This window comes from Melanotaenia boesemani, chromosome 15 (genome assembly GCF_017639745.1).
Source record: "Melanotaenia boesemani isolate fMelBoe1 chromosome 15, fMelBoe1.pri, whole genome shotgun sequence".
Classification (NCBI taxonomy): Eukaryota; Metazoa; Chordata; class Actinopteri; order Atheriniformes; family Melanotaeniidae; genus Melanotaenia; species Melanotaenia boesemani.
The window spans coordinates 34,885,847-34,948,477 of NC_055696.1; the positions used below are offsets into that span (position 1 = coordinate 34,885,847).

A 62,631-nucleotide genomic window follows, 5' to 3' on the forward strand; every position below is an offset into this window, starting at 1 on the left:
CCTGTCCTTCATACATGAGCCAATAGTTCCAACAAATTTTTCTTTGGTACTCCCAATTAGGAGTGAAGAGCAACTTTCAGGTTCCCTGAAAGTGACGTCTGGATGGGAGCAGATTTTGCTCTAAAACCTCCATGATATTTTGGGCATTGATGAAGCTTCACAGATGTGGTAAAGAACAAAAAAAATAGAATTAAGTTCAACACACTGAAAAACAAAAAACAAAACAGGTAAAAAGGGCCAAATGTGGAGGTTGTTTATGGAAAATCTCAGACTTCATCTCCTGAGCCAACAGACCAAACAAGGTGATATGATTCAGTCTACATCTGAGGGGTTTATTTTCTCATCATGATGCCTTTTATTCCCATTTCTGGTTACTTTTCTATTATCTCCACAAATGTAAAATAGTTACTAAAGATGATGACAGGTTTGCCGACTGCTTCGAGTAGAAAGCCTGTGTGTGTCTTACTGTCCTGCAATTCGCTCAGCCCTGGATGGATGTAGTGAATGTGGTGAAGAAATTACACACAGCTGTGATCCAAATAAAAACAGATAAATATTAATTTTACAGTTTGAATGTTTTCCAGGATTCAGTTGACAGAAAGTTTCTGACTGATGTTACAAACACTGATAAGTTTGGGCTTAAGAAACGATGTAGAAGTTTATTCAGGTTATGTCATAAACTCTGGTCTCATATGGACAAGACATGTCTCGTTTACTTCATTTCACAATTAATCACATAATTAAACACCACAATTAATTGTAAAGATCCCTCAATATCGTCATTTCAACTAAAGAGTTATGTTAGAAACCTTACAGCAGACAGTCAGTCTGCTTCCAAATTCCCATCTATCGCAAGCCATCACTTATAGATTCGATTCTGGATTGTTTCCTGATTCTCATCTATGATAACAGCGCCCCCTGCAGGCCCGGAGGCCAGAAGTGGTCCAAATTCCCATCTATTTCTTACCTCACTTATAGATCGCTTCCCGATTCTCATCTGCCACCATCAGCCACTCGCTCACTACAAAGTCAAACAATAAGCTCTTGTTCAACAGGTAACAAACAAATTTCACCAAGATGATCCCAGGAGAACAAGATGTCTTGTTAATAACGCAAAAATTTTTCTCAATAAACTCTTTTTCAATAACTTTAAATAAAACTTGATTTTGCAATTCTTTGTTTTCCTCTGTGTGTCTTACATTATGTCTCCTTGGGTTTCCGGGGCCGTTTCCTGGCTCGGCTGGAGGATTGGTGCCTTCATGTTGGGTTTGCGGTACTGGGAGATAGTATTTATCTTTCCCCTTTCCTGGCCAGTGGGCTGGCCCCCTCTCAGCAGCCAGACCTTCTGCAGCAGTCTTTTTACCTGGAGGCATGGGCGATGTTTATAGCATCAGGACTAGTCTCACTCATGCAAACTCATTCTCCTCCAGTACGGCAGAGGCCTGGCCAAAGGTCTTCACTGCTTTGTGTTCGTCCACCTATGAATAACAAGATGGATGGATGCATGGATGAGTGAGACATGGTTCCAATTTTAAATCTATCGTTGCTCATCAATTATACATTGGAATCTGGATGGCTTCCAGATTTTGATCTATCTCTGGCACCCCCTGGGGGCCAGCTGGTTCTAATTTTTAATCTTACACCGCTTATCAGTCATAAACGAAGTGTACACAAGCCGTGTACAGCTTGTGAACCACCGTGGACAAACTGGTGGCAGATGGGGCACATGAGGACTTTCTGGGTTCTGCCAAGAAAGAGACAAAAAAGACAGAGATCAAGAAAAGCGGTGGGGCGGTCCAACCGACCAACCGGCCATGACTTCCTTTCACCTGGCGTTTCCCCACTTCATCAGGAGCTGCAACTTGTACTTATTTGGGACCATGTGGCTGATGTGCAGGTGCTCTTTCAGGTTTAGGTATATTAGCCTGCAAAGGCTGCACTCTTTGCTCCACTTGAGGAGGAGGGGGAAATAAAGGACTAAGCAAGGAGGTAGGGAAGTTTGCTAGAAACTTACCATCCATTGTCCTCTTAATGGGTGTATGCTCTGCAGAGGAGGTAGAAGAAGAAAAGAAACAGTGAACATTCCAAATTTTGATCTATAAAAATGGAGAGGTGGGCAGTGGTAATAGCTTAGAATAAGGAACATTCCAAATTTTCATCTAGCAGACGGGCCGGCTAGCAGGCTAGCAACCATGTGGGCTACTCCTGCAGAAAAATGTCTTCAAAACTCACCTTAGTCAGTTTCCGAGACACTGACTGTCGCTCTCTGTCTCCTCTGCTCACCTGCTCTGTCAGTCCTGCCCATCCATCGTTCCAGATTCTCATCTATCAACGTTGCCCATCACCCTTTCTCAAACCAGCCAGGTCATTTGCTTCGCTTGCTTTAAGCCTTTTGCCAAAGGGCTTAGAGGGCTTACGCACCCACTTCCAAATTTCCATCTAAAAAAAGCATATGTTTTTATAGACACAAATTTTAATCCAAATTAGAATATTTCCCAATGTAAAATCTGGGGACTTACCCTGTGGCTGTAAGCCCGTATGCCTCCATTTTTGTTGATCCTTGATGCCTTCCTGGGGCTCCTCTGTCTTTTTTACTCTCGCTCTCTCGGCCTCTCACTGGTGGTGTTGGAGCATGCGGTGAATTTGAAAGAAAGTTTCCTTTTTCTCTCGTTTTCGGTTCTTTCTGCTCGACATTTATTTTCTAGTTGACACGCTTTATTCGTGGCCGTTGATAGCGGATTTTGTGAACAGTGGGTGGCCGTGTGTCTTGGCGTAGATGGCGCTTTTGATACGCCGTCTTTGTCTCTGTGGCAGGGCGTGCGAGTTCAGCCTGACCCGTCAGTCCCAATGGAAACGGTTCTCCTTGTTGTGGGGGACTGTGTGGGACATACCAATCTGTCCCATGCTTCTAGGATGAGTAAGGGTGGTTTTCATAAAGGAGGAGAGTATGGTGGGGGGTTGATTGCACGTGGTGTTATGGTGGACAATGTTTACCTGCAGGTTTTCCCACTTGCGGTGCTTGCTTCCCGGGTTACCATTTCGGGTGTTCCCCTGTTTGTTCCCAGTGATGTTCTGGGGAAAGAGCTGCAGCCATTTGGGAAGCTGGCAAGCAGTTTTAGGACTGTGGAGCTAGACTGTAAGAGTGAGAAGCTGAATCATGTGCAGTCTTTCAGGAGGCAGGTGTTTATGTTTGAGCTGTCAGATTCAGATGCTTGATGTGTCCTTCAAGGTTAAACATGAAGAGGGATATTACATTGTATACGCCAGCACTGGGGACATTAAGTGCTTTGACTGTGGTGTTGTGGGACACAAGCGGATGAATTGTCCTCACAGGCAGGCTGAAGGTGTTGCTGAGCTGGGAGCCAATCGCTAAGTACTGGGGAAGGCTCGGGATGGGACCGCTGCTACACCCGATGACGCAGGCCCACAGGGGGCTGACATTGCGGGGACGGGGTCCGCTTCTGATGAGGGGAAGAAGACAGAGGATGTCTCAGACTCTGCTTGGGTCGCAGATTCTCAGCACGGGGAAGATTTGTACACGCTGGAGGAGATTGATGGGTTTCTTGATGAAAGATTTGGTAAATCCGTTACGGTATCAGATTATTTTCCAGATGTAGGGAAGTTTATTAGAAGTGTGCGCACCCTACAGAAGGCAGTTGGGCAGAATTTATTGGATGAGAAGAAACGGTTTAGGTTGAGGTCTTCTCAAGTTGAGGAAGACACTTGAGAAGGGTTTCTGGATGGCTGAAGCCTAGTACGTAGAGATATGGTGAAGATACTGCACTGGGTGTTTCTCCTCATGTTTACTTTTACTGTTTTTTCTTTTTTTCTCTCTCTTGTTAGTATGGGTAAGGTGGGGTGGGCATTTTAAATATTAATGGAGGGAGGGATCAGCAGAAGAGAGCAGTTATGTCGGAGATGATTTCTCAGAAAAGCTTAAATGTGGTTTTCCTACAAGAAACACATAGTGATAAAAGTAATGAGCTGGACTTGGAGTTGTGGTGGAAGGGGCAGTGTGTTTTCTCTCATGGCACGAGCATCTCTGCTGGGGTAGCCTGCCTCTTTTCTCCCAGGCTGGATATTAACATTACGTCCACAGTGGAGTTGGTGGCTGGTAGGGCTCTGGTTGTCAGGGCGGAAATACACAGCATCCATTTCTGTTTCTTTAATATTTATGCTCCTACTTTGGGCTCAGACAGGCTGGATTTATTCCAGAAATTAAAGGATTTTCTAAATCTTGTGACCATACTGAGTGTGTGGTGATCAGGGGGGGGGGGACTGGAACTACATCACTGGGTTTGCACAATATAGGACTGGGCAGGAACCTCGTATGAGGTTGTCTGCCACCTTGACCCAGATCATATCACAATCATAGGGTCGATGTGGAGGCAGAGAGGTAGCCCGGGCTTTATTGAATACTTCTTTTAGGTCATGGTACTGAGGAGGAACCTGTGAGAGACTAGGGTATTCAGTTTCTGGCATATCTGGCGCAGGACCTTGAGAAATAGGAGAAGAGCGTAAATATGAAGTTAGACCGTTTATACCCCAGTTTATTACCTTGCCCTCCCACCAATCTAAGTGAGGGTTATGAAACTGGAGCCAGATGATTCCAAATATGACTGGAATCTGAGGTGAGCCACACACACACTTAAATAGGGAGCCACACAGGTGAGAAGTATCAGCAATCAGGGCAAGGCAAACAATCAGTAGTAAGATGTCTTCAGACGAGGGTGGTAAATCCCAACCCCAGTCTAAAACCATGACAGAGGGGTATTAGACAGGGCTTCCCCATCTCTGGAATCCTATACTATTTAGTTCTTGAGCCTCTTCTAACTAAGATAAGGGCCAGACTGTCAGGTCTTCTGCTACCAAGGATGCCTTTGGACTCCGAAAGCCTGAGATCCAGACTAAGGGAGGAAGGCTGTGTGTACCTCAGTGATCTGCTAAGGCCTTCTACTACCCATCTGTCTGGGCTGCTCAACATTAGGTCCAGCAGACTGTTGACCAGGATGGTGGAGGAGGTTAGTGCGTCGTGTAGCATTAGGCCCCAAGATTTTGGTATCACCCAGAGTCTGCTCTTCCTATCTACATGTTTTATGACCCAGAGGAAATTCCTGTCCACCACCAGATGGACAATTGTTGACCTAACACTGAGTTCCCCAGTCTACAGGAACTTTGCATTCAGAGGAGACTTGATTGGCCATCCGACCTGAAAACTCTAACTCATTAACTTCAAAAAGAAGAAACACCCTTAAGCTGAGTTAATTCAGGGCCGAGTGTCAACCGTACCAGGGAACATCTCAAACCTTTTGGTGATTAACAACATTTAAGGCCCTCTTCCCCAGACATTCACACATGTAAATCAACCTGAAATGGACCTTAAGACACCAGACCACATTCTTTCCACAGATGGACTTTGTCAAGAAGTGTCAGAAATAACAACCCTTTTCTTACAGGACTGTTTAACCTATAGTCTTCAAAACTGCCTTTAATGGTTGAATTTTTGTAATAATGAATGTTTAAATTGATCCCACATCTTAGGAAAGTTCAAATGGTAACTTTGAATGGATTCTCTGCGATGTACGGTCACAAAGTTACAATGCAAGGGATTCTTGCCATGGCTCAACATCCCCTCCTGTTGGCCGTTTGAAAGTTTGCTATTGGGATCCCAAACCAAACTTTAAAACAGTTTACAGAAACTTTTATCCATAAATATCCATAACAGAACTGATAGTGTGTGATTGTAAATGTGAACTTCATTTACAGGTGACGGATTGCCAAAGTATATCTGCATTTTATTAATGAAATGGTATAAATCTGTTTATATCTCATGGATAATTAACCACCTGTAACAACTGGAAGTTGTGTGTGTTTATCTTTCAAACAGGATATTCATCTGTTTTATGAAATGTGTTTTATAAGTGTACTTTCTGTTTGAACTGGCATATGGGAAAATAAGTTTATTCTTACATCCACAGTTATTAAGCGTCTAGGCCTTTGTATGTAAATTAAGCTCAACCGCGCCAATATTCTACACTGCTATTGGCCTAACCACACCAAACCCTGCCTTAGCCAGAGAATATTACCAGAAACTCAGAGATTTCAATGAAGAGTTAAGAAAAGTTTACAGGAGAATGAGAAAGAGAAGAAGGAGAAAATAATAGGTACCTATTAAAACAGATCTGTACGAGAAACAAATCCATGGAATAAGTCTTAGAACGTTCAACTTCGTTTTGTCTTTTGTTCGTGTTATTCGTTAATGTTTTTGATCATTTTTGCTCAAAGCAACCAAACCCGTTGCTACGCAACCAAGATATACAACTTTTGCATCCAGCACGAGAGATATTCTAACTTAGTGCATTTTTGATTGTTTTCCTTTTTGAGAAGAACTTTGGGAAGTCAGCCCAAAGTTCAGTTTATCAGAGCCAATCTCCGCCAGAAGCGTTCTGATCCATAACGCTCAATTGTGGACATTTCCAACAACCAGGCTCTGGTTACGGTTCCAAGCCTCCGGAACCACACCAGCTAATTGCCACCGCTGTGCCAGTGGAGCGTGGGAATCAACCCGGTTCGTCTTGGAAGCTGATCCAAACCATTGCGGACGGGCTGTCTTCTGCCAGGTACCAGACGACATCAGGGATACTTCCACCTTGACGCCGTACCCGAACCCCACTTCTAGGCCCTACCGCCTGCTCTAAGTAAGACTGAACCGAGCCTCCAACTGGGTCTAGCTGGTGTCTTTGAAACGTTGAGTTTTATTCACTCTCCACTCCAAAATTCATTTAGTCATTCCTTTAATTCAATTGACTATTCTAAATTGTCTTCCTAAATTCCCGTCTACTTCGCTAGGTTCCGACTAGAATTAAAGGTTACTCATTAGTTAGTTTATTTTCCCATATTCCAAACTGCTTAAGATGCAGATATCAATTTCTTTATAATCCCTGATTTAATTTGATTGTCTTTTTACCCTTGTTTATTTCATTGTGCTGCTTTCTTTCTACTGTCTTTTAAGCTGGTTTACCCTCCCGGCGCAACAGAAGGCCGGCAGTGTCTCTAAAGCGATGTTGATAATTTCATAATTTCTGACATTGATTTATCCTTGCTGTTAATTGATTATTGATGGTAATAAATTGTTACATTTTGAAAGTTAGAATCATTTCCGTGGTTAATTTTGGATGGAATCAAGGTCCCTTCAGACGTTGAATTCACCACTTCAGATATGAGAGTTAGACTGAATTAAAATCAATTTTATTGCAATCCTGCTCACTGTTTTCTCTTCTGGACCATGGATTATTCAATTATTACACAGAAGAGTGGTGCCCCAATTCGAGGAAAATCACAGTCATAATTTTCATTGGTTTGATATTAATTTCTACCGCCGAGGTTATATTAATATCGAGGCATTACGCTACAGTCGCTACCGGGACCCCTCAAAGTGTTTGCTGAGGACAGGGCTGTTCTGGACTGGTGGGCAGCCGGTGTGGACTACCTGTTTTCATCCCTGACTGTCTCTCCCACCACTGGTCAGTGGCAGGATGACGAGGGCATCTGGTTGTCCTTTCGGACCCCGGTGTCAAGGGAGTTTGAAACTTTGGGAAGGAAGGCGCTGTATCTTTTCAGCATGAAGGTCTCAAAACTCCGCTCCTTGGTGGGGGTAAAGGTGTCTAGGTGGAAGGAGGTTTTTGGCAGGGGTGTGTCCCAAGGGGGCTGTTGGCGGTCCCTGTACAAACCCCCATCGATAAATGGATGGGAGACTTACAGTGGAGGGTTATACACAGGGCCATAGCTACAAACAGGTATCTGGTGCACCTCAATCCTGACACAGGGGAGGGTTGTCCTTTCTGTTTGCAGCCTGAGATGGTCCATCATGTGTTTACTCCGTGTGGTAGACTGGTTGGGCTCTTTAGGCTGTTGGGTACTTGGTTTCAGGGGCTCGGAGTACAGTTTTCATTTTGTTTGTTTATTTATGGTCCACGCTTTTCTTAAAGAAATAAAACTGTGCATACACTTGTTAATCTACTTTCAGGACAGGCAAAGCTAGCTGTCTGGAAAACCTGGAAGAACCGTGTGAGGGGTGTGGGGAAGGTGGACGTGGTGATGATGTTGACAGGGATGCTGGCTGCTCGACTCAGGCTGGAGTTGGAGTTTTACAGACTTACTGAAAGGATTGATGCATTTGTGGGAATCTGGGGGTGTGGGGGGTGCTGTGTACGGTCAGAGAGGACTGTTTGTTTTTGCATTTCTAAGGGTCATTGTTTCTGCTAGGCTGTAGTTGCTAAAATACTGTGAGGTGTGAATGGTTCAAATTTCTGGTTCTTGTTGATCTGTATGTTTGAGTTTTTTGTTGTTCTAATGTTCTTTTTTTTGCTCTGTTGTTGGGTTAGTTGTGATAATTTTATTTAATGAGTTTTTGAAACTCAAAACTCTCTTTCTGTCTCTCTCCATCTCTCTTGGTCTCTTTTGCTCTCTGTCGCGCTCTTGGCCTCTCTCTCTTTTGTTCTCACTCTTTCTCTCTCTGTTTCTCTCTCTTTCTCTCTCAGCCACTGTCTCTCTCTCTCTCTCTCTCTCTCTCTGTGTGTGTGTGTGTGTGTCTGTGTGTCTTTCTCTATCTCTCTGTCTCCCTCTCTCTCTCGCTCTCGCTCTCGCTCTCTCTCTCTCTGTTGGCTACTGTCTCGCTTGGTCTCTCTCTCTCTCTCTTTCTCTCTCTCCCTTGGTCCCTCTCTTTCTCTCTCTCTCTCTCTCTCGGCAGCTCTCTCTCTTTCTCTCTCTTCCTTGGTCTCACTCTCTCTCTCTCTGCCTCTCTCTCCTTTTGCCTCTCTCTTGGCCACTGTCTCTCTTAGTCTCTCTCTTTCTCTCTCTCTCCCTTGGTCTCTCTCTCTCAGCCTCTCTCTGTTTCTGCCTCTCTCTTGGCCACTGTCTCTCTTGGTCTCTCTCTCTCTTTCTCTCTCTCTTGGCCACTGTCTCTCTCTCTCGGCCTCTCTCTCTTTCTCCCTCTCTCTTGGCCACTGTCTCTCTTGGTCTCTCTCTTTCTCTCTCTCTCTCTTGGCCACCGTCTCTCTCCATCTCTCTTGGTCTCTTTTGCTCTCTGTCACGCTCTCGGCCTCTCTCTCTTTTGCTCTCACTCGTTCTCCCTTGGTCTCTCTCTTTCTTTCTCTCTCTCTCGCTCTTGGTCTCTCTCTCGCTCTCTCGGCCTCTCTCTCTCTCTTTCTGTCTCTCTCTCTGTTGGTCTCCCTCTCTCTTGCACTTCCTCAAGCCACTTCCTCTTTTGGACTTCCTCATCATCATAATCAGCGTCACATTGATAAAGATCCACTCTTACTGTCAGAGGGCAAACTAACCAACAGACCCAAAGACCCAGAAACCTGGAAACCCGGAGACCCGGAGACCCAGAGACCCAGAGATCAGTGAGTATCTGTCTGAGAGACGTACAGCTCCGGGTTAAATGATAGTCAATTTGATTGGTTATTTCTGCCTCATGTGTTGTTTTTGTTTTTTCTCCCAGTGTCAAATTTTTATCCCACCATTGATCTGTAAGTTGATTGATTTTATGCTCAGAGGATCAATAACCTGTGTGCATGTGTGTTTTAATGTGTCACGATAAGTGCAACAACTTCCTTTGAGTTACAAGAAACAAAGACTCATTGTGATTAATACTGATCAATTCTGATCAATAGAAGGATGAGGTCTTGAAACAAATGAAACATTTGAACACGATATATAGGAAATTAATGTTACTCAACAGAGAAACATATGAGGAAAAGTACTACAGGAATAAGCCAGGATTAGTACAGGAATATTCAGTTCTGTAGGGTTACAGCTAGAATTTAAAGATCATTGTAAGGCTAAAGGTAAAAATATTAATTCAGCTTTATGAAGTGGAAGATTTTCTGGTTTCAGTGGGAATTAAACAGAATTTATTTTGGATGTGGGTGTTTTTCTCCCCAAAATTGACCAGATAATTATAAAAGTCTTCCAGGCAGGAGGAAAGTTTCTGTATTAGGAACTGAGGGACCTGGAAAACATCAAATTAAGCCATACAGATAATATGATGTTAGAGAATTTTATTAGACTCTAAAATATAGTTGCTGTTTTCTGAATTAAAGTTGTACTTAGTACTACTTAGACGTATCTAGTACGTGGTATGGTTGTTGGTGTGGTTCTACGGTTTCATGGAGAGTCACTAGGGACGAGATAAGGTTCTTCACTTGGTAAAAGGTTTGTGGGTAATTATTGGTCGTGTTGGTGTTCTAGAACCTTCAGGTTCAGTCTAGTTACACATTAATAAATGTGGAATAGGTTCTTTATAACAAGAATTAACCCAGTCAGAACCAGTTCCAGTGAGAAACATAATCTGTCTGAGTCAGACCCAAAGAGAACCAGGCCCAGTAAGAACCAGTCCAGTCCAAACCAAAACCTTTTTGAACCAGACCCAAAGAGAACCAGTCCAGTCCAAACCAAAACCTTTTTGAACCAGACCCAAAGAGAACCAGGCCCAGTAAGAACCAGTCCACTCCAACCCAAAACCTGTCTGAACCAGGCCCAATAAAACCAGACCCATTGAGCTTTATTATTATTCACAAGTATTGACATAATTAATCATTACTTCTGACTCACACTTCATAAGACGAGTCGGGAACTTCTAGTTTTGTGTTGGAGTGGTGAATCATTGATCTGTCTGGCTCTGATTCTGGTTCTGACTAGACTGGATCTGACTGGACTGGGTCTGAATAAATCTGGTTCCGAAGGTCTAGATTTGTCAGAAATGACCAACTGTATTACTGATGTCTCAGGATTGATAGATTCACCCTGTGACCCATTGCAGAGCAGTCCTGGGTCATGTTGACCTGTGTAAAATGCTTTGGCCAAAACTGTGGCCTCATGTTGGATATTGTAGTCCATGTAGTCCACCAGTGTGTTGGTGTTTGAGGGAAAAAATGAACATTTTAGAGGCATAAAGTTCATAGTGAGCAGCATGAAGGTAGTTTACATCAAACCAAACGTTTGCTGCTGACAGTTAAAATGTTCCTCTCACCCTTGCTGCTGAATGAAGAGTGTTAGACAAACCCTTCCTGTTTTAGTTTCAACACACGTAGTTCCTCTTCGGCCACAGTGTCTGTTTCATTGCACTGATGGAAGTGCTGCATTCAGGTAATAAATGTTTAGCTTGGCCCTAAAAGACACCTCACATCTGTATCCATTAAAAGTCAGAATCATGCTAAAATCTTACTGTTTACAGATCTGCTCCTGTTTGACATCTGATTGCCACTTCCTACTTCATCAGTGGTTGCAGCTGCTTCAGATTACACAGATAAACTTCAGATTATACCAAGAAACATCAGATTACGCGATGACTTCAGATTACACCAATAATCTTCAGATTACACAATAATTTAAGATTACACAAAAACTTCAGATTACACCGATAAACGTCAGAGTACACGATAACTTCAGATTACACCGATAAACTTTAGATTACACAATAATTTAAGATTAGACAATAAACTTCCGATTACACAATAACTTCACACCACACAGATAAACTTCAGATTACACGATAACTTTAGATTATACTGATAAACTTCAGATTACATTATAACTTCAGATTACACTGATAAACTTCAGATTACACGTAACTTCAGATTACATGATAACTTCAGATTACACCGATAAAATTCAGATTACACAATAACTTCATATTACACCGATAAACTTCAGATTATACCGATAAACTTCAGATTACACTGACAAACGTAAGATTACACAATAAATTTAAGATTACATGATAACTTCAGATTACACCAATAAAGTTCAGATCACACAATAACTTCATATTACACGGATAAACTTCAGATTATACCGATAAACTTCAGATTGCACAGATAAACTTCAGATTACACCAATAACTTCAGATTACACGATAAACGTCAGATTGCGCGATAATTTCAGATTATACCGATAAATGTCACATTACATGATAACTCCAGATTACACGATATCTTCAGATTATACTATAAACTTCACATTACACTGATAAACTTCAGATTACACCGATAAACGTCAACTTGCACGATAATTGTAGATTACACCGATAAAGTTCACTGTTGGATAAGATAAGATTTTTTAGCCCAGGTTTGTTCTGACATGGTAAAAATTTTTAGTACAGGTTTAATTTGATATAATTTGTTAATTCCTCACTGAGGAATTAAAAAATGTTTTTTTATTCCCATTGTATTCCACATTTGTTCTTATATTTATTATTTATTTTAATTTAGTCCACATTTGGGCTTAGATATGTGATGTTTTAGCCCAAGTTTGGTCTGACATTGTTGGATATTTTTGCTCATGTTTGGTCGGATGTTTGTGGATGTTTTATCCAAGTTTTGGTCTGACATTGATATTTTAGTCCCTATTTGTTCTGTTTGTTAGATATTGTAGCCCAGGTTTGACGAAGTGTGGAAAAGCCATCTCCAGCACATCCCAGAGATTCTCTATTGGGTTTAGGTCTGGGCTCTGTGGTGGCTGATCCATGTGTGAAAATGATGTCTCTGTTCCCTGAACCACTCTTTCCCACTCTGAACCCCATGATACCTGGTACTGTGCCATCAGGGAAGATGGAATAAGGCCTGGTACACACATAAAGATTATTGGGCTGTTTTGTCCCGATTTTGCTTCTTCCCGGCCAAGGACAGCAAACGCCCAATTATCTTGAATCTTATAAGATTTTCCTGTACAATTATCATTTGGTCTGAGGTGTGTTACGACCGTATTTGTTCCGTAATCCGCTCCAAAATGGGTTGTGGCTGACAATCGGAAATATTAAACATATTTTGACCAAATGTCTTCACGTGTGTGAAGAAAGCTGACAACTTCTGAATTGTGACTCTCTGGATGGTGACGTGGGGTGGAATGTAGCCAATCAGAGTGAGCTGGCTGGGGAACAAGGATGGAAATTAAGTTAACGCTGTCTTCAGTCTGTTGGGTTTTTTTTTCAGTTCTGGCTTTTTTTGTTAACAATAGTCCCAGGACTACCCTCATTTCCCCGTTTTATAGATCCTCTTCCAAGCAGGGTGTTGTGTTTTCTGGTGTTGCCATGGTTCTTCGTCTACGTTTTTGTTAGCTCACATTTGGTCACGTGAGATGTCCGGCTCGGAGGACTAGATTGTAGATCTGTTTGCTGGACAGCTTCATTGTGTGTGTGTGTGTGTGTGTGTGTTGTTCTGGGATTAGATAATCGGAGCCACCCCACACAGTATGATCTAAACTGTTTAATGTCTGATTTTTTGATCTTCACGTTTAAGGTCTCGACCAGAAAAAAATCTCATAAGATTAAAAAAATCCTTAGGTCTGTACCAAGCTTAACCTGCTCATTCAGTATCAGCTGAACTCATTTATTGAACACATAATGTTGAACCTAGACCTGTTTTAAGTTTTAGATATGATAGCCGATAACCAATAAAAAGCACATGTATACAATTTTTTATCTTAACAGAATTATTTGATTGGTGTGGTGCGATTGTGGAAACCATGGTAACCTGCCCCGCGGCCCTGCCCCCTGTCCACCATCTGTAGCGTTGAACTAACCAAACTGTGGGAGTAGTAGCAGGCTGTGAGAAGGAGCGAGAATAATAGAAGTGGTTGTTTTCAAATGGAAGTGAAAGCGAGGAAAGGAGGAGAGGGAGGCGTGTTTATTAAGAAGTGTATCCTCTATAGACACGTTCTTTGTCAAATCAAGGGAGGAAAATGAGGATGAAGTAATAGAAGATGTGGAAGCTAAGTCGGTAGTCGAGATCTGGAAGAGGCGACCGATAGCCCTACAACAGAGCCTGAGGCCAGCTACAGCAAGGGCCACACCAACTTGCAGTGGATTTATCAGGTCTATGACCGGGCTTTGTGGGGGACAGTCAATGAAAATGCTCGCGCTGTCCTTATTGATCGTGGAGCTGCTGCCTTTCACAACAGAGCCAGCAAATATCTCGCTTCAACCCATGATGGGACTTGGGCGGTAAAGTGCGCTCCTTCACATATGATCTAATGCGCTGTTGTCTTCCAAATGGGGATTAAGCCTCTCAAGACTGGACCACCTATTCACCATCTACAGGTAACATTTTTCCCTTACATGTTGTTTGCATCAAAGAAAAAACAGTTCATTAGTGTTTTTTCTGACTGGAAACATCCTGAACATGTGCCTGACCAGAGAAAAGCTCAGAGCAATGCAACTGTATGCTAGCTTTACTTAGCTTTTACTGGCACAACAGCTGGAAGGAGAGAAGCGGTGTTGGCAGGGCTGCATTGGCTTTAAGACTCATGCATTTAAATCACTTATCACGCTCTTACGCTAAACCTCCGTTTTCTCACGCTGAAATACACATCAAGAGCAATGCTGGCTAATCAGGAGCTTCGGGAGGATTCCCAGTGGGCCACATTACTCTTGGCCCAGTGCTATGAGTGCTACTCATTACAGACAGCTGGGGCTTGTTGTACATGCAAATCCCTGGCCCTGACATCCATTCTGAGTGGTTGGATCGGAAGCACTCCAGTCTCCTCCCCACTGATTGGCTCCACGCTTGACAAACCAAACTGCAGCTTCCTGGATAACCAGGAAATAAAGGGCTGCTGCAGTGTTGAGTCGGGAGGGAGAAGCGGGCGGCACCGGTTGTTTCCCCTCACTTTGTATGAGAGAGGCCGGTTAGCACATACGGTCTCATCTCTCGGTTTGGCTGAATGGCAGCGATGCTTTTCTGGGTGTTTGTTGTGCTTAGTGGTAGTCCTTTTGGTATTGGACCATTTTTTGTATTTATAGCGGGGTTACTCCTGGCTGTTCAGGATCTGTTAGCAGATTTAGTTATGGTCTGTTTGGTTTGGGCTCACCTTTGTTGTTCACCCAGTTTCTGTTCAAGCCTCGCTCTGCCTTAGTTCGTTTTCAGCCATGTTGTTATCTTTTGTTAGTTTGTGTTGGGCTAGGTTAGGCTTTTGTTTGGGACGGACGTCTCTTAGTCTATGGGAACTGCTGCACCTTTGTTATTTAGTTAAGTTCTCCAGTTTAAGTGTACTCTTTTGTTTTTCTTAGTTTGGTTAAACCGGCAGATTTCTTTCAGCAGTTTCACTAACCCCAACACGTGTTTACTTTTGTTTCAGATTTTATTTGGTGTTTACGTTTGTGCCAATAAAACAAGCTGTTTTCAACTTTCACACCTGTCCCAACATGCTTTTATGTTGCGCCCAGTCATGCCCCTGATATGGGTCGTAACAACCGGTGTCCCAATGAAACAAATAAAAAAAAGAAATGTGAACGGGCCTGCGATATGATCTATCTCAGAAGAATAAATAGTAGTGATGTGCAGATCAATAGTGAAATATCTATTAATCCTATACCAGTGTGGCAACCGAGTGTGTGAAGTGACAACGCCACCTAAGGACTTTCACCCCAGGAATGATACTTTCAGAATGTAGGAACTACTTTTTCTTCTGCCTGTGGGCAAATTGCAGCAATGGTTCATCCACTGCTTAGTGATCAGTCCGACTTGGCGGCAATGAGTAGGGCTGTAACTAATGAACATTCTGATGGTCGATTAGTCCTCGACTATTTAAACAACTAGTCGACTAATCGGATTATGTATCTCATGATTATTATAAATGGATCTTATTTCACTTCCAGTTTTGAAATCTTACATGAGGTTGTTAAGTAAGTCCAACTTTCCTCCTCTTTAAATGTTCGAGCATTGCAGACGTACTTCTGTGGTACATAAGGTCCGCTTTACAAATCTCACATGTATTTAATTTATTTTTTGAAGTTAAACGTGAAATTATTTCAGACTTTTGACGTCCTCTGCCACCGTTCTGTTACCTGGTCGGTCGCCATATTTTTCCCCTGACGAACTTATTTGGGCATGTGCAACTCTCAGCAGATATAGGAAAAGACAGTGTCTCACTCTGTAGATTTTTTTTTTTTGTTTGTTTAATTGTTTTTTTGTTTTTGTCGACAATAATCGACGAGTAAATTCATTGTCGACTATTTTATTGTCGACTGGTGTTGACAACGTTGACTAATCATTGCGGCCCTAGCGATGAGGGGAGATATTTCAGCTACACAAACAGCAATGATGCAGTTTGATATGAAGACAACAAACTTCATTTAACATCAAAGAATCAGAACACACAAGCAGAGGTGATGAAGAAAGACAGACATTACTCAGAGCTCTTTGGTGCTGCAGGCAGGTACTGTCAGGTAATATCAGGTACTATCAGGTGACATGCCATGATGCGTTCAGGGTCCTTGCTGTAGTTTTGCTACTACTGACAGCTGTTCTGAGATCAAGCCTGGACCCAGTAGGATTCCTGTGTTAGTAAAATAGGGAATCAAACACGGTCAGTTTGTGGGGTGAATCAATCTAATCTGGTAACTGGACCATGTAGAACTCAGAATACAACAGAGACCAGTGTAAACTTCATAAAGCTGCTGGACTTCATATCAGATCTCTGTCCAACAAGTCTTTTAGTTCATGACATCATTTCTCAGTTTAGATTTTCTTTTTCTGACAGAAACGTGAACAGAAGACACAAGTGCTACAGTTCTTTTTTTTTAAACTTTATTTTTAATCAAATTTTTGTTTTCTTTTTCATGACAAATACAAAACAAAACAGGCAGACCACAACTAACAAACATTCAGTGCATCCAGGTCGATAATGGCACATTATATGTGTATATCTATACCCATGTGAGAGGAGCGAACAAGGGGGCATACGGACAAGGACAGAACAACCAAATGCAATAGGATACAGCAACAGCATTCATACAAAGTGGTGCTGGGTTAAGGATTTGAAGGAGTTAGGTAAAGATCCCAGTTTTTCCAATTTTCTTTACATTTATCAGCAGCAAGTCTTAATGAAAAGGTCAGTCTTTCCATGGCATAAATGTTCTTAATGATGTCTGTCCAGTCTGACAATGTTGGAGGATCCTCACATAACCACTTGCGGGTTATGGCTTTTTTCACCCCTGCCAGCAGTATCAACAGAAGGTATCTGCCTGATTTTCTGAGACCTCATGGCAGGTTACAAAGATAAATCACAGTGAAATCAGATAATAGCTCCAGGCCTGTTTTTTTTCTAATTTCTCTTATCACCATCGACCAGTAGGGTGCAATCTTCGCGCAGCCCCAAAAGATGTGAAAATGTCCTGCTGTCACTACGCCACAATTCCGCCAACATTGAGCTTTAGCAGGATTTTTACATTGTTTACTTGTGGTATTTGGTGTAACAAAACAAACGTAGCATGTTTTTCCAGGTAAATTCCCTCCACAGACCTGAACAGGAAGTGATCATTGCTGCTTTACACATGTTCAGCCAGTCATCTTCAGGTTTTGTCACTTTAGCTTCTTTTTCCCATCTGGCTTTAATATACGCTGTAGAAAAGTTCTTTGTTGTTTGTAAGCATGAATATAGCCCAGATATCTGTTTCTTTGGGGCATTTCCTTTACATGAATCAAGAAGGATTTTGATTAGGCCTGTTTCCTCCTCATCAGTAAACTTAATATGTCTGTCAAAGTAGTGCCTCAGCTGGAGGTATCTGAAGAAGTCCTGCTTTTCCAAATCATGTGTTTCCAAAAGCTGCTGGTAACTTTTCAGCACGTTTTTATCTGAAATTTTCCAGTAACCTGTGATACCCTTTTGTACCCACTGTATGAATCTCCTATCTATAATTGCAGGTAAAAATTCTGTATTGTGTGCCGGCCACCTCAGGATTCTGGCACTCCTCTCAATTCTTTTATGTTTAAGTATTTTGAGCCAGGTGCCTATAGGTACTACTATCCAGGTAGGCAACAAGTGCGTATCTAAATTTTTTTTAAGGAGGGGCTGATCTCCCAGCATTGATTGAAGAGGTGTCTAAAAAAAAGGACTGATCTATCTCTTTCTATTTAGCCTTGTTCGCTGGGTCACACCAACCAATCAGCACTCGTAATTGCGCAGCCTTATAGTAATCCTCTAAGCATGGTAAGGCCAGTCCACCTTCCTCTTTTCGTAATTGCAATGTCTGGATTTTTATTCTAGGTTTTTGTTTCCCCATATAAAATTTGAGATTATCCTGTTCCAATCAGTGAATTGCTTGGAGGGTACAGATATTGGTAGGGCCTGAAATAGGTAAAGGAGCCTTGGCAATAGATTCATTTTTATTATGTCTATCCTATTGTACAGATTCATTGGTAATAAAGACCAACGACATAAGTCGGCTTTAATATCTGAGGTTAACATGGTATAATTTTGTTCAAAGTCTGTTTAAATCCTTAGGTATTTGTATACCCAAATATTTAATAGTGTTGTTTTCCCAATTAAGCTTGAACATATTTTGAATATTGTGCGACGGTTGATAATTAAATGAAAGGATTTGGGTTTTCTGTAGGTTTAGTTTATACCCCGAATATACGCCAAATTTCCTGAGTAGGGGTAAGAGATTGAGTAAACTGATTTTAGGGTTAGACAATGTTAGGAGAACATCGTCCGCGTATAAACAGACCTTATGTGCTGTATCCCCTATGGTGATACATGTAATACCTTCATGTTCTCTAATGGCCTGTGCCAGCGGTTCAATAAAGAGCGCAAAGAGAATGGGGCTGAGGGGGCATCCCTGCCGACAGCCCCTCCCTAATCTTACTGTATCAGACAGATCACCATTTATTTTAATTCTGGCAGAAGGTGAATTATACAGAGACCTCAAACAGCCCACAATTTGGCTATTAAAGCCTAATCTGTTCAAGACTAAGTAAAGATAACCCCAACTGACAGAATCAAATGCCTTTTTGGCGTTGAGACTAACAGCTGTTGATTCTATGCTTTTCATTCTGTCTACAAGGTGGAGGGCACGTCTCACGTTGTCATGAGTTTGTCTATTTCGAACGAAACCTGTTTGATCTGTGTCTGTTAATTCTGGGATAATTAATTCAAACCTCTTGGCTAATATAGTCGCAAATATCCTGTAGTCAATATTTAAAACTGATATTGGTCTGTAAGAGCTGCATGCTGTTCTATCTTTTCCTGGTTTGGGAATCACCGAAATCACAGCCCGTTTCCAGGACGGTGGTGTCTCCCCACCTGCAAGGACATAGTTGAAGCAATTTTTAAGCTGTGGAATTATTAGGTGTTGGAAATGTCTGTACCACTCAGCTGGGTAACCATCCTCACTCGCCATCGTGTTCCCTTTAAGTTTTGAAATGGCCTTACTGATTTCCTCCTCTGTTATTAACTGAGTTAGTCTTTTATTCTGTTCTGTTCCTATTGATGGTAAATCAAGCAAGGAAAGAAACTCATTTACTGCTACCTGGTCTGTTACACAGGGTTGCGTGTATAGTTGAGTATAATATATTACAAAAGATTTCTGTATGTCTTTAAGATTATGATATACCTTATTATTAAGTGGGTTTTTTACTTTCTGTATGAATCTATTGGCCTGCTGTTTACATATCCTCCAAGCAAGGAATTTCTTAGATTTTGGACCATTTTCATAATAAGTTTGTTTAATAAACTTCGATCTCTTTTCTACCTGGTCTTCGTACAGTTTATTTAACTCTTGCTTTGTTTCCATGATGTGCATTAATATATTACTTTCCATATGTTCTTTTTCTAAGGATTTCAATTTCATAGTGAGGTTTTTTACATAGCTCTCCTTTTCCTTTTTCTTGTAAGTAGACCACATTATCATTTTACCCCGCAGAACAGCCTTTGCAGTGTCCCACAGTATACTAGGAGAGATGTCATTGTTGTCGTTATATTCCAGGTACTCTTTAAATTCTTTTTCTACAAAGTTATGGAATGTATCATCATTCAGTAGACTAGTATTAAGCCTCCATAATGTTTCTTTACGGTCATTATCCAGGTGAAGAGTTAAGTGCACCCCAGCGTGATCAGAAATATCTCTCACTCCTATGTCACAATGTTCAATTCTATGTCTATCAGCGTTTAAAATAAAGAAATAATCCAATCTCGAGTATGTCAAATGCGAATGTGAAAAAAAGGTATAATTTCTGTCCAATGGGTGCAAATCCCTCCATACATCTATCATCCCCATTTCCTCGAGCATTTTCTTGATATGTATTGCTTCAGACCGTATCTGATTTTTAGCTTTACTGGAGGTGTCCAGGGAAGGGTTTAAACAAGTGTTCCAATCTCCTCCACATATGAACACCCCTGATTCGAATATCTTAGTTTTATTTTGAGTCTGGTTCTAAAATCTTGTTTTAATCGTCTCCAGACGTCCAGGACACAAAATTTTACTGATGAATTTTCTGGATTATTGTCGGTTATCTCGACTGATTTTAACCATTTCATCTGAACATCCACATGGATAACATGACGAATGGGAATGTGAAGGAAGTTTCTTCCATACTGGACGTTTCCATGGCAACATGGAAAAGAACCGACCCACATTCCAGGCCACATTCTGGACCTGGTTCTCTCTGAAGGTGGTGATGTTTCCTCTGCTGCGGTCGCTGACTCGGCCTTGTCTGAGCATTTCTGCATTTAGTGTGATTTCCTGATCACTCAGAACGTCCAACCAGCTGCTACTCGATTAGGAAGAGGAACATGAATGAAAAGAAGAGCTCAGTGTGTGGAAGGCAGAGCTGTGTTAACAACCAGAGCAGAGTCAGCTGAGGGACTCCTGCATCATCTTGAATGGTTGCACCGATAAGAACCAGGAGCACCTTGAGCAAAGATAAACCAGCATGGAGAAACACCACTGTGGTCACCAGCCTAAAGAGAGAAAGCAGGAAAACTGAGCGGAAGTGGCAAAAAATGAACTTCAGACTGACTCTGAGCTGTAGAAACAGAGCCTGCGTAGCTATAACACTGAGCTGTGAAGGCCAGAGAGCTTCATTTATCTGGAATGATCCACAAGAACGCCAGCAATTCTCTGTGATTGCTACGATGGAAAACTTCCATTTCAGCCCAGAGCTCCTCTCCACTGAGAAATAAAGCCAACTATTTTAGCCAAAACATTAAAACCATTAGACAAAATATTAATTCCACACAGTCATACAAGAAAACTAGTCTGTGTCTAAAACCTGGAAATAATTCTGATGTTATGTCAAGTTTAATGTGGTGGATTTAAAAATCCTCCAGGAAATAGTTTGGCATCTGAAACCAGCAACATGCATTCTGGACATGATCCCATCCCACTTTTAAACCAGTTTTTACCTCAGCAGAAACTGATCTTCAGCTCGCTGGCATCGGCTGCCATTAAACCCCTCCCCTAGACGCCTCTATAATGAACACCTATAGACCTCTTTTACATCCAGATTACTGAGAAAGTTCACCAGCTTCATGACTTTTTAAATGAAAGTGGAAATCTGGATAAATTTCAGTCCGGTTTCCAACCTCATCACAGCCCTGAACCAGCTCTGGTTACAGTGGTAAAAGACTGGTTCTGGTCTAGTATGAGTCCTGGTTCTGGTTTAGTATCAGTCCTCGTTCTGGTCCTGTATCAGTCTTGGTTCTGGTCTAGTACTAGTCCTGGTTCTGGTCTAGTATCAGTCCTGGTTCTGGTCCTGTATGAGTCCTGGTTCTGGTCTAGTATCAGTCCTGGTTCTAGTCTAGTACCAGTCCTGGTTCTGGTCCAGTATCACTCCTGGTTCTGGTCTAGTATCAGTCCTGGTTCTGCTGGATCTCAGTGCTGTGTTTGATACTGTAGATCACAGAATCCAGTTACACAGGCTGGAAAACTGGGTTGGACTTTCTTGAGCGGTTCTTAACTGGTTCAGGTCCTATTTAGAAGGCCGGAGTTATTTTGTTCCGATCAGCAGCTATGAGTCTGAGTGAGTGGCCATGACTTGTGGAGTCCCCCAGGGGTCAGTCCTTGGACCTCCTCTGTTCAACTTGTATATGCTCCCTTTGGGTCAAATATTACAGAACTATATGTGATTCCGTGAAACCCAGGAAATGCTGGAGCTGCTTAACCGAGGAAGGAGTCGGCCAGTCAACCACTGCCTTTATTTTATCGGGATCTGCCTTCATCTGCCCACCTGCAAAAATGTAGCCCAAAAAAGAAATTGAAAGGACGTGGAATTCACATTTTTCAGCTTTGACGTAAAGTCTGTTCTCCAGTAGTCTCTGGAGGACCTGTCGGACGTGGTTTGTGTGGTCCTGTAGAGACCGGGAAAAAATCAGGATATCATCCAAATAGACGAACACAAATCTGTCCAGGAAATCTCTTAGGACATTGGTGATCAGGGCCTGAAAAACAGCAGGAGCATTTGTGAGACCAAAAGGCATGACGAGGTATTCAAAATGACCCAAAGGGGTCTTGAACGCAGTTTTCCATTCATCACCCTTTCGGATTCTCACCAGGTGGTATGCATTTCTCAGATCTAACTTTGAAAAGATGGTAGCATCTTGAAGTGCTTCGAAGGCAGAGTTGATTAGAGGAAGGGGATACTTATTACGGATAGTGATGTTATTAAGACCTCTATAGTTGATACAGGGACGGAGGGTCTTATCCTTCTTTTCTACGAAGAAAAAACCTGCACCCAGGGGAGAAGATGATGGTTGGATGATGCCGGAAGCTAAGGACTCCTTAATATATTTCTCCATAGCTTGCCTTTCTGGTTTGGACAGATTATATAAACGACTGGACTGCAACGGGGCTCCTGGTAACAGGTCGATAGAACAATCATAAGGACGGTGAGGAGGAAGGGACTGCGCTTTACTCTTGTTGAACACTTCGGACAAATCATGATACTCTGTGGGGACCATCGATAGATCGGAAGGACAGGTCGTTTCAGATGGAGCTGGATAAGAGGGTATAAGAGCAGAACGGAGACAGGTTTGATGACAGTAAGAACTCCAGTTTACTATGTTACCCAGGTTCCAGTTGATATGAGGGTTATGAATCTTTAACCAAGGATGTCCTAAAACCAGGGGAGCTTCTGGAGAGGGAATTACATGGAGCTGGTTGCCAGACAAAACCAGTGTAAGTGGAGGGGTGACGTGCGTTACCTCAGCAATAAGACGGCCATCTAAGGCATTGGCGGTAAGGGGTGCGGTCAAAGGGAGTAGGGAAAGTCCCATCTCTGAGGCTAGGGTGACATCGAGGAAACAGGCTTCTGCACCAGAGTCAATATGAGCTGAAACAGGAAAAGATTGCTCATTAACACAAATGGTCGCTTTAAGCTGAGTATTGGCGGGGGTCTTAGGATCACAAGAGGACAGGCCCACCAGTGCCCCAATCCTCACCGGCGGGCCTGCTCTTTTGGCCAAACCAGACAGGACCGGATGAAATGACCACCTCTGCCACAATAGAGACACTCTCCCTTCTGTAACCTCCTCTGGCGCTCAGTCTGGGTCAGGCGTTGCCTCTCTCTCCAGCGGATATCAATGCGAATGGCCAGGGAAACCAGTTCATCGAAGGACTGAGGAGTGTCACGGGCAGCAAGCTCATCCTTCACTCTTTCAGCCAAGCTGTTCAGAAAAAGATCGTAGAGAGCGTCATCATTCCAATTAGACTCTGCAGCCAACGTGCAGAACTCGATGGAATACTCCGCTACACTGATGTTTCCCTGTTTGAGCGAAAAGAGGTTCTTGGCGGCATCTCTACCGCTTACTGAAAGATCAAAAGTCTTTTTCATTTCCTGAGCAAAAGTATCATAAGTGAGGCCCTGAGAGGCGGGTCTGTTCAAAAATGCATCAGCCCAAGAGAGTGCCCTTCCATCCAGCAAGTCAGTTACATAATGTATCTTAGCTGTGTTGCTAGCATATGATTGTGTCTTCTGTTCAAAAACAAAGGAGCACCGTAGTAGAAAACTGCGACACTTTCCCAATTCACCTGAATACTTTCGTGGATCAGGTATATGAATTTCTCTTACCGAGGAAGTGGCAGAATGATCAGCAGAGGCAGAAGGAGCAGTAGTTGGAGGAGTCCCCGATGGTGATTGAGCAAAGCTCCCCTTCATTTGTGTCAGTTCTTGTAGAATTGCTTGCTGCTGATCCCCAATGTACTGGATATTCTGTGTGTGTTGTCCCAGTAACACACATTGGTTGGCGAGGATCTGATGAAGCCTGTCCAGCTGAGGGTCCAGCTTAGCGTCGGCTGGGTCCATTCTTTGGCCGGATCGTTCTGTCATAATGGGGGCTGTAAGGACCCAAGAGCAGACGAGAAGCATTTGAATCACAAAAAGGTTTTATTTACAAAAAAGGAAATATGCTGGTGTCGGGGCAGGTTGGCAGGCAGGTAGGCAGGCAGTCAGGCAGGCAAAAACAGTGGCGTCCTTGGGGACAGTGAACTGGCAGGTGACTTCTGAACAGAGTTGAATCAAAAGTTATTTCACACAGGTCATGAGCAAAGAACCATAAGAAAACTGAAGAAACGCAAATGCAAGCGATGATCTGGCAGAGGTTTGTGAACAGACCAGGGCATAAATGCTGTTTGGGTGATGAGAAGATTATCCACAGCTGTGAGAAACCTGCTGCCAGAGTCAGACACTCCACCTGCAAAGAAGGCACGCCCACATCCATATGCACACACCCCCACACACACACACACACACACAGACTACTGCCAGGATAGGCAGAGTCATGACACTATAGCACTAATTATCACAGATGTGCAGATGGTACACAACTTTATGTGTCTCTAGGTACGTTTCCGTTACCCCTAGAATTGCACATTGATAAGTCCTTACAATTGTATGTAGGGGCCCGCAGATTTGGAATGAACTCGAAGAGAATTTGAAGGTGTTGAAATCCATCTCCACCTTTAAAAAAATGTTAAAGGTAAATTGATCAGTTCATATATGCATTAATAATCATGGTCCTAGATTTATTTGATATTGGAAAGTTTTGTGTCTTAGCATTTAATATATGTTGTAAGTAGGTATGTTGATGATGTATGAGGAAGTTGTAACGTGTGTTGCTTTATCTTTTTTCTCTTTATTATTAGGTATTTGTTTCAGTCTTTTTGTTTGTATGTACTCAGGCTCCCTTCTAAAAAGTTTGTGTTAGCTTCTCGGCAAGATCTGATTAACATATAACTCATAGCTGAATTTCCATGTAAAGGTGAATGTGTGTAAATATGGGAGTGTGTGTAAATAAACTGAAACTGAACTGAAATATCGCAATAAAAAAACGGTAATGGAAACACCTACATTTAGAAAAAAAAACTCCCAAATATCGCAAAAAAGTTTTTATGCTCTCAGGAGATGGTTTTTCAAACATGTTGATATAGAAGTATATCGCTTTTCTCGCATTAATGCTTCACCAGACGTGACGTAGCGGGTCACGTGTCCGGTTCATTTCAAATAGAGATGGTGCAGTATGAGTAGATGCAGGAGAGATGGAAATCTTTTTACAAATAATTAAAGGAAAAAATATAATTGTCATCCTTGATAGCAAACAACAGCGAAATGCAAGAGCTTTACAGAAATTTAGAAATCTCTATCCTCCTCAAAGTGGAGTCTTGCGGGACAAGATTTTACAAGAATAATGGATAATGCGCTAAACACCATTTAATACAAATCGCAATTGCACTTTACTGAAATGTTAGAAATATCGCTTTTATTTTGCGAACTACAGTAATGGAAATGCAGCTTCTTTCACCAGATGACTGCAGCCCAGAAGACTTATTGTGTCAGAGTCTGGAGCAAATAAACACCTGGATGAGGGAGAATTTTCTACAATTAAATGAAGACAAAACTGAGATTATTCTGTTTGGTAGCAAAGAGAAGAGGGTCAGCATTGGTAAACACCTGGAGACTCGGGCTCTTAAAACCACCGACCAAGTCTTGGATAGACTTAGATCTGACTTTCAGCAGCCACATCAAAGCTTCACTAAGAAGCTTTTTACCAGCTCAGAAACATCAACAGAATTAAAAGTTTAGTCTCCCAGTAAGACCAGGAGAAACTCCTCCATGATCCATCTCCAGTAGACTGGATTACTGTAATGGTCTTTAACAGGACTTCCCAGTAAGACCAATAAACATCTGCAGCTCATCCAGATGCTGCTGCTGGAGTTTTAACCAGGACTAAGAGATCTGAACACATCACACCAGTTTTAACATCGTTACACTGGTTTCTAGTTTATACTGACTGTTTCAGACGGTGACAGGGTGTCTCAGACTGGGACAGGAGGAGGAGAGAAACAGGAAACTAGTGTTAATATTTATTCTACAGAGTGTGTTTGTGTCTCAGGAAAGTTGCCAGTGTTTTCTCTCAGAGATCTGATAGTGCTAAAATTAAATCTTCACGTGTGTGTGTGTGTGTGTGTGTGTGTGTGTGTGTGTGTGTGTGTGTGTGTGTGTGTGTGTGTGTGTGTGTGAGAGAGAGAGAGAGAGAGAGAGAGAGAGAGAGAGAGCAAAAAGCATTTCATTGCAGAGTGTCACTTTACAAAAGCTCGGTTTTGTTTTTCTTTCCTTCGAAACGGAGTCAGCCTTAACTTCAGAAAGTGTCCTCGTGCATGTAATGAGCAGTGTGAAGCAGAGCAGAACATTTCCTCAGCCTGATCAGATTATTTGTATTTGTCTAACTTGTATATTTTCTCATGAAGGATGAGAAACGTAAGAAAAAGAAAATGTTCTCATGTTGTTCTCAAAGTCAGTTCTCCGTACACACCAGTTGTGTAGAGCAGACTTATCTACATCACCATAGATTTAAATAACTGAACCTGGATAACTTACTCAAAACAAACCATCGGACTGTTTAGTGGCTCTGGCTGTTCCCTGTGGTCACGTTCTGTCTGCCAGACTCAGAGCTTCTCTGGGTCTTTCTGGTCCAGTCATATATGTTTTTGGTCTTCTTCTCTGGAAACCATCTTACCAAAAGATAGGTGGGGATCCCTGCTTTTAGACTGTGAACGTCTTCACAGAATCCAGATAATAAGTTTATCTGACCACTCTGACCCAGAGCCGACCTCTGGGGGACCTCTGTAGCCTGTAGAGGAATTACCTGAATTACGCTGACCGGTCAGCTGTCCCTTCCATCCTGCTTGCCAATGTCTGCTCATTAGACAACAAACTGGACTACATCCAACTTCAGCGTGATACACAATGGCAGTACAGAAATTGCAGTGTCTTCATCTTTGTGGAGACATAGCTGAACAACAGGGTACCAGACTCTGTCATTCAGCTACCAGGCCTGCTAGCCTTCCGAGCTGACAGAGATTGCTACCTTGTTAGGTAAAACTCATGGAGGTGGGCTGTGCATTTACATTAACACTGAATGATGCAGTTAGTTTCCAACTACTGCTCTCCACTAGTGGAGTATGTGACTGTTAGATGCCGACCATTCTACATTCCCCGTGAATTCACAACTGTGTTTAAACTCACTGTTTACATTCCACCAAGTACCAATGCGAACATTGCACTAGCAGATCTCTATAGAGCCATCAGCGAGCTCCAAACTGCACACCCAGATGGACTATTTATTGTTACCAGTGACTTTAATCATGCAAACCTAAAGAAAGTCCTACTAAAACTCCACCAGAATGTGGATTTTGCAACGAGGGGGACGAACACTCTGGACTGTGTTTACACGAACATTACTGGTGCTTACCGAGTTGAGCCCCTCCCCCACCTGGGGCACTCAGACCAATCCACTGTTATGCTAATTCCTGCATATCAAGCCCTCGTCAAATGCTTGAGACCAAGCCAAAGGGAGACAAAGACCTGGCCTGTGGAAGCAATGTCTACCTTTCAGGACTGTTTTGAATGTACTGATTGGAACATATTCAAACAGGCGGCCATTTACAACAGCACCATTGACTTAGAGGAATACTGTGACTTAGAGGAAAGCTGTGACCAGCTACATTAGCAAGTGCACAGAGGATGTTGCCATCTCTAAGACCATCATTTAAGACCCAACCAGAAAACATATATGCCTGCAGAGGTGAGAGTGCTACTTAAATCTAGGGATGCTGCCTACAGATCTGGGGACGAGGCAGCTCTGAGAAAAGCTAGAACCGAGCTGCCCTGGGCTATTTAAACAGCAAAGTGCACTCAAGTTCAGAGAATCCACAAATACTTCACAGATACAGATGATGCATGGCGCCTACGGCAGGGCATACAAGCTATCACCAACTACAGGCCTGCTCCACTCTCCTGTGATGGTGATGACTCCCTTCCTGAGGCTCTGAACCAGTTCTATGCCAGGTTTGAGGAACAGAATGAGTCAGTGGCGAGGGAAGACACACCTGATCCCAGTGACCTGGCATTCTGTCTTTCCACCTCTGAAGAAAGGAAGATCCTGCTCAGAGTCACCTGATCAAAAACCATCTTGGTACTCTGGGCTCATTAAAACCAGCATCAGAAGCCTTGGGGTTGTGATCAATCAAGCTATCTCTTTGGAGGGACATTCCCGACAGCTGACCAAAAATAGTTTTTATCATGTGAGAACTATGTCTAAAGTTAGGAGAATGTTACCAAAATCAGATCTTGAAATGATCATTCATGCTTTTATCTCATCTCATATTGATTATTGTAATTCTGTTTTCACTTGTTTCAATAAGATGACTCAGCAGACTTCAGTCAGTTCAGAACTCTGCCAACGGACTACTGACAGGTCCGCCCAGAATAGTGCACATCACTCCTGTTTGATCAAGACTTCATTGGCTTCCAGTCAGATTCCATATTGACTATAATATTTTAGTTTTAGCTTTTCAGGCGTTACATATTGCTGACTTGCTGTGCCCCTACTCCTCAGGGAGCATCCTTCAGTCTTCAGGCCAGAGCCTCCTGAAGGTCCCAAAGACCTGTTTTAAAACCCTGGGAGACCTGGCTTTTCAGGCTTTAGCCCCAGACTCTAGAAGGACGGGCCCTGTCCCTCTATGTGGTAGACTCTATGGACTTTTTAAAAAAGCAGCTGAAGACATTTTAGGATTTATTTTAGGACATCTTTATGTTGCTTTATTGCAGTTTCTGATTGGACTGTTTCTGTCCTGTACAGCTCTCTTGACCACCCAGAATAACAGCGTCATCTAAACATTCAGCCATCCCAACCAGACCGTTTAAGGACGTTTTCCCTTAGTTAATACAAATGTACTGGACCTGATCAACAAGTCTCCATTGACATGTGATCTACTACCATCTTATAAGGCTGCTGGAGTCAAACCTTTTCTTTAAAAAAACTACTCTCAACCCAGGAGTGTTAGCTAATTATAGACCTTTATCAACCCTCCCCTCTATGTCTACAATTCTTGAAAAAGCAGAAATAATCTATCTGGAGAGTTTCAGTCCGGATTTAGATCTCATCATAGCCCAGAGACAGACCTGGTGGAGGTTTCCAATGATCTCCTCATGGTCTCAGATAAAGGACTCCTACCTGGACTCATCATGTTAGCTCTCACTGCTGCATTCGACACCATTGATCACAACATTTCACTGTTAAACATAGCCCTGGGTTCTACCAGTTTTTTTCTTCCTTGATAACCGATCACCTTCATACAGGATGTTTGTCTTCCAGAAAAACGATGGGTCTCCACCATACAGTTTTTAATGATGTGTTGGACAGTTCTGAACCCAGTTCTAGTAGTGTCTGCATCTTCTTAGATGTTTCCTCTGCTTGATGCTCTGACCCTTCTGGAACAGACTAGCGTCTTTTTCATGACCATGGATGTATCTTTCCACAAGGTTGTTTAAGAAACGAGAATTCAATTAAAATCTATTTAAATAGCACATTAAAATAAATTCAGTTGACCAAAGTGCTTCACAATGCCAACTTTAGTCAATAAATACATAAAACACTAATTAAAATAATAAACATAATGAAATAAACTCATAACATCAAGCCAATGTTAACTAGGGGGAAGAGGCAGGTTTCAGTCTAGACAAACAGTGACCGACAGAATGAGAGGACCTGTCAGACGGAGGGAGGCTGTTCCACGGTCTAGGCGCTGCCTCGGAGAAGCTCCATCACCTCTGGTTTTTATTCTGCTTTGAGAGCACAATACCTGAACCAATACAATCACAAAGGTCTTAAACAGGTGACTTGAGATGATGTGTATTGGACACAAAGAAGGTTTTAATGCTTTAACAATTTTAGACACAAGTTCAAAACATTCAGAGGCAGCAAGGAAAGTGATGGAGCAACATAAAATCCAGACTATGCTCCCAAGGTGGTGGAGAATGAGAGGGTTAAGATCCTGTGGGACTTCCAGATACAGACAACACCATGGTGGTGGACAACCAACCAGACATTGTGAGCAAAGGCAAAGGTAAGCCATAGTTATGGATGTACCCATCCCTAACCATGGAAATATGAGGAAAAAAGAACACGAGAAACAAGAAAAATACCAAGGACTCCAGAAAGAGCTGGAGAAAGCCTGGAAAGTGAAGGCAACAGTAGTACCAGTGGTCATCGGAGCACTGGGGGCCATGTCCCCCACACTGCAGAAGTGGCTCCACCTGGAGAACCATCAGACATCTCCATTCAGAAGAGTTCAATCCTAGGAACAGCTAAGATACTGGAGGACCCTCAAGCTCCCAGGACTCTGGTAGAGGACCCAAACTGGAACCCCGCCTACCCAGGAGAGATGGGGGGGTGGGGGAGGGAAGGGTTTATATATACATACACGCACACACGCACACACACACACCCACACACACACACACACACACACACACACACACACACACATATATATATATATATATATGTATATATATGTATATATATATATATATAAAAGTCATCCAACTTTCAGGAGACCCGGGCTCACATCCCGGCCAGGGCAATTACCAACACCTAGTGTGGGTCCTTAGGCAAGAGCCTCTGTGCTACTGCCTACCTCATATGATGAGAGACAAGAAAGCACAAGACATATCAGCTCAGACGTCGCCTGGTCAAACAAGGTCTGCGTCAGGTGCTGGGGAACCAGAGCACGCTGGCTAGAAGTGGGATACTGGAACAAGACGGAAATGGACAAGAGGCTCTGTTGGAATGCTACTACTCCAGTAACCCTAGTCAGAAGGGTTACATGCAGAGAATGTGGGAAATATGGAACCTTCAAAACCCACAATCAACACTCACTGCCAAACAACTAGTAGCTCAACATTCCAACATCCACAGACGGCAACTGCTATCACAGCTTGAGTACAGCGGTACAACACAAATGCTATGGCAAGGGGGAGCCAGGACGCCAGGTCAGGGGGGAGTTAACTCCCCATCCAGAGATTGGGTACGAAGCCCCAATAAGCACAATCACACTGAGGGAGGCAGCAACTGACCTAAGAGATAAGATCATGGCAAAAATTAACATCAGGCAACCCCGACGCCACTTACAGAGGCTGAGTGAAGCACCATCGGAAAGTCTCCTGGAAGATGTGAATGCAGCCTTGAGAAAGATTCCTACAATGACCATCACTGAAACCTCAGCAGCAGTGATCCTTGAGGTGCTTGGCTATCAACCAAAGAGCAACCATAAAGATACATATCCACCATGGAAGAGGAGGTTGGAGGCTAAAATCAAGGCAGCTTGGAGAAAAGTGAGCCAACTATCAGAGCTCCAGAAAGGTGCAACGAAAAAACAGGTACCCAGGAGGTATAGCCAGATGCCCATACCTGAAGCACTAGAAACTGCCAAACAACGACTCCAAGCCTTGGCCACCCGCCTTAAGACGTACACAAATTGAAGCAAGGCAAATAAACCTGCTGTTCTCAACCCAACCAGCTAAAGTTTACTCTCAGATCTACCATACAAGACAGGTGTAGACTGTGCAAAGAGGCCCCTGAGACAATCCAGCACATAACTGCAGGGTGTAAGATGCTGGCAGGAAAAGCTTACAAGGAGCGTCATGACCAAGTGGCTGGTATAGTGTACAGGAACATCTGTGCGGTGTACAGACTGGAAGCCCCGAGGGTCAAGGTGGGAAAAACCTCCAAAGGTGGTAGAGAATAACCGAGCTAAGATCCTGTGGGACTTCCAGATCCAGACCGACAAAATGGTAATGGCAAACCAGCCGGACATTGTGGTGATGGACAAACAGCAGAGGAAAGCCGTTGTGGTTGACATCGCAATACCAAGCGATTGCAACATCGGGAAAAAGGAACATGAGAAACTGGAGAAATACCAAGGCCTGAAAGAAGAACTTGAGAGGGCCTGGAAAGTGAAGGCAACAGTGATGCCTGTGGTCACTGGAGCACTCAGGGCAGTAACTCCCAAACTGGAAGACTGGCTACAGCAGATCCCAGGACAAACCTCAGACATCTCGGTCCAGAAGAGTGCGGTCCTAGGAACAGCCAAGTTACTGCGCAGAACCCTCAAGCTCCCAGGCCTCTGGTAGAGGACCCGAGCTTGGATAGATGAGAGACCACCCACGGAGGGCAAGGGCGAGCAGCCATGTTGCTGCAGGACGCAGGATGAGTTTAATAAATAAAATACAGGACAAGGGTGGATGTGGAAACATCTCACTAGGAAAAGAGTGTGTGTTAAAACACCCTCATCCTCCAAGGAGGCAACGTCCATGCTGCTCCAATAACGCTGTGTTTATTCTCAAGTCCATCCATAGAACCAGCTGGCTCATCTTTTCCATCCTGCTTCTCCATGTCTCGCCATCATAATAGAAATGACGGATGTATGGCTCGTCATGCCGCACATGCTTTAAAATTATTAACGCAATTAATTACATAAATTAGTTACTGCTGTTAATGCATTCATATATATATATATATATATATATATATATATATATATATATATATATATATATCATTGTATTAGTTGGAGTTTCTGCAGCTGAAATATAATTACCCATGCAGAAATTATCCTCCTACCTGTTAGCCAAGTTAAGTCCAGGTGGTCACCTTTTTTGTTGCCAGGCAGTGCATGTTAGGAGTTTCCTGAGTTTTAAACACAAGAAAAGTCTCTGCTGAGGTGGAAATTCCAGTTTTAGAGTTCTTCCCATCTGTGTTTCAGTTGTGGGTTGTTGGTTCCTCCGTAAGTCAGCAAACTGGCCCTAAAACAGTAGAATGGGATAAAAAAAATACAGAAAGAAGAAAAACAGACAGCTGACAAGACAAAACCAAAGTTTTACTGTTACTTCCTGAAAACGATGAATGAGACTTTTGTTCTGGTTTCTGTGAAGATGACTGATGCCAATATTTAGCCATCGCTTTCCTCCAGTGGTCCCCCATAATTCATGTTTTCTGGTTTTTAACTGTTGTTGAACAGATAACAATTTCTAAATATAAATCTACACAAGTTTCCCCCAATCCACCACCTAGTCTTCAGGAATAGTTCTCCAGGATGCCTGATGGACTTTCCAGGAATAGTTCTCCAGGATGCTTGATGGACTTTCCAGGAATAGTTCTCCAGGATCCTTGATGGACTTTCCAAAGTTCTTTTAGATGTTTCTGCCTTTTGTTCCGTTCTCTGTCCAGATGATCCCTCACTGGTTCAATAATGTTTAGGTCTTGGTTCTGGGGAGAATCTGTCCCTTCATCAGACCCGCTGAGGTCCAGTATGGTTCAGTGTCTTTATTAGCTTGTGGAAGAAAACGAAGAAATAATTCCATCAGCCTCTCATCAACTTGATCCACTGGTTATTGTTTTTAAAAATGGTGGTTACCACACAAATTCAGTGAGAAGATCCAGATATCCGGACACACATTGTCCCAAACTGAACAATCACAAGGGAGTACCTCCGTGTAACTATCTGTGAAGCAGGGGTGCACATCAGGTCTGGAAGAAATGCGCGTCGAGTCTCTGTGGAGGTACGCCGAGCCTATGGCGGTTATGCAGATGCCACGCAACCATAAATCCACCTATACAGTAAAGTTTATTTTGGCATTATGTTAGAAACAGGGCAGGGTAGTCCAGCAACAACTTTATCCTCCTGTTTAAGTCAGATTATTTACTGTTACTTGCTATATAAAATGGCAGAAACAGCTAATTTGTTAGCTAGTCTGCAGTAGAAAAGCTTTGTTGCAATAGTTTTCAGTTGTTGTTCCTCTTCAAAGAAGTCATACCAGTAGGCTACCAGTTGGCGACCAGTAGGGGCAAATACTTTCAAACCACTGGATTCTGGACCTGAACCGTTCTGGGATGTAAACCATTAGAAGGGTTTAACATCTGTTCTCTGACTGGAAACCAGTGTGAAATGGAAACCAGTATACCATTAAACCAGTAGAATAATCTAGTCTACTGGTTTTGGATGCATGGAGGAGTTTCTCCTGGTCTTACTGGGAAGTCCTGTTAAAGACCAGTACAGTAATCCAGTCTACTGGAGATGGATCATGGAGGAGTTTCTCCTGGTCTTAGTGGGACACTAAACTTTTAATCCTGTTGATGTTTCTGGTAAAAAGCTTCTTAGTGAAGCTTTCATGTGGATGCTGAAAGTCAGGTCTGAGTCTATCAACACTCCACGGTTACCAACTTGGTCGGTGGTTTTAAGAGCCTGAGTCTCCAGGTGTTTACCAATGTTGACCCTCACCTCTTTCTACCGAACAGAATAATCTCAGTTTTGTCTTCATGTAGTTATAGAAAATTCTCCCTCATCCAGGTGTTTATTTGCTCCAGAAAGTAAGTCTGCTGGGCTGCAGTCGTCTGGTGACAGAGACATAAAGTTGTGTATCATCTGCATAACTGATCATTAATGCTAAAGTTCTGTAATATTTGACCCAAAGGGAGCATATACAAGTTGAACAGAAGAGGTCCAAGGACTGACCCCTGGGGGACTCCACAAGTCATGGCCATTCGCTCGGATTCATAGCTGCCGATCGGAACTAAATAACTCCGGCCTTGTAAACAGGACCTGAACCACTTAAGGACCGCTCCAGAAAATCTAACCCAGTTTTCCAGCCTGTGCAACAGGATTCTGTGATCTACAGTATCAAACACAGCACTGAGATCCAGCAGAACCAGGACTGATACTAGACCAGAACCATGACTGGTACTAGAACAGAACCAGGACTGATATTTGACCAAATACCAGTACTAGACCAGAACCAGGATTGATACTAGACCAGAACCAGGACTTGTACTAGACCAGAACCAGGACTGATACTAGACCAGAACCAAGACTGATCCATCCATCCATCCATCCATTTTCTGCTGCTTATCTGGAGTCGGGTCGCGGGGGCAGCTGCCTAGGCAGGTCTTTCCCCGGGGCCTCTTGGGACGTGCCCAGAACACCTCACCAGGGAGGCGTCCAGGAGGCATCCTGACCAGATGCCCGAGCCACCTCATCTGGCTCCTCTCGATGTGGAGGAGCAGTGACTCTACTCTGAGCCCCTCCCGGATCACTGAGCTTCTCACCCTATCTCTAAGGGAGAGTCCGGCCACCCTGCAGAGAAAACTCATTTCGGCCGCTTGTCACAATCTTGTTCCTTTGGTCACTACCCACAGCTCATGACCATAGGTGAGGGTAGGAAGATAGATCGACCGGTAAATCGAGAGCTTTGCCTTTTGGCTCAGCTCCCTCTTCACCATGACAGACCGATGCAGAGTCCGCATCACTGCAGACGCAGGACCCTAATGCAGACCCGGAGAGAGCACTCCACCCTTTTCTGGCTGAGGACCATGGTCTCAGACTTGGAGGTGCTGATTCTCATCCTAGCCACTTCATACTCAGTAGCGAATCGCTCCAGTGAGAGCTGAAGATCATGGCCCGATGAAGCCAACAGAACTACATCATCCGCAAAGAGCAGAGATCCAATCCTGAGGCCACCAAAACGAATCCCCTCAACACCTCAGCTGCGCCTAGAAATTCTGTCCATAAAGGTTATGAACAGAATCGGTGACAGAGGGCAGCCTTGGCGGAGTCAAACCCTTACTGGAAACGATTCTGATTTATTGCCGGCAATGTGGACCAAGCTCTGACACTGGTCGTACAGGGACCGGACAGCTCGTACAAGCGAGTCCGGCACTCCATACTCCTGGGGTACCCCACAGGAGTCCCCGGGGGACACGGTCGAATGCCTTCTCCAAGTCCACAAAACACATGTAGATTGGTTGGGCAAACTCTCATGCCCCCTTAAAGACCCGAAAGAGGGTGTAGAGCTGGTCAACTGTTCCACGACCACGACTACACTGCTCCTCCTCAATCCGAGGTTCAACTATCCGACGGACCCTCCTCTCAAGCACCCCTAAATAGACAGAGGCTGAGGAGTGTGATCCCCCTGTAGTTGGAGCACACACCCCGGTCCCCCTTTTTGAAGAGGGGGACCACCACTACAGTCTGCCAGTCCAGGGGAACTGTCCCCGATGTCCACGCGATGCTGCAGAGGCGTGTCAGCCAAGACAGTCCTACAGCATCCAGAGCTTTAAGGAACTCTGGGCGGACCTCATCCACCCCCGGGGCCTTGCCACCAAGGAGCTTTTTAACCACCTCAGCGACCTCAGCCCCAGAGATAGGAGAGCCAGCACCAGCTACCCCAGACTCTGCTTCCGCATTGGAAGACAAGTTGGTGAGATTGAGAAGGTCTTCGAAGTATTCCCACCGCCGCCTCAAAACGTCCCGAGCCGAGGTCAGCAGCCCCCCATCCCCACTGTACACAGTGTTGACAGAGCACTGCTTTCTCCTCCTGAGACGCCAGATGGTGGACCAGAATCCCATCGAAGCCATCTGGAAGTCATTCTCCATGGCCTCTCCAAACCCATACCATGCCTGAGTTTTTGCCTTAGCGACCACCGAAGCTGCGCTCCGCTTAGCCCACCAATACCCATCAGCTGTCTCTGGAGTCCCACAGGCCAAAAAGGCCCGATAGGACTCCATCTTCAGCTTGACGGCATTCCTTACTGCTGGTGTCCACCAACGAGTTCAAGGGTTACTGCCACGACAGGCACCGACGACCTTACGGCCACAGCTGCGGCTGGCCGCCTCAACAATAGAGGCATGGAACACAGCCCATTCGGACTCAATGTCCCCCGCCTCACCTGGGACATGGTTGAAGCTCTGCCGGAGATGGGAGTAGAAACTCTTTCTGACAAGGGACTCTGCCGGACGTTGCAAGCAGACCCTCACAACACGCTTGGGTCTGCCAGGCCTGACCGGCATCCTCCCCCACCATCTGAGCCAACTCCCCACCAGGTGGTGATCAGTTGACAGCTCCGCCCCTCTCTTCACCCGATTGACCAGAACATGCGGCCGCAAGGCCGACGACAAGACTACAAAGTCGATCATCGAACTGCGGCCTCGAGTGTTCTGGTGCAAAGTGCACATGTGGACACTTTTATGTCTGAACAAGGTGTTTGTTATGGACAGTCCATGACGATCACAGAAGTCCAACAACAAAGCACCACTTGGATTTAGATTAGGGGGGCCGTTCCTCCCAATCACGCCACTCCAGGTCTCGCTGTCATTGCCCACGTGAGCATTGAAGTCCCCCAGCAGAACGAGGGAGTCCCCAAAAGGAGTGCTCTCCAACACCCCCTCCAAGGACTCCAAAAAGGGTGGGTACTCTGAACTGCTATTTGGTGCATAAGCACAAACAACAGTCAGGACCCGTCCCCCCACCTGAAGGTGGAGGGAGGCTACCCTTTCATCCACCGGAGTAAACTCTAATGTACATGCGCCAAGTCGGGGGACAATGAGCATGCCCACACCTGCTCGGCGCCTCTCACCGGGAGCAACTCCAGAATGGACAAGGGTCCAGCCCCTCTCAAGGACAGTGGTTCCAGAGCCCAAGCTGTGCGTTAAGGTGAGTCCAACTATATCTAGCCGGAACCGCTCAACCTCGCGCACCAGCTCAGCCTCCTTCCCCGCCAGAGAGGTGACATTCCACGTCCCTAGAGCTAGCTTTTGCAGCTGAGGATCAGATCGCAAGGGTCCCCGTCTCTGGCAGCTGCCCATCTCACAATGCACCCGACTCCTGTGGCCCCTCCTGCAGGTAGTGAGCCCACGGGAGGAGACCAGGACTGATATTTGACCAAAAACCAGGACTAGTACTAGACCAGAACCAGGACTGACTCTAGACCAGAACCAGGACTAGTACTAGACCAGAACCAGGACTGGTACTAGACTAGAACCAGTACTGATACTAGACCAGAACCAGGACTGATACAGGACCAGAACCAGGACTGATACTAGACCAGAACCAGGACTGATTCTAGACCAGAACCAGGACTAGTACTAGACTAGAACCAGGACTGGTACTAGACTAGAACCAGGACTGATACTAGACCAGAACCAGGACTCATACAGGACCAGAACCAGGACTGATACTAGACCAGAACCAGGACTGATTCTAGACCAGAACCAGGACTAGTACTAGACCAGAACCAAGACTGATACAGGACCAGAACGAGGACTGATACTAAACCAGAACCAGGACTCATACTAGACCAGAACCAGTCTTTTACCACTGTAACCAGAGCTGGTTCAGGGCTGTGATGAGTTTGGAAACCGGACTGAAATTTATCCAGATTTCCACTTTCATTTAAAAAGTCATGAAGCTGGTGAACTTTCTCAGTAATCTGGATGTAAAAGAGGTCTATAGGTGTTCATTATAGAGGCGTCTAGGGGAGGGGTTTAATGGCAGCCGATGCCAGCGAGCTGAAGATCAGTTTCTGCTGAGGTAAAAACTGGTTTAAAAGTGGGATGGGATCATGTCCAGAATGCATGTTGCTGGTTTCAGATGCCAAGCTATTTCCTGGAGGATTTTTAAATCCACCACATTAAACTTGACATAACATCAGAATTATTTCCAGGTTTTAGACACAGACTAGTTTTCTTGTATGACTGTGTGGAATTAATATTTTGTCTAATGGTTTTAATGTTTTGGCTAAAATAGTTGGCTTTATTTCTCAGTGGAGAGGAGCTCTGGGCTGAAATGGAAGTTTTCCATCGTAGCAATCACAGAGAATTGCTGGCGTTCTTGTGGATCATTCCAGATAAATGAAGCTCTCTGGCCTTCACAGCTCAGTGTTATAGCTACGCAGGCTCTGTTTCTACAGCTCAGAGTCAGTCTGAAGTTCATTTTTTGCCACTTCCGCTCAGTTTTCCTGCTTTCTCTCTTTAGGCTGGTGACCACAGTGGTGTTTCTCCATGCTGGTTTATCTTTGCTCAAGGTGCTCCTGGTTCTTATCGGTGCAACCATTCAAGATGATGCAGGAGTCCCTCAGCTGACTCTGCTCTGGTTGTTAACACAGCTCTGCCTTCCACACACTGAGCTCTTCTTTTCATTCATGTTCCTCTTCCTAACCGAGGAGCAGCTGGTTGGACGTTCTGAGTGATCAGGAAATCACACTAAATGCAGAAATGCTCAGACAAGGCCGAGTCAGCGACCGCAGCAGACGAAACATCACCACCTTCAGAGAGAACCAGGTCCAGAATGTGGCCTGGAATGTGGGTCGGTTCTTTTCCATGTTGCCATGGAAACGTCCAGTATAGAAGAAACTTCCTTCACATTCCCATTTGTCATGTTATCCATGTGGATGTTCAGATGAAATGGTTAAAATCAGTGGAGGTAACCGACAATAATCCAGAAAATTCATCAGTAAAATTTAGTGTCCTGGACGTCTGGAGACGATTAAAACAGGATTTTAGAACCAGCCTTAAAATAAAACTAAGATATTCGAAAGAAATAAAACCAGCAAATGAAATCTCTTTAAACTGGAATGAAGCTGTAAATAAGGCAGCTTCTCCTTCCCTTTTCCTCCGATTCTACATTTATTCCTAAACCTAAAATGTTTCATTAAGAACTGCAGCACTTGTGTCTTCTGTTCACGTTTCTGTCAGAAAAAGAAAATCCAAACTGAGAAATGATGTCATGAACTAACAGACTTGTTGGACAGAGATCTGATATGAAGTCCAGCAGCTTTATGAAGTTTACACTGGTCTCTGTTGTATTCTGAGTTCTACATGGTCCAGTTACCAGATTAGATTGATTCACCCCACAAACTGATCGTGTTCGATTCCTTATTTTACTAACACAGGAATCCTACTGGGTCCAGGCTTGATCTCAGAACAGCTGTCAGTAGTAGCAGAACTACAGCAAGGACCCTGAACGCATCATGGCATGTTATCTTTGTTGTTAATTCTGCTGTTCATCTCTTGAGTTAGGAGCCTAATTCTGCCTGAAGGATTCAGTACCTACAGTTAGATTCCTATGGAACAGGTCTGGTACCAGGACCAGACTAAAACTGGAAATAAAGCTAAAAATGTCCAAAGAAGGACTTTGAAAGACATTTTGAAAACTGGAAAACTGTTGATCAAGACCACAATGAAAATATGAGGACTCTGGATCAGGATTCTGGATCAGGACTAAAGGTTTTAAAGTGTTAGCTCCATTTAGAAACCAGCAGTTTATTTGAACCTGTACCTTCACCTGCTACCAGCAGACTCAGCAGCAATGTTGTGGTTCGGCTCTCAGACTCAGTTTCCTCTTTCTTATATTTAAACTGATGTTAGACGTTAAAATAAATCAACACGTGTTTCACATTCACACTGAAACGCATCTCAGAGGGAAACAGTTTTTACACAACCAGTTCAGCCTGCTGCTGCTTACTGGTGTCGACTCATCTTCCTCTTTCTTTATTCCTCTCACAGAGCCACAAGTCTGTTTTTAGACGGGGTGGTTTCAGTGTTTGCTTCAGGCTGAAAATCTGATGCAGGAGGGTAACGGTTCAGCTCATGTCCTGTTCATTCAGACCCTGTGAGGTCCAAAACCTGTCCTCCTTATAAACATGCACATAAATATGTACATAAAATGTACATAAACATGCATGTAAACATGTAACAACAGTGTCATGTGTTCATTGTAAAGTGTGACAGCAGCAGGAGGAAAGACCTGCGGTATCTCTCCTTTCCACGAGGATGGACCAGTCTGTCCCTGAAGCTGCTCTCCAGACCAGACAGGGGTCCTGCAAGGGCGACTTATGTTCCAGTCCTGCAAGGGTGGACTCATGGTCCGGTTCTGCAGGGGGGGACTCATGGTCCAGCATGGAGGTCACCTACTACCTGCACTGAGTCCAGAGACCAGCCCAGGACAGAGCTGGACTGATGACTTAGTCCAGCTTCTCCCTCTCTGTGATGCTGCTGCTCCAGCAGACCACACCGTACAGGATGTGTGATCCACCACAGAGTCATAGGAGGTCCTCAGGAGTCCCCCTTCATCTCCTCAGAAGATAGACCTGCTCTGACCCTTCCTGTCCAGTGGTCCATGTTTGAGTCCAGTCCAGTTTATGGTCTAGGTGAACACCCAGGTTCTTTTAAGAGTCCTCTCTCTCAATGTTCGTTCCCTGGATGTTCACCGGTGAGGGGACAGCAGACCGGTGTCTGTGAAAATCCACTAGCATGTCCTATGTTTTCCCTGCATTGATCAGGAACAGCTTCTTCCCTGAAGCTGTCAGACTGCTGAACTCTTGCCATGCCCTGTAGACTCCTCCCCACCCTTCCCCACCCTACTTCCCCACCTCTGAACACCAGCCCAAACCCTGCTGCCCTGCCCCCACCCCCCCCCCCCCCATCCCCACCCCAACCGAATCCACCCCCCCACTCCGACAAACAGACCTGCACTGCAAACACTTTACCTGTCCACATGTTTACATGTTTACCTGCTGTCCATACAAGTGCAATATCATTAATGTTAATATCAGAAGTGTTATACTTTGGACTATCACTACCTCATGCACATACATACTTGCACATATTTATCTAGGCTGCACATGCAAACTGGGCTCTTTAGTGTTTACTGTCATTTTTATTTAAAATTTTGCTGTTTATATTCTATTGTATTTAGCTTATATTCTATTTATATTTAGCCTATATTTCTATTTTTTTTCATGTCTTATTTTATTTCACTTATTGCCCTCCTTCTTATGGCTCAAACCGGGACCTCAGTTCTAATTTCGTACCATAAACATGTAAATGTGAGCTGGTATGACAATAAAGTTCCTTGAATCCTTGAATCAGGAGGTGGTTTTGCTGACACCAGTCCATAAAGTTCTGCGTCAGTCCTCTGTAGTCCACGTCATGGTCCTCAGTGATCAGTCCAACAATCGCAGTCCTCTGAGAACCTCTGCAGAATGCAGATGTCTCTGTTTGTCCGAGGTCTGCAGAGTAGAGGCTAAAGAGAAACAGGACCAGGACCGTCCCCTGGGGGACACCTACGCTGCAGGTCAGCAGGTCATTAGAGGCATTGCTGCTGGGCCTCTAAAGGTATTATTTTAATAACCAGGTAATACTGTCCTTGATCTGGATGACATACATAAGCCCAGTCTCAGAAACCTTGAAGTTATTGTCGATGAAGCCTCGTCTCCAGAACTTCTGTCAATACGTGGAGTAGAGTGGCTATCCATGTTTTTATCACCATTAAGTGAGCCCACACACCATGTTTGCTTTTGATTTCTTTTGTTTGTTGTTGTATTCTGGACTTCCAGACCAACTTGCCGACTTGTTGCTGGTTTCCCCATGGTGGGTCACATATGTGAACGAGAGCAGTTTTCCAGGGAATTTAAGATCACATGATCGACAGTGGAAGGTTTAGAAGTCAGCATTCACATTTCAATTCCCACATTCAAAAAATATCTACAATATTTGCCTTAATAAATTTCTAGGGCTGTCAAAGTTCTTCGAACACAAATTCCCTGTGATGGTGCTTTTTTTAGGCAGAAGTGATGCAGAAATCGGGTTGTTGTTCTGAAGCAGAAGTTTTATTCATTTACAGTTTAGCTTTGCAACTCCGCGAGATGATTCTTTGGATAAAACTAAGGTCATTTTTTATCTACTGTGGATTAATTTATCTGTCTATTTTTCACTGTTGAAAGGCCAAATATTCTGTCATAGAAAGTATTTTTCCCACTTTGAAATAACTAAAGAAGAAAATCCAGATGACCCAGCTTTCCACCAGCCCATAAACGCATCCTGCAGACGAAGCGGTGAGGCTGGAAGAGTCTGATCTGTACGTAGATACAGATTTGTCCGTGCGTACCAGGAGATTTCTGCGCATATATTTAACAATTTCTCTGTTTGAGCCTTTTTGAACATGAAACTATTAAATTTGTGAGGCTGAATGTGATAAATTTGTGTGTAGATTTTTAATGTACATTTTTGTGTAAACTTATTTTGTGTGTGTAATTTCTAGATAGAACATTCATTTGCAAGTACCCTAAATTACACACAAAATGGTTTAAACACTTTACAAACTCTCCATAGAAGCATCAAACGCAGAGCTCAGACTAACGTAGTGTGATTCATGTGCAGCAACATCACTGACTCCTGTTGGCTGCTAACAGATGCTAATGGCTCTTAACTGCTTTTTTCTTAGTGTTTGCAGAGAGAAGTTGGTTTTTTTCCAGTTCAGATCAGTTTTCTCCCAGCAGCATCTAGTGGATATCAGAGGAAGTGCAGCCAAACGCAACTCTACAATGCTCAAAAACAACAACAAAACAATCCATAGAAAAGAAAACCCTCTTCCTCTTGTGAAAGATTAAATAATTTTGCCTTTTTTTGTTGTTCAGGTCGTATTAACGTTACGGTTTTATTTCAACATGAAATTATGATGACATTCGCCTTCTGGAAGCTTTGGTGTTTCCAAATATTTGAGTTACAACACTTGCACGCTTGATTTCACCCAGAGAGGGTGGCGTCCCTAGAGCCACGTTGCCCATCACACATGTGGAGTTTCAGGTCACAGCCCAACAGAAACAACATCATCTGCCTTGTTTTCATCTTCAGATAAAAATCTAAAGAATCATCCATCCTCCTTTGTTGCTGCTCCAGCTGGTTTTTGCACAAACAAGAAAAAAAATCTATTTCATTAAAACCCATTGAAGCTAAAACCAATGAAACCAGTGCATACATGAGGAACGTTGGTGTTATGTCCCACGTTTAAAGCCGAGTTGGAATAACGACCAGCAAAACATCTGGCGCAGCCATGATGGAATAATCCACAGGTTACCATGGTGATTCCCTCTTTTTTCAGTCTACTGAGAGCCAGAGGCAGACGAGGAAGAAACACTGAGATAAAGAGGATTATTTTATGTCGGGTTAAATGAGAACTTTATCTGTAGTTGAATTTGTTTTTAACAGCCTCCAGCTTTTTCAGTCTGAAGCATCATTTGTGCACATGCTCAGAAACTGATGCCACAGTTTGCAATGAGCCTCTGGATTTAAAAAAGTATGATCTTAGTTCACTTTTCATTGAACTGAGAAAGACTGAATCCCAGCCATCACCTAATGGAAGGTTGAACAGAGTGTTTCAGAGGAAAATCGACCAGAATTGTCTGCCTAGAAATAGAAACCAGACGTCATGATTTCTGAACAAAGCACCAAACAGCCTTGTGGTATTCCCACAACTGGATAAATAATCCTTTGATAACAAAATTAGGAAAACATTCATGAACAATTCCTAACTCAAACTGGTGGAATTTCCTATAAAATAATTACACATTGAAGTTCCTTTGCAGCCAGAAATGATGGATTACAGGGGTAAATATGATAAAACAGTACTTTGTCATATATATTATGACAAACATATATATTATGTTTATAATTTAGTTATGAAACTAGAAAGTAAACACTGTGGTCCTGCTAATGGTACACTGGATGAATGGTATGATACTTTTACTGGTGGAAAATATTCACACTCCTATGCAAATCTGTGTGTGTTCAGGATAACATCTCTGTTTTGTTTCCTTCCACTGAAACCATTTCCATAAACAAAAATACCCTCCCCCTCTGCAGGCAGACAATGGACATCAGGCATCCCCGAACAAACTGAGAAATCCAGAAAAGCCTGAAGTATCTGTGACAGCTCCAATAAGAAAAGTGCTTCTATCACACTCTGGAGGTAAACTGCTGCATCCGAACGGACCGAAACCCAAACGGCAGAGAAGTTTCAGCTGCTGATTTAATCTGTTGGATGGAAAGTAAAAACATGGTGTCAGCTGAGCAATAAAGAACAGAAAAAAATAAGTGACGGCTTCATGCTGACGTTGGGCGACTCTACTCCCAGAAGAGTCCAACACAGTCTGGAGTCTGGGTTCTGTATCTATGTACATGGTTTCCTGTCTGTGGACGTTGTTCTGTGTCTGCAGACGTGGTTTCGTGTCTGTAGATGTGTTTCCATGTTTGTGGACATGGTTCCCTGTGTGTGGATGTGGTTCCGTGTCTGTGGACGTGGTTTAGTGTCTGTGGATGTAGTTCTGTGTCTGTGGACGTGGTTTAGTGTCTGTGGATGTGGTTCCGTGTCTGTGGACGTGGTTTAGTGTCTGTGGATGTGTTTCCGTTTCTATGGACGTGGTTTAGTGTCTGTGGAATTGATTCCATGTCTGTAAGCGTAGGTTCTGCGTCTGTAGATGTGGTCTTGTGTCTGTGGACGTGGTTCCAGGTCTGTGGATGTGGTCTCATGTCTCTGGATGTGGTTCCATGTCTGCGGACGTGGTTCCCTGTTTGTGGTCGTAGTTCTGTGTCTGTGGACATGGTTCTGTAACTGTGGACATGGTTCCGTGTCTGTAGATGTGTTTCCATGTCTGTGGACGTGGTTCCCTGTGTGTGGATGTGGTTCCGTGTCTGTGGACGTGGTTCCCTGTGTGTGGATGTGGTTCCGTGTCTGTGGACGTGGTTTAGTGTCTGTGGATGTGGTTCTGTGTCTGTGGACGTGGTTTAGTGTCTGTAGATGTGTTTCCATGTCTGTGGACGTGGTTCCCTGTGTGTGGATGTGGTTCCGTGTCTGTGGACGTGGTTCCCTGTGTGTGGATGTGGTTCCGTGTCTGTGGACGTGGTTTAGTGTCTGTGGATGTGGTTCCGTGTCTGTGGACGTGGTTTAGTGTCTGTGGACGTGTTTCCGTGTCTGTGGACGTGGTTTAGTGTCTGTGGAATTGATTCCATGTCTGTAAGCGTAGGTTCTGCGTCTGTAGATGTGGTTCCGTGTCTGTGGACGTGGTTCCAGGTCTGTGGATGTGGTCTCGTGTCTCTGGACGTGGTTCCATGTCTGCAGAATTGATTCCATGTAGGTTCTGCGTCTGTAGATGTGGTCTTGTGTCTGTAGACGTGCTTCCGTATCTGTGGACGTGGTTCCAGGTCTGTGGATGTGGTCTCGTGTCTCTGGACGTGGTTCCATGTCTGCGGACGTGGTTCCATGTTTGTGGTTGTAGTTCTGTGTCTGTGGACATGGTTCTGTAACTGTGGACATGGTTCCGTGTCTGTGGACATGGTTCTGTGTCTGTGGATGTAGGTCCTTGCCTGTAGACGTGGTTCCGTCTCTGTGGACGTGGTCTCATGTCTGTAGACGTGGATCCCTGTCTGTGGACGTGGTACCGTGTCAGTGGATGTGGTCTTGTGTTTGTGGACGTGGTTCATTGTCTGTCGATGTGGTTCCGTGTCTGTGGATGTGGTCTTGTGTCTGTGTACATGGTTCCGTGTCTGTAGACGTAGATCCCTGTCTGTGGATGTGGTTCCGTATATGTGTATGTGGTTCCATGTCTATGGACGTAGTCTCATGTCTATAGACGTGGATCCCTTTCTATGGACGTGGTTCTGTGTCTGTGGACTTGGTTTTATTACTGTAGACATGGTTCTGCTGCATGGCTGAGTCCAGCTTTACGTTCTGTGCTGCAGGTTTCTGAGCATCCTCGTCATGCAGACCATTAAGTGTGTGGTTGTGGGTGATGGCGCCGTGGGCAAGACCTGCCTCCTTATCTCCTACACCACCGGGGCCTTTCCCAAAGAGTACATTCCTACTGTTTTTGACAACTACAGCAGCCAGGTACGTCTCCTCTTCAAGTGTTTTCCACCTGTTAGCTGTTAAGAAGCTGCAGACAGACTGTGTGTGGTGCATTCAGGTGACTGTGGATGGCAGGGTCATCAGCCTAAACCTGTGGGACACGGCGGGACAGGAGGAGTACGACCGGCTCAGGACACTGTCCTACCCGCAGACCAATGTCTTCATCATCTGCTTCTCCATCTCAAGCCCCGCCTCCTTTGAGAACGTCAGACACAAGTGGCACCCAGAGGTCACCCTGAATTTATAATTATTACCATGACAACCATTCCCTTAGCAGATTCTTCCTCATTATTGAACTCGGCCTGTCAGATTCCTCAAAAAACAAACAAACAAACAAACAAAAAAACTACATCTCCAAATGAATTAACACTGGAAATAAAAGCAGAATCCCATTAAGTCATTTTATTCCCAGTAGAACATGAAAACATAGATGATGAAACATTTTACCATTTGATGGAAAACATGAGCTGAATCTGATGGCACCTTAAAATCTTAGACAAAAAGATTAAACAATTACACTGTTGTATAATCCTAAGGAAGTACGGTCTCATGGATTGGGACAATAGAATGAAATATACAAAAATATGTCTTCTTTATAAAAATCACACATGGTTCCGCTTACTCTTGAATGTTTTGTAACCATTAGAGTTAATACAAATCAAATCGCAAGGGGGGTCTTGAGAGGGAAAAGTGACAGGACAGTAAGCTTTTTCTGTTACAGCTCCACTAGAGTGGAATAACATCCCCACGTATACTATCTAGCCAAAAGGATTCACTCACCCATCCAAATAACTGAAATCAGGTGTTCCAATCACTTCCATGGCTCTTTCCTGTTCCAAAATGACAAAAGCAAGGTCCATAAAGACATGGATGAACAAATTTTATGTGGGTGAACTGCACAGAGTCCTGATCTCAACTCAACAGAACACCTTTGGGATGAATTAGAGCGGAGGCTGAGAGCCAGGCCTTCTGGTCCAGCATCAGCGCCTGACCTCACAATGCGCTTCTAGAGGAATGGTCAAAACTTCCTATAAACAAACTCCTAAACATGTAGTTTAAGAATAGGATTTAGGAAGTTTATACGAGAGTCAAGGCAGGTGAGCCAATACTGTTGGCAACATCGTGTACATCAGGGAGATCAAGATGTATGTTATATCAGACTCTTCCTGCTTTTGCTCTCCCTTCTGCTGCATTCTTCCTCTTTTTATTTTGATTTGTACAATGATTTTTCCTCTTTTTTACCTACAAACCCACCCACAGTAGTTTTTTGATACCTATGTCTTTGGGACTAAAGAATTTTTACAAAAAACCGCAGCATTTTTCATAGCTCTTTTATCTTCAGCGCTCGGTGCGCGCGGCCTACACACAGCTGAAGCCTACACGTAGGACTCAGCTAAAGCTAAGTAGCTTGGAAAGGTGCTAACGCTAGGCTAACGAGCAGCAAGATGCCTTCCATCTCCACAGACAACTACCAAGACCTATTTAAGAAGATAACAGCGCTGGAGGCAAAAGTTTGCCGCCTTGAAGTCAATATTGAAGTAAATGGATGGTGTTGAAAATAAAACAACCACAACAGCGGAGGTGAGCAAGCTAACAGATGGCTGAAAATCACAGATAACACTACTAAAAAAAGAAGCAGCCTCTGTGAATTACAATAAATCATCGGGTAAAAATCCTCCCTGGAACTGTCTTGGTGCAAAGCCAAAATAAATCATGCCTTCTGGAAAAGGGAGGACAACGTATCACAGGCCAATGCAACGAGCTGAAGTCTGTGATGAGACTGACTGGACTCCACTCCCTACAAAACAAAGCACCTCTTCTACCCTCTACATGGTAGGAAACAGGACTGGACAACCCAGACTGGGAAGGTTAACAACAAACCTCCAAAGCACCTGAATGTGGAACTACAGAACAGATATGCTCTGCTTTCAGAGGACTCGGGATCTTCATTGGATGACCATCTGTCCCAGGACTGCGAGGTGAGGACTAAAAGCCGGTCAGAAAGGAAAAGGCCACAGGGAAAGCTAAAGGCTGGGCCTGAAACTCTGATTATTGGTGATTCTACTGTAAATGATGTTCAGTGGATGTGTGGAAAGAACACCAAAGTCCTCTGCTTTCCTAAAGATGTGATCAGCGACCTGCAGGAGAGGATTCTGGAAGCCGTGGCTGATCACCCAGATGGGAGAAACATTGTTCTACATACAGGGTGAAATGATGTGTCCAAGCAACAATCTGAGGTTCTGAAGCAGGACTTTACTGGACTGTTAAACACAGCGAGCTCTCTGAAAGCAGCTGTTTTCATCAGTGGACCTGGTCCTCCATCAGAAGAGGAAAGATTCAGTAGATTACTGCCACTAAATAATTGGCTTGTTTCAGCATGTGCTGACAACAAACTGCATTTTATTAATAATTTTTACATTTTTTGGGAACAAAGACATCTTTTTAGGACAAATGGAACATTTTCCACTTCCTGTGTCATCCCTCTGTATTCAGTGCCAAGACTGGGATACAAGAGAAGTTATACCATAAGATAGACCAAACAAAACCCAGAGAAAACCCAGAGGAGGAGCTGCATCTGCCCCACCCTGCCTTGAAAAAACAGAGACATCGGCGGAGACAAGAGGATGGATCTTTATTTGCCCCCAATCCCCTCAACAGCACCAAAAACCAGGACGACAATCCTTCGCCCCACCAAACCCCAACCAGGTCATTGTCGCCCAAGCCCCCCCTCATCTGAAATTCACTAAAGAGATGATGGACCGGGTCCCTGCTGGACTCAGATCTACCCCCCAGGCCAAAATGTTTCTGCCCCCCATAAACCCCCGACTAGAGCAGCTGAAGGGGGGGGGGGGGGGGGGGGCGCCCAGCCCCTCCTGTACCACCATACCAGCTTCATGTTTCGGATGTATGATGTGTGGAGGGTCCAGGCTGTGTGGATAACAGCAGTGGTGATTTTTCCCAGGACCAGCTGGATCCCTGTTTATTGGAAGGTACAAAAATATCTGTACTGTTTGGTAACACAGAGAGCTGCTTTCTAAAAGGTTTCTAAGTAGAGTTAACACACCCTGTGAGCCACAGCGTGCCCCCAAACATAGGGTAAACAATTCCAAACCACTTAAGTTAGCTTTATTAAATGTTAGGTCATTAGCAGGGAAACATTTTTAATTAATGATTTTATCACTGAGCACAACCTTGATTTTATGTTTTTAACAGAAACTTGGTTAAACCAAGATAACAACGCAGCCGCTCTGATAGAGTCAACCCCTCCTAACTTTAGTTTTATCAGTGAGGTCAGACTGAACAGGAGAGGAGGAGGAGTAGCAGTTTTATTTAATGAATCATTTCAATGTAAGCAGTTATCTTTTGGAAATTTTACATATTTTGAATATGTGGCTCTTTAGCTAAAAGCTAAAAATAGATCAGTGTTTCTAGATATATACTGCCCACCAGGGTACTGCGCAGGATTTCATGATGAGTTTAGTGAACTGCTGCATTAATCTGTGTAGACTTTGACTGTGTAATTATTGTTGGTGATTTTAACATCCATGTAGACAACCCTCAGGATGAGGAGACTAAAGACCTGAGTAACAATCTGGACAACGTTGGGCTGACTCAGCATATAACAGAGCCCACACACACTAAAGGACACACTCTAGATTTACTGATCTCGAAGGGTTTGAACTTTTCTAAAATTACTGTGTGTGATGTGGCCTGTCTGATCATCACTGTTTTCTTTGAAATACGATTCCTGTTCACACTAATGTCTCAACAGAGGTCATCACTAAACGGTGTATAGCTGAAAACACGACTGGGATGTTTAACCAGGTCTTCTTTTCAACACCTGCCCTATCAGGGGGTTCAGCCAATGAGCTTGTCACTAGTTTTAATGCTAAAATGTTAAGTATTATGGATGCTGTTGCTCCTATTAAGGTGAAAGTTGTCTCTGGGAGGAAAAAGTCTTCATGGAGAAATTCCACATTGGTGAAAAATGGAAAAAGAGAGTCGGAAAGCCGAGTGTAGATGGAGAAAAACAAATCTACAGGTTCATTATGACATGTATAAAGACAAACTTTACTCTTATAATCTACAACTAAGGAATGCAAGAAAGTCCTATTTCGCTGACATTATTAGCAAAAACTATCAAAAAGCTCGGGTCTTATTCGCTGCCGTTGACAGGTTAACAAACCCTCCTGTGTCAATAGCACCTGAATTTTGTTCCACCAAGGTTGCAATGAATTCGCCAAATTCTTCACAGAAAAAATCCAAAATATCAGACAAACAGTTGGTTCATCAGCAGCAACAGGTTCAATAAATGTGTCCATTGAAAACCAGCTTAAACACCATGACCCAGTTTAATCCCATTAGCAGCAAAGATCTAGGCGATATCATAAGTGAGTTGAACTCCTCCTCTTGCTGTTTGGACATCCTGCCCACAGGCCTTTTCAAAAAGGTCTCAAGAGCTCTGGAGCCAGATCTGTTACAGATTGTGAACTGGTCTTTAATTTCAGGTGTCTTCCCAGAACTTCTAAAAACAGCTGTAATCAAACCTCTCCTAAAAAGGGACAATCTAGACACAAATGAGCAACTACAGGCCGATCTCAAATCTTTTTTTTTTTAAGTAAGATCATTGAAAAAGCTGTTGTTCATTAACTAAATGACTTTTTAACACAAAACAACTGCTACGATGTCTTCCAGTCAGGTTTTAGATGGCACCACAGCACAGAGATGCTCTGACCAAAGTCATTAATGACATATGTTTGAATACAGATGATGGAAAAATGTCAGTCTTTGTCTTACTGGACCTCAGTGCTGCTTTTGATACAGTCGACCACAATATATTACTCCCGACTTGAGAACTGGGTGGGCCTCTCTGGTACTACACTGGTTTAAATCTTATTTAGAGAACAGGAAGTACTTTGTGTCAGTAGGTAACTTTACATCTGAGCAGACAAGAATTACATGTGGAGTTCCCCAAGGTTCCATCCTGGGACCACTTCTGTTTAACATCTACATGCTCCCACTGGCACAGGTCATAAAGAACGACAACATTAGTTACCATAGCTACGCAGATGACACACAGGTATATATTACAATGTCACCAGGAGATCGAGGCCCCGTACAGGCTCTTGGTAAATGTATTGAAGAGATTAATGACTGGATGTGTCTGCACTTTCTCCAGTTAAACAAAAACAAAACTGAGGTGATGGTCTTTGGAGCCAAAGAGAAATGATTAAAGGTCACCACAGAACTTCAGTCTATACACCTAAAAACCACCAACCAGACCAGAATTTTTTTCTGTATTGGTGGACTCAGACCTAAACTTTGAGAAACACATTAAGGGAATTACAAAATTAGCCTACTATCAGCTTAAGAATATACCAAGGGTAAAGATGTGATGTCTCAGCAAGACCTGAGGTGTTTACACTGGCTGCCGGTCCGTCAGAGGATAGACTTTAAAGTTCTGCTGCTGGTCTAGAAAGCTCTGAATGGTTTAGGACCAACATACATCAGAGTCCTCCTGACCCAGTATGAACCTACCAGTACCCTCAGGTCATCTGGATCCAGTTTCTTATCAGTTCCCAGAGTCAAAACCAGACACGGAGAAGCTGCATTCAGCTTCTATGCTCCACATGTCTCACCAGGGAGGCATCCTAACCAGATGCCCGAGCCACCTCATCTGGCTTCTCTGGATGTGGAGGAGCCAGATGAAAACTCATTTTGGTTATTTGTATTTGCGTTCTTGCTCTTTCGGTCACTACCCACAGCTCATGACCATAGGTGAGGGTAGGAAAGTGGATCGACTGGTAAATCGAGAACTTTGCCTTTTGGCTCAGCTCCTTCACCACAACAGACGCAGAGTCCACATCACTGCAGACGCTGCATCGATCCCCCTGTTGATCTCCCGCTCCATCCTTCCCTCACTGAGATACTTGATTTCCTCCACTTGGGCCAGGACCTCATTGCCAACCCGGAGGACACTCCACTGCTGATTCTCATCCCAGCTGCTTCACACTCAGCTGCAAATCACTCCAGTGAGAGCTAAAGATCACGGCTCAATGAAGACAACAGAATCACATCATCCGCAAAGAGCAGAGACCCAATCCTGAGGCCATCAAACCGGATCCCCTCAACACCTCAACCGCCTAGAACTTCTGTCCATAAAAGTTATGAACAGAATCAGTGACAAATGGCAGCCTTGGCAGAGTCCAACCCTCACCGGAAACAATTCTAATTTACTGCCGGCGATGTGGACCAAGCTCTGACACTGGTCGTACAGGAACAGCTCGTACAAGGGGGTCCAGCACTCCATACTCCCCCACAGATCCAGCTGGCCTCCTTAACAATAGAGGCATGAAACACAGCCCACTCGGACTCAATGTCCCCTGCCTCACCCAGGACATGGTTAAAGCTCTGCTGGAGATGGGAGTTGAAACTCTTTCTGACTGGACTCTGCCAGACGTTCCCAGCAGACCCTCACAACACGCTTGGGTCTGCCAGGCCTGACCGGCATGCTCCCCCACCATCTGAGCCAACTCACCACCAGGTGGTGATCAGTTGACAGCTCTGCCCCTCTCTTCACCTGAGTGTCCAGGACATGCAGCCGCAAGTAAAATGATACGACTACAAAGTCGATCATCGAACTGTGGCAGTGAGGCTACAAGGACGGCTACAGGTGGAGTCTGCAAGCAAAACAGGAAAAGTGGCACACAAAAACTTCCAGATTTCTAAAAGCATCACGCCTTTTCTGTCTTTAAATCAGAATCAATTCTAGAGTTGGTGCACATGAGAGAACGCCTTGTCCCGCCCACATTGTGGCTATAAACGGTCAGGTGGACACCTGTAATACATATTCATCACATCGTTTCCATGACGTCTCAGGAGGGACAAAAAGGGAAGTGCAATTTTTCGGTGTGATACAGAGATCCTTATGAAGCATGTTGAAAAACGTGAAAATGTGTAACTGGTGGACACGGTGTGGACGTTACTGGTGTCAGGAAGACAGAATAGTGGCAGCAGGTGGAGACGCTGTCATCACAGTGTCAGAAGGGAAGAAACGCCAGAGGAGTCGGAACGTCCGGATGAATATCTTTCGGTAGAACATTGTGTAAGAATAAATTAAAAAAAAAGAAAAAAAAAAAGGAAGGAGGTGGAAGCCTGTAATAAATATTCATCAAATCATTTTCATGATGGCTCAGGAAGGAAAAGAGGGAAGAAGAGGATTTCTCCAGCATGTGGGACTGAGATCCTTAGTTCCTGGGTGTTCCAGCTGTAGTTGGAGAGGGTGAGGCAAGAGACTCCACCCAGCACCACATATTTTACTAAACTCCACCTCTACGTGTTTTCCTAACCGTTCACTTCTAGACCTCCAGCCTCCAGTCTGGTCCCGCTCTGCTTGGGCTTAGAATGAATGAGTCATGGTAGACTCAAACCAACAACCCTATACATCCACCTGGTTCATGGTGGACACAGACTGGCCTCTACATTCACCTGGTTCATGGTGGACCCAGACCGACCAGCCTCTACATCCACCTGGTTCATGGTGGACCTAGACCGACCAGCCTCTACGTCCACCTGGTTCATGGACCCAGGCATACCAGCCTCTACATCCACCTGGTTAATGGTGGACCCAGACTGACCAGCCTCTAAATCCACCTGGTTCATGTTGGACCCAGACCGACTAGCCTCTACATCCACCTGGTTCATGTTGGACCTAGACCGACCAGCCTCTACATCCACCTGGTTCATGGTGGACCCAGACCGACGAGCCTCTACATCCACCTGGTTCATGGTGGACCCAGACAGACCAGCCTCTACATCCACCTGGTTCATGGTGGACCCAGACCGACGAGCCTCTACATCCACCTGGTTCATGTTGGACCCAGACCGATCAGCCTCTACATCCACCTGGTTCATGGTGGACCTAGACCGGCCAGCCTCTAAATCCACCTGGTTCATGGTAGACCCAGACCGACCAGCCTCTACATCCACCTGGTTCATGGTGGACCCAGACCGATCAGCCTCTACATCTACCTGGTCCATGGTGGACCCAGACCGACGAGCCTCTACATCTACCTGGTTCATGGTGGACCCAGACCGACCAGCCTCTACATCCACCTGGTTCATGGTGGACCCAGACCGATCAGCCTCTACATCTACCTGGTTCATGGTGGACCCAGACCGACGAGCCTCTACATCTACCTGGTTCATGGTGGACCCAGACTGACCAGCCTCTACATCCACCTGGTTCATGTTGGACCCAGACCGATCAGCCTCTACATCTACCTGGTTCATGGTGGACCCAGACCGACGAGCCTCTACATCTACCTGGTTCATGGTGGACCTAGACCGACGAGCCTCTACATCTACCTGGTTCATGGTGGACCCAGGCCAACCAGCCTCCACTTCTTCTTAAGCCTCGCCTTCTGGTTAATAACAAACATCTGTTTCTCTGGTCATCCTGAAATTTTCTTTTTTTGTGTGTGTGTGTGTGTGTGTGGGCGGCTCTCTTGTGCATCTTTATTAATTTCTGCAAACAGCTTTATTATCTAACATGTAGTGTGAAAGGTAATATTATCCACTTTTAAAAGCAAGCTAAAGACTCAGTTGTTTAAGAAGCATTTCCACACTTAGCTTAACTCTTCTACTCACCAGAATGAGTTAGAAAGATTTGTCCAGCTCTTTGGCTCAACCAAGTACTGAATAAGCTTTGTGCAGTTATACCCAAGTTGATATTGTTCTATGAAATTGTGATGTTGTATTTAAACAAAATGACTTACAGAAGCTATAAAAACTAAAAAAAAAAAAAAAAAAAAAAACTGTCCTGGTGAATGAATGAATGAATAAAGTTTAAAAGAGACATAAAAATAATGTACTAAAATATGACTAAATAAAAAGACAAACACAAATAAATTGATTAAACTGTATAAATGAAACATAAATAAAAGATTAATGCACAAATTAACTACAATGGGGATTCAGCGATAAACTAAAAAGGTCTATAGGCTACTGGTCTATAGACGAGGACCGTGGTGGTGGAACGAGGACTTTCTACACTGTAGATGGTGGATCTTCAGCGTCTGAGAAAAATTTTTCAAAAAATTGTTCCAGTTTTAGATCCAGTTTTTCTCAGATTGGTGAAGCTCTGTCCATCTTTCCATCTGAGAGACTCTACCTCTTGGAAATGCTCCTATATACCCAGTCATGTTACTGACCTGTTGCCAGGTAAACCTGCTCCTCGAGGTGTTTCTGGTTTGTACCAGGTACTTTTCCAGCCTTTTGTTGCTCCTGTTCCAACTTTTTCCAGACATGTTGCTGCATCAGATTCACTGTCAGCTCATATTTTCATCACATGGTGAAACGTCTCCGTTTCATCCTCTGACATGTTGGTTGTCTGCAATTGGGGATAAAAGATGACCTGATGGGATTCATTAATAATTACATTCTGGTTTTATATATACATTTTAAGCAGCCTCCCAACTAATTTAAAACTGGGTTCATAGACAAAATCTGAGTGTTCCAGCTGTTTGATGCATACTCTACACCCTGATTTGCTTTATACTCAGCTGGTGTTGTCTCCAGGTGACCCACCACTGTCCCGGCGTTCCCATCCTCCTGGTTGGCACAAAGAGCGACCTCCGGAGCAACGAGGAGATTCAGCGGAAGCTGAAGGAGCAGAATCAGGCCCCCATCAGCATCCAGCAAGGCACTGCCCTGGCCCGCCAGATCCAGGCCGTCAAATACCTGGAGTGTTCAGCCCTGAACCAGGAGGGCATCAAGGACGTGTTTGCTGAGGCTGTGAGGGCCTTCCTCAACCCACAGCCCGCCACTAGCAAGAAGCCATGCATCCTGCTGTAAAACTGGAGGCTACGACCTGATTCAGCCCGCCCGAGACGACCCAGAACCTTTTATCACCTATTTTTTTTTTATCAGATATAAAAATATGATTTAATTCAAACTGGACTGAGCATGTGCAGAATGTTTTCACCCGCAAACTAACCCTCAGACATAAACACATTCAGATCAACTGAAGCTGTTTTCTATTAAACTGATTTTGTTGTTCTGGAAATGTTTCACTTGTTTCTGAATCTTCCCTTTTCCACTTCAGAGAAGCCTCGGTCATCCTGTCAGCAGAAACCGGCCAGTTAATCAGCTCCTCACTTCCACCTAAAACTCTGATGTTCGTCGCAACGTCCATAAAAGCAGCCGCTGCGCTATGACCTTCGCTTTACTACAGCAGCTCAACAGGAAGTAGCTCTGACAGAGTCCCATACCAATGTGAGACAAAACAGGAAGTTAAAGACAGCTGATGTTAACACTGCCGATCCTCCTAAAACAAGTCAAACTAATTCAACAGCGTTTGCTCAGCCTTTAACCCAGAAAAATAACCGATGAGGGAAACTGTTCGATGAGCAGGGCTGGCTCAGTTTGATAAGCACAAAGATGAAAAACTCTTTGCATGGACAGCAAAAATCTGATTTCCGGAATAACTGAATGACTTCAGTCATCATGTAGACTGCATAATCTGATTATGAGAAATCATATTAACACACTCAGATTTTTCTGATGTCTTCAAGCATAATTACCCGGTTTAGTTGTTTTACATCTGAGCAAAAAACTGCGTCTCCTTTAGAAAGTCAGAAGTGACATCGTCGCAACAGTAGAAAAACAGGATGAAGTCCAGCAGCAAGAAGTAGTAGTAGCTTATTAACTCCCACATTACCAGCTAACATTACAACCACGGCCATCTTCATCATCATCACTAGTGTTAATTTTATCAGCCATTTTTAAATTTAGTCTCAGTTTTGGTCCAGTTTCAATCGTGCATATTAGTATTTATCACATTTAGTCAACCTCATCCTGTTTTTATTTAGTCAAGGTTTAGTCGACTATAGGTAGAGTATTTTCAACTTTATTTTAGGCCAAGAAAACATCAATTTATTTATCTACTTTTAGTCAACAAAAACTGTTAACATTTTAGTCTAGTTTTAGTCAGGACAATCATTTTACCCTTTATCTTTTTGTATCAGCAGATAATATTGAACATTGTTTGTAGTTAGTAGAACATTGTTAAACTACATTTAACCATCCATTTAAAACTCATACTTAAAACATAACTATCCTATTTTATGCAGAAATAATTTTAGGCATTTTTATGTTTAAATGCATTTATTTATATTAATATTAATGCCAATTCAGATCAAATGTCCTTGTGATGGTAACCTGAAGACAAACAGAACAGCATTTTATGTCACCAAATAAATACATTGGTATACAAACTTCTGGAGCCGTCGTTCCCAACCTTTTTTTAACTTGGAACCCCATTTAGATATCACACTACTCTGGTGACCCCAGACATTCAAAACACAATTTTACTTATTTTATACCACATTTAGGCCATTTCATGCGTGAAAATGGAGGTTAAAGTTGTTTTGAATTAAGTGTAGTGTATTATTTTATTTTATCTAGATGACTTGTTTTAGTACGTTTTAGTTTTTAGTTTGCATCCATGTGTAGCTGGCCAAGTGTTTTGTGTTCACTATAGTTTACTTGCAGCTCCTAGATTAGCTCATACTTCTGTCTGCTTCAAATAAACTTTCAATATCTCATTATCTCTGACCTGCCATTCATCAGCTCAACCATCAAAACACATCAGTGTTTTAAAAGCATCAATATCAGTTCCTCTTTAGTGGCTTGGTGGGATTTTCTAAAAATAACCAAATCCTCACTTTTTCCATGTAAATTTACACCCCTCTGGAACAACCCTGACATCCTGCAAAACAAAAAGCTTATCAATTTTACTCAATGGAAAAATAAAGGAATAAAACAGTTAGAACATATAATAGAAAATGGAAACTTCTTATCATTTAATATTCTCACTTCACAATATGGAATCAGTAGCAAAACATTTATAGAATATCACCAGCTTAAATCTATTATATGTAAAAAATATACCATTAATCAATTAAACTTACAGCTACCTATTAGGGTGGCAGAATTCATGAATCTCAATGCCCCAAAGCTATTATCAAAAACATATTGACTATTATCTAAACTAGAAGACTCAATCTGTCTTCCAACTTCAAAATGGGAGGGTGACTTATCCAGTAACTTTAATAAAGATAAATGGTCACAAATATGTTTAAACACCTTTAAAATGACTAAAAATTCAAATATGCAATTAATACAATTCAAAATTCTGCATAGAACTCATTATACAGAACAAAGGATGTTCAGGATGGGTCTGTCACAATCAAACATCTGCACACACTGCAATGAAAACACACCAGATAACTACCTCCATGCCTTGTGGTCCTGCACACCTGTCCGCAGGTTCTGGCTTCAGGTATGTGTGGACATGTCAACATGGTTTAAATGTAATATTCCTACAATCCCCGCACTATGTCTGCTAGGTGACTTGGGTGACATTAATATGGCAATTAACTCTGCACACATGATACGCACAGCATTATGCATTGCAAAGAAAACTATCCTTGTGAACTGGAAAAACAAAAATAATCTGTGTATTCAGCAGTTTAGGAATCTCTTAGTTGACCACATCAGTAATGAAACAATGTCTGCCTCCTCAAAGAACTATTTGGCTGAATCTCATTCCTTCTGGTCCCCTGTGCTTAGTTCCATCACTTAGTGTAGGTGGAGGACTGTGACCTCGTTGCTATGGGGGTCTGAGAAATGGCCGGGAGTGACTGGTGGTTGCGGGTTCTTTGTGGTTGCCCGTGGTGCGGGACCGGGCTGCTCTGCGGTGGGGGTGGCTCTGGGTCTGGCCCCGTTGGGGGCTGTGGGGGCCAGCGGTTGGAGTCGCCTCGTGGCGGGCGGTGAGGCCACTGGTGGTGCCTGGGTTGGTGGGTGTCCGTCCTGGGCCGGGTGGCCGGGCTATTCCGGGGCGGGCTGGGCGGGGTTTCTGGGCTCTGGTGCCCGGGGGTGGTCCTCCTCCCTCCGGGGTGGTGGGCTCCGTGTGTGCCTGGGGTATGGGCCTGCCCGGATGTGCTGCCGTGGTGTGGGTTGGTGCATGCCCTGGTGTCTGGTTGACACCCTGGGACCCAGGGTATGGCCCGGGGGCAGAGGGGGTGTAGGGGTTTGAAGGAGGGCTGAGTGGGATTCGGGGGATTATAGGGGGAGGTGCTGGGGTGTGAGACAGGGATGCTTGTATGTTGTGTGTGTGTGTCTATACTTTGGATGTTTGTGTGAATGGGGGGGTATGTTTGTGTGCGTGCGTATGCATGTGTTAGGATGAGTGGGGGTGTATCTGGGGAGTGAGAGTGGGAGGGTTGGATGCTGTGCGAGTGTTTATATCTTTTGGGTGGGGCTGAGAGGGCATATGTGAGTTAGGATGAGTGGGAGTGTGCAAGGAAATAGGTGTGTGCACGTGTTTCTGTGTGTGGTTGGGGCGGGGTTAAGTGCACCTGGGGGGGGGGGGGGGGGGGGGGGGGGGGGGGGGGCTGGGGGGGTGGTGGGCCGTGGGTCTGCCGCAGTCCCCATCCTCTCATTCCCCATTAGGGGTGTGGGAGGGTGGGTATTTTCTGGGGTGGGTGGTGGCTCACTGGCTGCGGTCCCTGAATGGCCCGGTCGTGGGGGGCGGCCTCTCCTGGCCTGTCTTGCCCTGGGGGGCCTCCTGGGGAGCAGGGGTGCCTAATGCCAATAGAGGCTTATCATCCAGAGGAAAGTTTGCTTCTGCCCTGGGGCCGGGTCCCGGGGTGGCTGCGCTGGTGGGCTGGGGAGTCCCCCACGGGGCATGGTGGGTGGGTTGTGTGTGGCGTGACTGTGTGGTGGTGAGTGATTGTGGGTGCGGCACGGGGGAGGGTGTGAGTGTGGGGTTATATGGGGTGCAGGTTGAAGTAGATGGGGAGTGGGGGGAGGGGGCCGATAGCACCCTGGTTCCCGGGGTGTGCGGCTGGAACATTGGGGTGTGTGCTGGCCTACGCCGGGTGGCTGCCTGGGGGGGCCTGGTCCTCCTAGGCATGTTGCGGGCCCTCTGCCTTTGGGGGGTGGGGCGGCCGCCTCTGGGCTCCTGTAGCCCTGGGCCCTTCGCTTGGGCTGCCCTGGGTGGCCGGTCCCTGGCGGGGCCGGCGGCTGCTGATCTTGGCCCACTGGGGCCTGTGCCCCGGGACCGTGGGGGGCTTTTGCTGGGGCTCTCCTCTGCCGCCCTTCGGGTGGGGCTGGAGTCGTCTTTGTGGTGGGGTGGCTTGGGTTGGTGCTCCGGGTCTGCTGCTGAGGGCCCGGCCCAGGCCCTGGTCTGCCTCTGGCCTCCGTGGAGGCGAGGTCGCATTTGCATGATCTCACTCACCACTCTTCATCACTGATCACTCCTTGTTTCTCATGCTCTGCATGCTGACACAGTCACTGAGTTGTCCAGTGGGTTTTTAATACTAAGTGATAATTATTAATTTTTTTTTTTTTTTGTATTTTTCCTGTGAGTTAGTATCTGGTCACTGTTATGTCTTTTTGATTTGGTTATTATTTAAAAACTCTTAATGACTGGCAGCCCTGTTTTTTCTGTGTGTGTGTTTCTGTTTTTGTAAAAGTTGTAGGAAACTTTCTGGTGTGTTCATGTACAGGTGTAACAGTTTGTTGTCTGGTGATGGTGTGGATTGAAGGGTCGTTTCCTTCTGTCTGTGATCTTTTTGTCTCCTTTCTTCTTTCCCTTTTGCTCTTTTTGCTATTTTCCATCTTTTTCTGTCCCCTCCGGTCAGGTCCAGCAAGATTACATAGATTCCGTGATTCAAACTAAATAAATAAATTAATCACATTATCAAGAGGAGCCTTACCCATAGGCCTCCCCTTGGCAGAGCAAATTTGTTCAGCACGATACAGCAACCAGATTATCATTTTGCTTGCTATGATGCTGGACAGGACAAGTTAAAAAAAACAAAAAAAAAAACAAAAAAACAAATAAACTTTCAATCCTACTCAAAACATAGTTGCCCGGCCAGTAGGGCTGCAACTACTGACATTCTGATGGTCGATTAGTTACCGACTATTAAAACAACTAGTCGACTAATCGGATTATGTATCTCATGATTATTATAAATGGATCTTATTTCACTTTCAGCTTTGAAGTCTTGCATGAGGTTGTTAAGTAAGTCCGATATTCCTCCTCTTTAAATGTTCGAGCGTTGCAGACGTACTTCCGTGGTACACAAGGTCCGCTTCACAAACCTCACATGTATTTAATTTATTTTGTAAGTTTAACGTGAAGTTTTCCCAGACTTTTGACGTTCTCTGCCACCGTTTTCCTCCCAGGTCCGCCACCATAATTTTCACCTGGCGGACTTTATTGCGCATGTGCAACTCTCTGCAGAGATAAAAAAAAAAGACGATGTCTCCCTCTGTATTTTTCCCCCTTTTTTGCGCATGTGGATTGTGCAACTCTCAGCAGAGATAGGATTAGAAGACGATGTCTCACTCTGTAGTTTTTTTGTTTTTTTTTGCCGACAATAGTCGTCGGCTAAATTCGTTGTCGACTATTAATGTATACCATTGTCGACGTCGACTAATCGTTGCAGCCCTACCGGCCAGCATAACGTATCTAAGTTAGCATAAATTTAAATTCACACACAATATCAGCACTAACTCCACATTGAAGAGTAAACTATGTTCATTCACGTCAGTCTCCAAAAGCCCCAATACTACCAGAAAACACCGCTAGATTTGTTGCTAGTCGCTTTTGTGAAAAAAAGTCATTAGAGGGGTCTGAAAACTCGCTAAATATAGTGACAAAGTCGCTAAAATGGCAACACTGAGGGGGTGTGTCACTGTGTGTGGCGGCGGAGGAGAAGGCTGAGGAGAGAGGATTTGACAAAATCATATTGTATAATTAACACTAATCATCACGGCATCTGATAGGCTACCATAATGAAGGAAAACACTGATTTTTCACACCTTTCTGAAGCAGATGGACATCATAGAAGTCAGATGGTTTATCTGTCCGTTGAGCTAAAAGCTAATCAGACCACAGCCACCTGTTCATTTTTCACCACTTCTA

The 62,631-nt window shown here is 44.1% G+C and overlaps 1 protein-coding gene and 1 long non-coding RNA gene across 2 annotated transcripts; one reads left to right on the forward strand and one right to left on the reverse strand.

Moving 5' to 3' along the window:
- Window positions 1-1,922: 1,922 nt before the first annotated feature.
- On the reverse strand, window positions 1,923-2,568 carry LOC121654697. The gene is made up of 3 exons (XR_006012986.1): window positions 2,520-2,568; window positions 2,233-2,439; window positions 1,923-2,044 (listed from the first exon to the last, which is right to left on the reverse strand). It is a non-coding gene; the product is annotated as an uncharacterized LOC121654697 (long non-coding RNA).
- A 6,685-nt stretch (window positions 2,569-9,253) lies between these two features.
- On the forward strand, window positions 9,254-57,655 carry LOC121654683 (rho-related GTP-binding protein RhoG-like). The gene is made up of 5 exons (XM_042008919.1): window positions 9,254-9,404; window positions 44,591-44,696; window positions 46,466-46,613; window positions 46,690-46,860; window positions 56,211-57,655. Exons 3-5 carry the CDS (start codon window positions 46,485-46,487, stop codon window positions 56,484-56,486), a joined length of 576 nt encoding a protein of 191 aa, XP_041864853.1. The 5' UTR covers window positions 9,254-9,404; window positions 44,591-44,696; window positions 46,466-46,484; the 3' UTR covers window positions 56,487-57,655.
- The last annotated feature ends 4,976 nt before the right edge of the window (window positions 57,656-62,631 follow it).

Excerpts from the sequence above, each read along its gene's own strand:
- LOC121654683 (XM_042008919.1), top strand. The coding sequence starts at position 46,485 with ATGCAGACCATTAAGTGTGTGGTTGTGGGTGATGGCGCCGTGGGCAAG. Across the intron at positions 46,614-46,689 it reads TTGACAACTACAGCAGCCAG|GTGACTGTGGATGGCAGGGT; the intron begins GTACGTCTCCTC and ends TGGTGCATTCAG. Across the intron at positions 46,861-56,210 it reads GACACAAGTGGCACCCAGAG|GTGACCCACCACTGTCCCGG; the intron begins GTCACCCTGAAT and ends TGTTGTCTCCAG.